The 72,089-nt window shown below is 38.1% G+C and overlaps 5 protein-coding genes and 1 pseudogene across 7 annotated transcripts in view; 2 read left to right on the top strand and 4 right to left on the bottom strand.

Moving 5' to 3' along the window:
• Nucleotides 1-3,344: 3,344 nt before the first annotated feature.
• LOC122058710 (putative phospholipid-transporting ATPase 9) lies at nt 3,345-10,949 on the top strand. Its single transcript, XM_042621371.1, has 11 exons — nt 3,345-4,288; nt 4,962-6,313; nt 7,240-7,350; nt 7,909-8,185; nt 8,289-8,377; nt 8,477-8,585; nt 8,817-9,026; nt 9,130-9,255; nt 9,350-9,448; nt 9,733-9,924; nt 10,012-10,949. Exons 1-11 carry the CDS (start codon nt 3,893-3,895, stop codon nt 10,642-10,644), a joined length of 3,594 nt encoding a protein of 1,197 aa, XP_042477305.1. The 5' UTR covers nt 3,345-3,892; the 3' UTR covers nt 10,645-10,949.
• Nucleotides 10,950-14,251: 3,302 nt separating this feature from the next.
• LOC122058963 (pentatricopeptide repeat-containing protein At3g62890-like) lies at nt 14,252-15,544 on the bottom strand. The gene has a single exon (XM_042621681.1). It carries the CDS (start codon nt 15,542-15,544, stop codon nt 14,252-14,254), a length of 1,293 nt encoding a protein of 430 aa, XP_042477615.1.
• Nucleotides 15,545-16,822: 1,278 nt separating this feature from the next.
• LOC122060015 (probable calcium-binding protein CML16) lies at nt 16,823-17,759 on the bottom strand. The gene has a single exon (XM_042623136.1). It carries the CDS (start codon nt 17,532-17,534, stop codon nt 17,025-17,027), a length of 510 nt encoding a protein of 169 aa, XP_042479070.1. The 5' UTR covers nt 17,535-17,759; the 3' UTR covers nt 16,823-17,024.
• Nucleotides 17,760-23,686: 5,927 nt separating this feature from the next.
• LOC122059462 (transmembrane protein 33 homolog) lies at nt 23,687-57,433 on the bottom strand. Its single transcript, XM_042622255.1, has 9 exons — nt 57,049-57,433; nt 55,725-55,839; nt 55,314-55,414; nt 37,303-37,428; nt 37,081-37,201; nt 36,866-36,950; nt 30,815-30,928; nt 30,655-30,694; nt 23,687-24,207 (listed from the first exon to the last, which is right to left on the bottom strand). Exons 1-9 carry the CDS (start codon nt 57,220-57,222, stop codon nt 24,055-24,057), a joined length of 1,029 nt encoding a protein of 342 aa, XP_042478189.1. The 5' UTR covers nt 57,223-57,433; the 3' UTR covers nt 23,687-24,054.
• Nucleotides 42,018-42,698, top strand: LOC122059463 (annotated as a pseudogene).
• Nucleotides 57,434-71,699: 14,266 nt separating the features above from the next.
• The window catches only part of LOC122059530 (proline-rich receptor-like protein kinase PERK8), a 9,096-nt gene continuing 8,706 nt past the window's right edge, over nt 71,700-72,089 (bottom strand). For 2 of the 3 annotated variants that reach the window (XM_042622354.1, XM_042622355.1), the window contains exon 9: nt 71,700-72,089. This exon is cut by the window's right edge and continues 79 nt beyond it. In XM_042622354.1, the coding sequence (XP_042478288.1) occupies nt 71,929-72,089 (161 nt within the window). In that variant the 3' untranslated portion in view covers nt 71,700-71,928. The other variant, XM_042622356.1, reaches the window with a different exon arrangement.

Raw genomic sequence — 72,089 nt, 5'->3', positions numbered from 1 at the left:
AAGAACAAGAAATGAAATCCCCCAACACCTCTCCTCTTTTCCTAGTGCCTACTCCTTCCCTCTGTTTTGTTTGTCTAGTACTTTCAAGCAGGATTTCAAAAATATGTGAATCGGATTAGGATTTGGGTGATTTGTCTCCGAATTGGTTAGGACAAATCCTGATTTTTAACTATTTCAACCCAATATTCACGCCAAAACTCCTTTAAATCGGTAGGTTTTCATATCAAATGGCTGATTCTAGAGTTCTTGAGGCCGGTTTCTGGCCAATTCTAATCTTATTTGAATCAGAATCGACAGGTACCTACACTAATAGAGTTCATTAACTACTACTTTCTGTCTCTGGTGTATTATATATGTTAAAAATTAGGATGCACATTAATACATTTTATTAACGTGATGATTAATGAAAGTCAATCTCTGACTACTTCCCCTCTCTTGGGGCTTCTTCTCAAAAGTCTTTTTATTTTGGGATTTGTTTCCTCCTTGTATTTCTGTTTTTTTTTTTCCTAGTCTTTAGGGGACTTTGCATCCTCGTATAAATAATTTTATTTTGTATCAAAATTGAAAAAATAAAAAATAAAAGCAAGGACAAGTTGCAAGAAGAAGTGTACTCTCCATTTACTCTAATGAACTTCTTTACCAAAAAAAAACTAACTCTAATGAACTTGCATTCTATTTTGTTTCTTTAATATGCTTTATTTTACGTATAAAGATGACAAATATTATAATTTTTCGTATAATTATAATCTAGGGAGAGGGTTTCCACAATAATCAAGTACTAATGCAGGCATATGGGAAACATCCATGATGAATCGTCATATAAGGGGTTTTGAGGAGAGAGAGACCCACTCTCTTGTGTCCTGACGAGCGAAAGTTTTTACAAGTGTGTTGTGTGCATAAACTTTCGCCTATAATCTATTAACATTTTTAATTAAATAAAGAGGAAAGAACCATGTCCGTCTTGGCATTTCCTTATGCCCAGACACAACTAGGTCTGAAAAGACCCAGCTGCATCTACACACTAAGTATTATCACTATGGAGAGGGGTTTCCTTACCCATTAAATAAATAGTAATTACAAAACCAACTTTTAAGTGCAACCAAATGATTACCAAAAAAAAAATGATAAATAGTTATTATTTCAAGGGTCTTTTATTTTTCAAATGTTGCAATGCATATATTCTATCACATGTACAGAATTACCAAGAGAAATTTACTATCAATAACAAGAAATAATGAAGCCTCAAAAGAAAAATCATCTCCGCTCCATGCACCTCTTGTTCCCCTCCTTTTTGTTTTCTCAAAACTTTCAAGTGACTAGAGAGGAATCAAACCCACATTTATGGAGTTTTTTAATTACTAAGGCATCGTTTGATAGTGTTTATGCTATTTCTGTGTCTAGAAATAATAGAAATGATTTTTCACATTTATGTTCATTTTATGATATTTGATAAACTTGTATCTCGAATTGAGTAGGGTTAGGTAGAGTCCTTAAGTTGGTTTGTGTTTTTATGGGGAATTCGAACTTCAATCCCCAACAACGATTTGGTATAATCGATTCGTGAGAGTCTAGAGAGAATTGGAAGAAATCCACAAAAGAATCGATGAATGTGGATTTAGGGCTTCTCCACCAGCAAAGTAAAAATTTGGTGTACTCCTCATTTCCCTGGAGAATCTTTGAATTATGGAAAGCCCTCAGGTAAGGTAAATGATGGGTTGGGAGATGCTACTTTTAATCGGGGGTCCATCGATTTTTTGGCCCACAAGTTGTTCCAAGAAACGAAAACACAAGCTTGACTTGTTACGTCAAACCCCTTTTCTGAATACAGAAATAATCATAAATTTCTATTTATGTTTCAATAAACATATGAAACGAAACAGATTTATCAAAATTGTTTTGGGATGTTTTTTCAGTCCTGAACACAGAAAAACAGAAAAACATGTTTTTGAAAACGTTATTAAAAGATGCCTAAATTTTTGTCTTCTTGATTTCTATTTTTATAATAATTAAGGATCACAGTTAAAAAAAAAAAAATTAAAAAAAATCATATTAATACATTATAGTAACGTGATCATTAATGAATGTCAATTGGGTATAATAAAGGGTGTATTTGGGGATAAAAGAAAAGGCTAATCTTGTAAAGTCCACCCTGAAAAGAGCTGAAAAGTACATACAACTAACAGAAATAGAAAGAGAGTATTTTTTGGTAGAATAGAAAGGACAGATGAAATTGAATCAGTGAGAGCACACCACTATAAAAAAAAATAAAAATGTGAGCACACCAGCATGTGATTAGTCTCGTTTGACCATTCCCACACGTTGCTTCTACCCGGCTATGACGGCGCATCTTTTGATTTTCTGAACACAAACCTCTCATTTATTATTACATAAAGTTATAAAGGAAAAAAATTCCTTTAGCGTGGCTCCTACATCAACACAGGCGGATCAATAAAAACACATGCAAGAACATCAATAAGGGTGAGTATTTTTATATTTCAGTGTTTGGGTGATGGAATCATGCGATCAAGTAGTTTTCTAAAAAAAATTATATGAGAATTAAAAATTAAATTTAAATATTAAAATCCTTATTTTTCTTTGGAAAGATGGGATAGATAATCTTCTGGAAAAAAAGATATGTGAGAACTAAAAATTAGATTTAAATATCAAAATCCTCAATTTCTTTTAGGAAGAAGAATCCTATTTGTGACTGCACCATGCGGGCGGACCAATGAAGAGATTTACAAAGACATCAATAAAGGCTAACTATTTTATATTTCATAGCGACAGGATTGTGATTTCATCACCTCTATATTCCAACCTAGGGGCCACCTAGTAATTTACCTTTTTCATATTTTTTTTAACATATTTAGAATTACAAAGTTTGGATTCCCTAGGAGGCAAATGGTTTCAACCAATATCACAACACCTCTATCTTGATGATAAAGATTTCCACCAATGTGGTTTGTTGCACAACACTGGAGACCTATTTCATGTTTGGTTAGATGGAATGTAAAGAAGATTCTAATAAAGATTTGACTCTAATTACCTACCTTGTATCCCATTCCTAAATTGCTCAAAGGAGAAACCAAGGTTACCAAATTTGTTGGAACCACCTCAATTACAACCAAATGTTTCCAAGGATTAAACTAACCCCACTAAAAAATTAATCAGAAAAAAAAAAAAAAAAGATTTTTAAGACGAAAATCTTGGCAAAAGGAAATTGAGGAAAAAAATGTCACTTTCTAGAAGGTCAAAACCAATTTAGAGGGCATTAATCATTCGCACTCTTGTTTTGAATATTCTAAAGTAGAGACCTGGAAAATCCCATATGCGCGTGTTTAATTCGTCTCTCTCATCGTCTTCAAGTCAAATACAATTTTGGAGCTTACCCTTCAAGCCACCGAACAAATGCCATAACCATGGCATCTTTAAGAAGAGGATCAGATCATGGGCAATTTCCAATTTTTCTTCCTGTTTAGTGTTGTCTATTATTGTTTAGTGAGCTTTTTGATCACAAATATCTGAGTTCTAAAGTGGGTTTTGAGTTTTTAGAGTCTTTGTTTACAGATTTCAGTTCAGACAACATTCTGTAAATGATTTTGCCTTGTAAATTCTGAAAATTTCTCTTGGATCTTCCTGGGTTTCATTCCTTTTTGGTCCCCTGGGTTAGTCTACTTCTACCTATTGATTATTTTTTTTATTTTTTATCTGCTTAGAGCTTCAACTTTTGCCTAGGATTCAAGAAAACTTTTCTGGGATTCTGGTTTATCTACTTGTAAGAGGAAAAGCAAAAGAATTAAATAGAATAAATTTGAAGAATCTGCTTTTGAAGTAGCAGTTTTTGGTTGGGTTTTATCTGTGTTGTGAAATTTTGGGGTAGAAGAAGCAAAGGATGGCTGGAGGTAGAACAAGAAGGAAGCTGCATTTCAGGAAGATCTATGCCTTTTCATGTGGGAAATCATCTCTCAGGGATGACCTTTCACAGATTGGTGGACCAGGGTTTTCAAGGGTGGTTTACTGCAATGACCCAGAAAACTATGAAGCCAAAGCCCTCAATTATGGAGACAATTACGTGAGAACTACCAAGTATACGCTTGCCACTTTCTTTCCCAAAGCCTTGTTTGAGCAGTTCAGGAGAGTTGCTAACGTATACTTCCTTATTGTTGGTTGCTTGGCCTTCACACCTCTTTCTCCTTACTCAGCTGTCAGTTCCATTGTCCCTCTTGTTATTGTGATTGGGGCTAGTATGGCTAAAGAAGCCCTTGAAGATTGGAGGCGAAAGAAGCAGGTATCTAATCCATTTTTCTTTTCATTTGGGTCAATGCTTCTACATCTGGATATGAGCTTCATTCTTACTTCTTAAACCAGATTATGTTATCTGAGCTCAAGTTAATTGCTTAAAAAATTTAGCTTTTTGATGGCTTCTTCTCTTATATTGGATTTTATCTGGAAAGTATGAATGGAAAAGTCTGATTTCTGAAATAGCATAATAATCGTTTTTGCTTGTCTTGTTTTTTCTGGGGATTTTCTTACCTGAAGATCCTTAAATGAATTAGCTAGGCACAGTACAGATTACAGAAATTCAAGTATGTGAAATTTACTATTTCCTTCATTTTTTCTACAGGACTAGCTTCTAGTTTCACATTTTTTTTTTTTTTTTTAAATCATTTGGCTTTCAAACACACACTGAGTTCTGTAGTAGGTTCTTGTACCATTCTTGTTAAATTAGAGCACAAAATTTTCCCCCCTAGATAATCTAATTTGTCTTTTTTTTTTTTTTGGACCGAAAAAAGAAAAGAACTCTATGGTTTTCTGTTATATTGAATCAATCATTAAGATTTGAATAGGCTTGAAAATTGAAACACCCATCTCTTGACCAACATTTCTGTTATTTATTTTTATTCTGTTACTTTTGTTAGTTGTTCCGTGTATTCATTATTTCTTTCCCCCTAATTTTAAAGGATATTGAGGTGAACAATCGAAAGGTTAAGGTGCATCGTCACGATGGTAGTTTTGATGATATGGAATGGAGGAACCTGAGAGTCGGAGATATAGTGAAGGTAGAGAAGGATGGTTTCTTCCCTGCTGACCTGCTGTTGCTTTCATCCAGTTATGAGGATGCAATCTGCTATGTTGAGACCATGAACCTTGATGGGGAGACAAATCTCAAAGTGAAACAAGCACTAGAGGTAACTTCAGGTCTACATGAAGATGTTAACTTCAGTCATTTCAATGCTTCAGTTAAATGTGAAGACCCCAACGCAAACTTGTACACTTTTGTTGGAACTATGGAACTTGAAGAGCAACAATATCCCCTTTCACCTCAGCAACTTCTCCTTAGGGACTCAAAGCTGCGGAATACAGACTATATCTATGGGGCTGTTGTTTTCACAGGCAATGACACAAAAGTTATGCAGAATTCCATGGAACCACCATCAAAGAGAAGTAACATTGAGAGGACAATGGATAAACTTATCTACTTCTTGTTTTGTATGTTGGTTTTGATCTCTCTCATTGGATCTATCTTTTTTGGGATTGCAACTAGAGATGACCTTGAAAATGGCAGGATGAAGAGGTGGTATCTTAGACCGGATGACACCACAAGTTTATTTGATCCGAATAATGCACCCATTGCAGCAATTTTGCATTTCTTAACTGCCCTGATGTTGTATAGCTACATCATCCCCATCTCCTTGTATGTGTCCATAGAAATTGTCAAAGTTCTGCAGAGCATCTTCATCAATCATGACCTGCACATGTATTGTGAGGAAGCTGATAAGCCAGCACATGCCCGCACCTCGAACTTGAATGAGGAACTTGGCCAAGTAGACACTATTCTTTCAGACAAGACAGGAACTCTGACTTGCAATTCAATGGAATTCATAAAGTGTTCGATAGCTGGGACAGCTTATGGGCGCGGGATCACAGAGGTTGAAAGGGCTATGGCTAAGAGAAAAGGTTCACCATTGGTTCATGAGGAGATATCTGATGAGGGCTATGTTGAGAATTCTGCTGATACAATACCAACTGTTAAAGGCTTCAATTTTAAGGATGAAAGAGTCATGAATGGAAAATGGATTGCTGAGCCTCGCTCAGATGTCATCCAAAAATTCCTTCGGTTATTGGCAATCTGTCATACAGCCATACCCGAAGTGGATGATGAGACTGGGAATATCTCATATGAGGCAGAGTCCCCAGATGAGGCAGCCTTTGTGATTGCAGCAAGAGAACTTGGCTTTGAATTTTACCAGAGGACACAAACAAGCATCTTACTGCACGAGTTGGATCCTGTGACTAAAATGCAAGTTGAAAGGTTAGTTTCTCGAATTGTATGTAGTGTAGAAACCATTCAATGCTTCAGATGACTTCATCTGTTGGCCTGGCCTACATATGGGTCTGTTTACAGGAAAATTTCCAAAGCACATTAACTGGATAGGACCTATCCATAAAGTTTCTTCTTTTGGTTGCCAACAGGAATTCTTTCTTATGGATAGGCCCTATCCATAAACTTCCTTCTTTTAGTTCATTACAGGGACCAGTAGGGAGTTGGGGTGACAATCAGCACATTGGTGTGCATGATCTATAATGTCGCTTCTACACAATTTTGAAACTCTGAAATATCATAAGGACATGAATATTGGAATATTTTCTAGGGTATCTTCCTCCTTCATAGACTACCATGGACTTTTGCAAATTATTGAAGACCCATGCCTAAGCACTATATATATATATATATATATATAACCTTACCGTTAGCTTTTCAGTTCTATCTTTTCCCGATTTTCATGTCCAACAGAAAACTTCATGCATCCTGTTATTTTTTTTGCCTCCTGCACAAACTAAGATTTCCTTCAGATTAAGCATAAATATCATCATTGTTATGATCAATATAATCAAAATTCAATCTTGTTTCATTTTTATCTTTCTGTGTAATAAACAGATTCTATCCTGTATTAAAATCTTTGTGCATCCCATGTACTTTTTGCATCCCATGTACTTTCTGAAAATATGCATTTATGATATAGCCTTACATGGAATTGTATCACAAGAGCGATGACTTCTTTTCTAGTTTCAAAATTTTTTAAAGCATATAAACAACTTTATGCTGATGAAAACTGCTTTCTCATTTACAACATGTAAGTCTGATATTTTGTTGTATAGTTTTTAGATAGAAATAAATATGTTAATATTAGATGTAGCATGTGTCTAAATATATCGTCATCACTTCAAATTTTGCAGGTCATATCAGCTTCTGAATGTCTTAGAGTTCGACAGTACAAGAAAGCGGATGTCTGTCATAGTAAGGAACGAAGAGGGGCAGCTATTACTACTCTGTAAGGGTGCTGACAGGTTTGTAAATTGCAACACATACTTGAAGCTTATATAATTGTCAAAAGGACCAAGATATACTCAACATGCCTAATTTCCTCAGAACTCTAGTTCTTCAGGCCCTCTCTGGATAAATGGGAAGTGAAATGAAGTGAATTAAAATTAAAACAAAAATAAAATTAGAACTTTATAATGATTACCAAGAACAATTATGTAACAAACTCTGAAACATACTAAATGTGGTAACAAAATTTTACTTCACTTTTTAATCAAAATAGTACTGATTTTTTTATTTTTTTTTCATGTCATACCTTATGATATGCTGTGATCCCAATATGTTTCCATATCACTCTGCATCAGCTCTACTTCCGCCCAAACCCACTTAAAAGTTTCTTTTAAAATTTTCCTCATTTCATTTTTTTTTTCTTGATGGGCAAATGGCCATTGAGTTTCCTTATTTCATTTGATTTCACTTTACCATTGAAATTATTGTTTTTTTTACTTCACTTCTAACCAAACAGGGGCTTAGTTTCAAATTCCAAACATATGCTAAAATTATCCTACATTTATTCCAAGCAGTGTCATGTTTGAAAGGCTTGCAAAGAAGGGGAGGGAGTTTGAACTGAAGACTCAGGAGCATATGAATGAGTATGCTGATGCAGGCTTGAGAACCTTGGTGCTTGCTTATCGCGAACTCAGTGAGGAGGAATACAAAGAGTTTAATGAGGAATTCACCGAGGCCAAGAACTTGGTTAGTGTAGATCGGGATGCAAAGATTGAAGAAGTGGTAGAGAAGATAGAGAAGGATTTGATTCTTCTTGGTGCTACTGCTGTTGAGGACAAATTGCAACATGGGGTGAGTGGAAGACCATAAAGTAAAAGAACTATTAGGGGCTGAACTTTATCAATATTGGCTGTAAGTTTTAGGAGTGATTTTTCTCTTTTTTTCTGTCTAATAGGTTCCAGAGTGCATTGATAAACTTGCACAAGCCGGAATCAAAATATGGGTTTTGACTGGAGATAAAATGGAGACTGCTATTAATATTGGGTAAGTTTCCTACATTTGAGTTAGTTACTTGATTTTTCATATTTAGATGAGTTGAGCTTAGTTTGTCCTCACATTTCTGACTCGAGTTAAATGTTGCAGTTTTGCTTGTAGTCTACTTAGACAAGGAATGAAACAAATAATTATCAACTTGGAGACACCGGGAATCAAAGCACTAGAAAAAGAGGGAGACAAGTCTGCCATTGCCAAGGTATACTTCAGTATTTGAGCCAATAGATAGCTCTTATGGGAAGCTTCAGAGAGAAAAAAAAAAAAAAAATTCTAAAATTACAAGAGCCTAGTTTGATATCCTAACAGGACAATGCCAAGTTTCTTATTAGCCAGTCTAGTGTTTTTTTAAATAGAGTTCTAAAATTTTTGGTCAATATAACATTTAATTATGGCAAGTAGTTTAATCATATATTGCTCATTACTGTTTTAGGCATCAAAGGCAAGTGTTGTCCATCAGATAGCTGAAGGGAAAGCACAGGTCTCTGCATCAAGTGGAAGCTCTGATGCATTTGCTTTGATCATCGATGGGAAATCGCTTGCATATGCTCTAGAGGATGATGTCAAGAACGATTTTCTAGAGCTGGCGATTGGCTGTGCATCTGTTATCTGTTGCCGTTCATCACCAAAACAGAAAGCACTGGTGAGTTGATGTGATTTCAGGCATTTTTTTGTTGCATGGTTATCACTTTAGTTAATATTATTTGGCATACGCAAATATTTAAAATAAGAAAAAAAAAATGTAGGTTACAAGATTGGTTAAAGTTGGGACTGGTAAGACAACATTAGCGATTGGTGATGGGGCCAATGACGTTGGAATGCTTCAAGAAGCAGATATTGGAGTTGGCATTAGTGGTGTTGAAGGCATGCAGGTAATGATAACAGAAATATTGCATTTTGAATTAATCTTTGTTCTTATTCACTTCATTCATGCTGAACTCTGCTGATTACTACTTTGGATTTCAGGCAGTCATGTCGAGTGACTTTGCTATTGCTCAGTTTCAATATCTTGAGCGTTTGCTACTTGTGCATGGCCACTGGTGTTACAGAAGGATCTCATCAATGGTACGACTTCCATGTCTTGTCATGTCAAATGAAAAGCTTTGGATTAGTTGTATTTAACGTGGATGTCTAACTAGGAGAGTCTTCTTACTTGGCTGGGCCATGCTTTGACCAACCATGAGAGCATGGCTTTTGTCCCAACTTGCTCATTTTGCAACTGAAAAGCTGCTCCAAACCCAAAAAACCTTTCCTTTTAACCCCAGAAATTCGGGACCTCAGACAGCCCTTAAGAAACCCAAGTAACTTATATAAGAATCTATTTCTGATTGTTTCCTGCTGTTCTGCAGATATGCTACTTCTTCTACAAGAACATCACGTTTGGCGTTACTCTCTTCTTGTTTGAGGCATATGCGTCATTCTCCGGGCAAGCGGCTTATAATGATTGGTTTATGTCATTTTATAATGTGTTCTTCACATCACTTCCGGTGATTGCTCTCGGTGTGTTTGACCAGGATGTCTCTGCTCGGTTCTGTCTCAAGGTATGTCCACCATCTGCCATGTTTTTGTCTTGTTCTGGTAATATTTGTCTGTTAGTAGCTTATTATTTACTCATTTGAATGTGGCAGTTCCCTCTATTGTACCAAGAAGGTGTGCAGAATGTTCTCTTCAGCTGGATTCGAATATTGAGCTGGATGCTCAATGGGGTTGGCAGTGGTATAATCATTTTTTTCTTCTGCACAAAGGCACTGGAGATCCAGGCTTTCCGTCAGGGAGGCGAGGTTGTTGGGTTGGAGATCTTGGGGGCAACCATGTATACATGTGTTGTATGGGTTGTGAATTGCCAGATGGCACTCTCTGTTAGTTTCTTCACCTTGATACAACATATCTTCATCTGGGGTGGAATCATACTTTGGTACCTTTTCCTTTTGGCCTATGGTGCTATGTCACCTACATATTCGACCACTGCCTACCAGGTATTCGTTGAGGCCTGTGCTCCAGCACCCTCGTACTGGCTTGTTACACTGTTTGTGGTAATCTCCAGTCTTGTCCCCTACATCACATTCTCAGCCATCCAGGTGCGCTTCTTTCCCATGTATCATGCGATGATACAATGGATAAGACTAGATGGACAATCAGATGATCCTGAGTACTGCCACATGGTGCGGCAGAGATCAATTCGGCCCACCACAGTAGGTTTCACGGCCAGGGTAGAAGCTAAAGCTAGACATTTGAGAGAGAAACGCCATCACAGGACGTAATTATATAGTGAACTGGCTCTTTAGCTTTCTCCTGCTCGACTATTAAGATTGCATTGGCAATACCAGTGTCGGGATAGTTGCGGCTGCCATTTTCTCCAAGTGGTCACAAAAAGCAGAATCTGTTGTATACTATTTCACTAGATGGGCAGAGGGAGCCCAGAGGCTGTAAATTATGATTCTTTGGTGCCTCAGGTCATGAATTTTTTTCCCTCGAAGTTTTGATCATCCATCTTGTATTATTATTCCCCATTTGTATCGTTGTATGTAATACTGTAGATAATGAATTCATTACAGTTTTGATACCACCACTTTCCTTTTCCATTCTGTACTGTTTGTTCAACTGATCTGGACTTCAAGTCTGATTTATGTTGGTGGATGCTTTGCATCAGGATTGTTGTTTGTTCCAATCTGACAACTTCGGGCTAGGGAAAAGTTGATTCCCATAAACAGGTTCGCGATGTGATGAGACTGAACTTGTTCATTGGTGTTGCAGAATGGAAACCTATTTTCTAGCAATCTGTCCCTTTAAGCAGCTAAGCAGAACTAAGGGGTCGTGTCCCATGAGCTTGATTGTAACCCATTTAGATCGGAAGCAGCATTTTGCAAACCAACCTTTCTGTCATCTTTATTTCTAACAGCAGGTAAGATAAGGCCTTGGATTGTACCCCAGTCCACGCGGTTATGGGGTCAAGATGGACCCATGGGATTTGTTAGGCCAAAGGCTTGGATACCTATTGTTAGCAAAAAAGGCCTTGGATTATACAAGCTGTGTGATATGGAAAGTTTAGTCCTCCAATAGAAGCATTGCTTTTGGTGATATACATCGCAGAAACAAGGTCAAAATCAGTTAAAAAATCACTGTGGGGTTCAACCGCTGCGAGAGACAGCCTGGTTAGGTGTGGCCTGGTTCTTGATTGGTGTGATGGAGCATGTCAAGAGACACAAAGACAGCTTGCGCGGAGATTGTTTTAGAGATTATTTTCCATATTTTCTTTGCCTATTGATTTGCTCATTTGTATGAAGATTAACTCTAGATTTCACAGGGTTTAGTGCCAACTGCATGAATACCAAAACTGGATGAACTCTGGTAGTTTTTGTGGGTGCCCCATGGCCAGCTGCATGGAGGTTTATTCAATTGGAGATTTTCTTCCCAAGAGATCGAGTTGTCAAGGGGCCAATGTAGGAGTTTAATTGTATTCCTTGAAATTTAGTCCTTGTGTGGGGGACTTGGTAGCTTTAAATAGTTTTTGTTTTAATTAGAGATTTGTTTATGTAATTAGTAGTTCTTATTCCTAGGACTTTCAATTATTTAGTTTCCAAGTTAGAGGGCTTCCATAATGTAAGAAGACCTCCTTTCCACCCAAGGATGGCTAATTGTTGTTATTAATTCTATTTAAATAATGAACAAGGCTGAAATACAGTGTCGTCGTCGTGATCGTCAGTGTTTGCAAGAGAATATTTCTTTTCTTCTCATACAACAAAGAAGCTTTAAACTTTCAATTGCATTGGAGAAGATGGTTGATTTTGGAGGGTTTTGTGAGGAAGGGTAAAACAGTAAGTTTACCTGTTTTATACTTCCTCAAGGGTAAACTTGCCATTTATGATATAGCAACCACGCTACTTTATCACTTAATGATTTCCCTCTAACATAATGGATTTTAGTGTAATTTTAGTTAATAAAATGGGGGATGCACGTGATATTTTTCGAAAGCTAAGATGATATAAAACATAAGTTTTAAAATTAGCGATGATACAAGATAATTTTCTAAAATTTGATAACTAAATTTGGTGTGTTTTATTGCACTTCCCTTCCCTTCATGTTTTAAAGCAAGAATATGGATGAAGAAAGAAAGGTTGGGAGCACAATTTGAGCACCATGTAGTATCGTGATTATATCACATGCACATTTGGTTGGGTGCTGATACACCATAATATCACTTCACCAATAAGTGTAAGCCATGTGGCATCCAACCACAGACCAAGGGACTCTTCACAACTCAAAGAAACTAAGTACAAGGTAAATAAGGTATTTCACCTCATAGGGGAATTAAGAGTTCATGGCATCTACCTTATAAAAGGAAAAGGAGGTCTCTCTCTCTCTCTCTCTCTCTCTCTCTCTCTCTCTCTCTCTCTCTCTCTCTCTCTCTCTCTCTCTCTCTCCATTGCTCCAATAAATTATTTGTTGTCTGAAACTAATTGAGGCATCAGAGCCTTTTGACTGGAGCACCGCTTTGACCCATTTTTTTGTAGGTTTCTCTCTCGGAGCCGACAGTCGAATTTCTACATCAACAGGTGCCAACACTTAATTTCTTTTTGCTTTCATAAATACTCCTCTAACCTTTTAAATAGCAGCAAGTGACAGGTGATCCAAACTCTAGTTTATCAGTGGTTAAATGTTTTATTGGTACTAGAATGAGTTTTCCTACCATATATGAAGGTCCTTTTTCTCATTAAATATGGATTGGATTGAAATATGAACTCATTGAAAAGGAAGCAGTCACAGGAACAAGAAGGGTGTGGGAAAGCAAGGCAGAAATAATTTTTTATTTATTTTTACTGAAAAGACAGAAGGTTCGATTTGGACAAGCCCATACTTAAAAAAATAAGTACAAAAGAACTATAGAGATACAAAGTAATGCTTTCACATCTGATATCTCTACAATCCTGCAAAGGATTGCATTGTAGGATGTGATAATCCTTAAGAACTTTGTCATGATTTTTCTCCTCTCATATCAAGAGAGCTGGGATTTCATGTTAAGAAGGATAGAGTTGTTAATATTTCTCTGAAAATCTCATTATTTGGTAGGACATCCAAACAGGGTGATGGGTTTCAGAATTGTATTCCTGAGATCAATCTAGGCAAATAGAGGTATTTGCAGAAAGAAAAACTTTTCGGTTTCCGTCAACGGTTCCAAAATTTGACTGAGTCATTATTGTATCAAAATTAAATCCTAAATTACTGCTAGAAAAATGGTAAGAAGGGATCGGGGAATTGAAAGGCTAAATTACTTAAGATGATGTAAAGTGATTTCAAAAATAACTATCTAGAATACAATTGAAAATAGACTGCGAACTAATGAACAAATAAACATTGATTGAAGGACAAGAAAATGTTAAGAGAAAACTGCCTTCAGGTTTCAAATCCACACTGAGCCTATTAATTAACTTCTGGCGCACACTTACGGTTTATTACAATTACAAGCCTAATGACACCACACAATGATAATTGCAATTCGTCCTAGTTACAACTTATCTTGCCAATCACTATCGTTTTTCGCATTCGCTTAACATGCTTAGTTTAGCCAGTTATAGGTTATTATCGGTACAACCCAAATCACAATAAACACCATTGCTTGAATAAAGAATCTGAATCGCAGAAGCAAATCCTCTAAACTAAATTCAGCAATTACAATTCATTCATGAATAATGGTCTAAACATCAAGCAATCAAATGTACTAAAAATCAGAATAAATTAACAGAGTTCTTTGAGAATTATTCATTATCTTGTAGCATATCCACACAGGGTGATGGGTTTCAGAATTGCTTTCTGGAGATCAATCTAGGCAAATAGAGATATTTGCAGAAAGAAAAGTTTTGTTGCAACTAGTTATGCATCTAAAGTTGGTGCATTACAACTTAATCTAAAAAGCTTGCTCATTCCATGCAACAAAGACTTAACTTCCCTAATTTGTGAGTGTTCTTCATTTTCTCCAGCCACAAACTGGTGAATAACACCATCTATCTCGATCAAACTACACCCCGGTGTTTTTGTGACGCCTTGTTCTCTCATCATCTTTCGCACTCTACCGGCATCAGCCCATCTACCGACGCTTGCGTAGGCATTTGCTAGCAGCACATAGGGAGAACCACTATTTGGGTCTAACTGGATAAGCTTCTTAGCAGCCCATTCTGCAAGCTCCACCCTACCATAGCTAGCACAAGCACTAAGAAGACTCTTGAGAACCAGATTGTCAGGTTCCATGGGCATGGTCCGGACTAAATGCCATGCCTCCTCAATGTGCCCACCTCGCCCAAGAATGTCAACCATGCACCCATAGTGCTCCACTTCTGGGGAAATCCTAAACACTTTCTTCATATACTTAAAATGATAAAGACCCTCTTCAATCAACCCAGCATGACTACATGCACTTAGAACACCGACGAAGGTGACATGGTCAGGTTGCAATCCTAGTCTGAGCATTTCATCAAACAGAGCAAGTGCTTTCTCTCCTTTTCCATGCATGGCAAGTGCTGAAATCATTGCAGTCCAAGCAAGAGAATCCCGCAAAGGCATGCCCGCAAAAATTTGAATCGCGTCATCGATACAACCGCATTTAGCGTACATATTAAGCAGTGCAGTGCCAAGACTGGCAGTCAAATAAATTCCATTGTAGTCAATGTAGCCATGCACCCACTTCCCTTCTTCAAGAGCACCAAGCTGGGCTGCAGATGCGAGGACAGAGATAAGTGTAGCCTCAGTAGGTTCAACTCCAGCACTACGCATATTACGGAACACTAATAATGCTTCCTTGTGACGACCACTTTGAGAATAGGCCGAGACAACGGCTGCCCAAGACACAGCATTTCGTTCAGGCATTTCATCGAATACTCGCCGTGCATCATCAGGAAGCCCACACTTGGCATAAGCCGAGACAAGAGAGGTCCATGACACTATGTCCCTGTAAGGAATTTTATCGAACATTTGTTGAGCGATTTTAACCAGACCTGCATTGGCGTATATGCCAATAAGAGAACTTTGAAGAAAAGGGTCGGCACCGAAGCCGAATTTGATGAGATGACAATGTAGGTGAAGCCCTTGATGAGGCGCTGAGATCCTGTTGGTGGCTTTGAGAAGGAAAGTGAATGTGAATTTGTTTGGAACAACGGTGGACTGGAGCATGTGAGAATAGAGAGAGAGAGCATGGTGGGGAGATGAGGTTCGGAGGGCTGTGTTCCATGTAAAGATAGAGGAGTCGTTGGGAATTTTGATCGCACAGTTGATGGGGTTGTAATGTCTCAGTATGATCCTATGAGGTTGAGGCATGTGACTACGTGAGTGATCATGTAGGATAAGTGATCTTTCATCTTATAATTAGCTTTTTTTCACCAAAAAAGGAAATATCAATCTTATAATATGAGTATGCAATTGGGGACAAAACATGTCTCCAATTACGAACATGCCATAACTTGTGGAATGAGGAGCATGGTTTTAAGTATTGGTATCGACTAAGATTGATCCCCAATCCCTGATTGATCTAGATCGATTACTTGTATCAGTTCCCATAATAGAATTAAGGGAAAAGCCTAGGTATGTTGTTAGGGTGCCCAACTTGCATCACTCTCTCCCTCCTAGAGGTATCAATGGGCCACGTTGGACTGGATTTTTTTAAATCCCAATTGAATTCCAAGGTCTCTTAATTCAACCCAAGCCCAACCCTGCCCTAGGTCGGGTTGGGATATCTCAGCGTAGGCCCAACCCAGCCCAACCCTAATGGATCTTGATTGGGCCGGGTTTAGCCCAACCCAACCCATAACTATCAGTAACTTGGTCGCTTGATCTCGATGGATTGCAGAGGCCAAAGACCAAGGTTTTTGTAGATTTTGGATGACGAAAGACTTTTTGCAGACATTTTCTATAAGTATCAATTTATAATTATTAACATATTTATATTATTATGTACTTAATATACAGGGTTAGGTTAGATTGGGTTGGGTTTGGTTGGGTTGATAGCTCAACTCAGCCTAGCCAAACCCAGCTCAGGCATGATATTCTCAACCCTAGCACACCCTGTGGGTTGAAATCTCATCCCAGGAGCTGTTCAAGCTCAAGGCAGGTTAGGGCGGATTTGGGTTGAGTGGGTTTTTTGACACCCCTACTTCCTCCCTTGTGAAAATGACCCCTATGTCCTCTTCATCCCAAACCCATATTGATTGAACCGTTAGTTCTATGAAAACTAGTGGTGTGCCCAACTTTCTCCTATAAATTTAAAAAAATATATATATTTGTTTAAATGAAGTGAGAAAAAATAATCTAATAATCAAACATTATTATTTGTCTCAATGAAGATGCTCGAGTAAATCAGACTATAAAAACAAGTAATTAAAATAAGGTCCCACACTAGATGGAATAATATCCTCTTTGAAAAGTAGTTTGGTTCTATCTGCTAGAGCTTGAAAATTTCTCAAAGACCTGATGTATTTAGATCCAATATGTTGTTTTAAGTAAGAACAGGGATTAGTAACATGGATTCATGTTTTCATCATTTACATGGAATTCCTATCAAGAATTTAAAGAAGATTCTAACAAAAAAAAAAACAACTAGAACCCTAGAAAAACATTTCAAATTCCAAACAAAGAGAGAGATCATCAGTTCCAAGAGCTAAAAGAAAGAGCTGGTGAGGCCAAGGAAATCAGTGGCTGATTTAGCCATTAAGGTGGCAAATTCATTGAAGCTGATGACACCATCACCATTACTATCAGCTTCTCGCATCATCTCTGTGAGCTCTCTATAAGTTAAAGGGTGACCCATCTTAGCCATTGAGCCGGCGAGCTCCGCCGGAGTTATATATCCATTGCCGTCGCGATCAAAAGTTCGAAATACCTCTAAGAGTTGCTCCTGGTTGATCAATATCTCCTCCTCCTGCTGCTCCATCTGATCTGGGACCAATATTGCATTGACCAATTCTTCAAATTCCACTGACCCATTCCCATTAGAATCCATGTTAGCTAACAAGTTATGAATCTGGTCCCCCGTTGGCTTGATTCCAAGAGACCGTAGAAGTGCTGCGAGCTCAAGGAGTGTAAGGCTGCCATCGGAATCCATGTCGAACCGGGCAAAAATTTCTCTCAGCTGTTTCCGTTGATTGGCTTGATTTGTTGTAGAACTCATGGAGATCACGCAGCTTCGTCAATTATTTTATGACGACGATGATGATAAGGGAAGGAGGTGGTGGTGGAAGTAGCTTAAGAAGAGAAGCAGAGGGAGGAGGAAGTGGTGGTGGTGGCGCCGGCGGTGGTGGTGTAAGAAGCTCAAGGAGAGAGGAAGAAAACATAAAAGAGAGAGAGAGAGAGAGGTTTGTTAAAAATGGTGGGGTTGCGCTTTTGTCGTTTTAATGGGAGTTGGAATGATGGAAATAGAGAAAACGCGTCGGTGAAAATTATTAGGGGTCGTTAGGAGTGGGAATTGGGAGGGCCCACTTTAATGAATGAGTCAATAGAGAAGTCCTGTTGTCTATTTCATTATGGGGGAAAAGAAAGTCAATTTCGGTCACGTCACGGGGTTGGCCAGAAAGATCACCCTACGCCTGATTGGAGCCTGTGCTTTTTTCCTGGTTGGTTCTGCATTGGATGAATATCCACTTGAGAAAGATAATGATCCCCAGCCTTTACATCATTACTACGCACTTGATGCCTCTGCTAATAAATAGTCCTGATAGAGCGGCTATATTTCTGAAATTAATATAACCCTATCTGTTTGTGCAGTCATTGCATCGATATGAGATTAATGAGAAGTGTGAAAACATCTTTAGTGTACAGGGTGGGAGGTAATGCAACATGATATTTTCTGTCTTTCTTGTGTCTAGGTGTAAACACAAGCAAACAAATAGCTTAAAAATGGCCGGAGATCGATGTCTGATCGTGTACCCGTAGCCCTTGTATCAGCACATGATCATTGTGAGCATCTAAATGGCAGGGAAGACTCATCTCTATGGCTTCGTCGAGATAATGACAAATTTTGTTGTGATGGGGTCCTCCATTGTCCAAGAAATTCCTCTCCTCATAGGAAGTGAAGCTCATGATTTGTAATTTAAAGGAAAAATCAATTAAATTTAGTGAAATATATATTTTGTTGGGCAAATGTTTTTTGTTCAAGAGCGACCATACGCCTAGACACAGGGGCATACACCCCAGGAGAGGCATGGTGGTCATTGCGCATGTGCTTGTGGTGCTAGCCATCGTTCTCAGACAGAAAACTTTGTCCTATTTTGTTTTTGGACAAAAGAAAGAAAGTTGATTTTATTCATAATATAACCCCAAGGGAGTAGAGGAGTTGGTAAGAGACCTTTGCCTCAAGAAACGTATGGTTCTAAGTTCGACTCCACTTATCTCCTTGGGGCTACTCACATGGGGTGTTTAGTATTCTTCACTTTTAGTACTCTTCATTACTTTCGATGAAATTTGAATGGTTCTCATTAACCCCGATACGACTTGATCCATGTCGTTATGGAGTCAGTATAGGCCCACGGGACTAGTCAGGCCGAAGGCCTGAATACCCACCTTTAGAAAAAAAAAAAAAAAAAAAAAAAGATTTTATTCATACTATAAGCAAAAGTCTACAATGTAGGAGGAATCCATTTACATCATCTTGGAGAATGTCATAGACACAATGTTGTATTGTATTTCCAAGGTAGATGACAATTTTTATTCCCTGGTGAATTGGATTGGATAAAAATATTTTGGAGCCCATGATCAGTAACTGCATAAGATAAGGTCGTGTGCACATGGCCCCAATTTCAGCACCGAATTGGTTGTAATGCCAATATATTCCAAGAAAATATCTGATAGTGCCAATACTATCATGTATAAGGCCATCAGTACCAGCATGACCGGAATTTGGTTTGGCAGACCATCCATGTTGATTTGAAGAAAGCCTTGTAGGGGGGGACGCCATTTTAAGAGAACATGAAAGAGAAGGTTGGGTGTTTTGAGAATGGATAGTGAGGTACTCATTAGTAAGGAAGGAATTAGAAAAAAGTATCAATTGAAGCAGGGAAAAAGGAGTTGATTTTAACAGATAATGATTCCGGGCATTCCATATGCCCCATAGCCAAAATGGAAGGTATGTTTTGAGTTTTATAGGGCAATGTTTCTTGATTCATACTCTGAAGAAACTATAATAGAAAAAAAGGGGGGGGGGGAATATCTTGATCAGGAGGAAACTTTGAAAAGGGTTAAGTTTGATTACAAATAGAAGAAAGAGTAGGAATCCCAATAGGAGTAGATCCCCATATGATTGTATCATAATGCTTATTTGGTGAGCGATTGATACTTCGTATATGAACAATTATTGCCCCTGAAAGATGATATCAAAGATCTTGATAGGGAAGTAGATGATGAGCCTCAATTGTTTTATTTAAATAGTAACAAGTATTTTAGGGCAGATAATAATTAAGAATTGTGAGAGAGGATCACCTTGGTGTAGGCCACATTTAGGTAAAAAAGGGGTAGTAAGTGATCCATTGATCAATATGGCAAGGCTAACTGACGTACACATTACACCCCGGACACCTTGGTAAAAAAAAAAAAAACCATACACATTACATAATAGAGTTAACCCAATTAGGTGGGAAACGGTGAAGAATTTCTTTCCCACCTCATCATATCAATGGTTGGAAAAGAGATTTCCAAGGATGACGTTAGGAAAATGGTGGGTGAGATAATTGGAATGCCAACAAATGTTATTAAGTCAAGTTTAGGTAATGATGATCCACTATATTTTAAGATGGTAGTTAGTGATTTTTTCTTCAAAAAACCGTTCTTATTCTCTCAAGCGACCTTCACAAAAGAACAGTCAAAGGAGAGTCGAGCTAGGTATTTTTAGGCAGTCGATCGAGTGAGAATGTGGTAAGGAGTGACATATTAGTAGGTAGTTCATTCTTGATAGGTGATCTCTCAGAGGATTTCATTTTATGATTGTATTGACTTGTTCAGTTAGGATTCGTATCAGCAAAGTGGATCTCTTAGTGACATCTTTTGAGCTGAGCCTACCGATCGGCTCAGCCTCTATTGGAGTCTGCTAAGCATATGTAGGCAATTCCTTGTGGTCGTAGTTCAGTCTCGGGGGAGGGTCAGCTCGGCCTCTGTTGGAGTTCGATCAACACACATAGGTAACTCCTTTAATTCACAGGTTGTTCCTGCATAGGGTTAGCTTGGCCTCTGTTGGACACTCACCAAGTGTCGCTACCAGATTGGTGTGCTATACTAAGCAATGGACCAAAGGATAGAACTTGATGAGTATCCTCATTTGTCCAACCCTACAATGAGTATGCTTTTTATTGTTATAGTAAAAATAGGAAATTGGTCGATGAGATATTTGGAACTTGGAATACCGATTAAATTATTAAGGCAACTAGAAGTAAAGTTTGAATACCAAATAATATTATAAAGGCAACTACAAGTAGTGATTATCCACCAAATTTTAAGATATTAGTTAATAAATATTGCTATAGGAAACCGTTCAAGTCCCTCAAGGGGCCAACACAAAAGAACGGTGACGGAAAAGTCGATCGAGTGAGGTGGTGGTAGAGTTCCCTTTTGGGAGGTATTTCATTCTTGGTAGGAAATCTCTCGAAGGAGTCATTCTAGCCATGCATTGACTTGTTCAGCTAGGTTTCATATCGAAGTGGATCTTTTAGGAGATTGTTTTCGTGTGCTCCAAACGATAAATTTTACTGATTTGGCGATTCAGAGTTGTCGAAAACAAATTAAGGTCAGGTTGGCAAGATGATGTAGGCACCTAGGAGGTCTAAGGCCGGTCTGTGGATGACCAAGGTGTACAGTAGTTTGATGCACAGTTACATCTCTTTAGTTATGCCTATGAGTAAACTTAACCTTTATTGAAGTGTGAGCTGTAGACGTAAGCAATTCCCCAAGATCATAGGTCATGTATCGGTCCTGGGGAGAGTTGACTTGGCTTCTAATGGACACTTACCACATGTCGGTCCCGGTGGGCGGTATTTATCCTCATTACTGTTGAATAATTTTTGTATAAGCAAATCAGAACTCGGAGAAGGAAAATCTCATCCAAACAAGATTTTCTATGTGCCGTATTGGAGTTTGTTATCAAATTTTTCTTGCATAGAAACTTAGGTGTAAAATAGTAAAATTAAGCACCCGATTTGTGAACCAATTATCTACAAATCATACCCCAGATCTACGAAACAATACATGATCTTTCATATCAGCAAAAATCATAGTTCACATCGAACTAGAAAAACCTCTTATTTTAGTGAAAATGACTAAATTACCCCTAGTGGTAAATTTATCATTACAAAAAGTTTTAGGCATCGAAAATTTTAGAAAACACAGAATATGCTTAGAGCCATCATACATAAAATTTTGTGAATTCTGTAGGCTAATCACAATTTAAATAGTGATTCTCTAAATGGAAAATCTTATCAATGAAGGATATTTTGAAAATTTTAAAATGTCAAAGAAAAGAGTTATGTGAAATCTGAAAGAGGGAATGAATGGTTCTTTGGAGTATATTTTCATAATTTTTTCTTTTCTAAGTCCTCCAAATGAGGGTGTTTATATAGCCTCAAATGCTAGCATCAACCCGGATTTTAAAGTAGGCTACAATGACCAAAAGAAGGGCTAGGTAATGTGGGCTAGGCCTGTCCAAGGGACAAGCCCTTGTCTTTTGGGCTGGTATTAAATGTGATGGGACTCGGTCTTGACATAGATGGATTGGGTAAGCCAATAGTGGCCTTACCAACACAAGGATAAGTCATATCCAAAGGCTACCCGAAAGGCGAAGTTGTAGACCCCAGGTATAGAACTTGATGAATCTCCACATTTGTTCGACTTGCATTAGTGTGCTTTCGAATGTCAAGAGTCGAAATAGGTTGGTTTGAAGGGGATAACGCATGTATTGGGCACATTCTTCATTCTCATTTTATGAAGAAATTTTTTCCACCTCATCAAATCAATGGTTGGAAAGGAGATTTCCAAGAATAACGTTACGAAATTGATTGTTGAGATGATTGGAATGTCGAAAAAAAATATTAAGGCATCATGATCCACCAAATTTTAAGATATTAGTGAGTGAATGTTATTACAGGAAACTATCCCAAGTCCCTCAGGCAACATGCAAAGAAGAACAACCATGGTAGAGTCGGGCTAGGTATTTATAGGCAATCGGTCGAGTGAGGCAGTGGTGGAGAGTCCCTTTTTGGTAGGAGATCTCTTACAAGATTTCCTATTAGGCAAGTATTGACTTGTTCGGCTAGGTTTCAACTCTTAGGAGACTGCTTTAGTGCACTCCAAATAAGCTTTGCTTGGCTGGTAATCCATAGTTGTCGCAAGCGGGTAGAGGTCGGGTTAGCAAGATGATGTCAGTGCCGAGGAAATTTGAGGCCGGTTTGTTGATGACCATGGTGTTCGGCTTAACGCATAGTGACATCTCTTTAGCTGAGCCTATGGATCGGCTTGGCCTCTATTGGAGTCGTACCAGCAAATGTAGGCACTTCCCCAAGGTCACAGGTCTATCCACTCCAGAAGTGAAAATTTGTAAAACTAAAGTAGAACCGTCTGTAATCATTACCCAAAATGGATAAAAAAAAATTGATTGTATAAACACTTAAATTTCTAATCATATTTAGTAATACTACGTTTAAGATGTAATTTTTTTTATGCTTCTCAAATCCCTTGCAATATGATGAAATTTAATAACCATAGATGAAATGATTTGAAGTTAATGACAAAACCATATGAGATGATGATTATAAAATTTCCATACAAGTAAGAAAATTTCACTTCCCTCCTCTTTAATTTCCTTTGCAATCATGCGGAAGAGAAAAATAAATAAAGCAAAACCCATAGACAACATAGTTATTTGATTTTATTTGGTATCCAAAATTTAGATCTTGTCGGATGATCAAAAATTTTATTTGATCCTTAGACCAAAATGATAAGCATTTTGCACAAATCCCTCTGTTAAATTTAAATTTCTAGTAAGAAGAAATCAAAACAAATTAGCCTTCACATACATAAGCTATGCCTATTATGTTATATAAATTTTCTCTGCATAAAAATCAAGTGTTAAAGGCTGTTAGGTTTTTATTTCTGCATAAATCAAGTGATCATTCTAGTCCTTTTCTGCTACATCCATGTACCCTCCTAGGAACTATAGGAAGGGTGCATGGAAGTATAAAGACAACTAAAAATACGATGATAAATGATCATAAAAAAGAGGGCATTTGATTGAAAAAGTGTGAAATCTGATACATGGCTGGCTCATTCAGTATAAGACTAAATCAATTGTCAGTTGGCAAAAATATTAGACTTATTAGACCGTGACATTGAAAACAAGATTGTCCTCATAGATCACAACATACTGATATGCATTGCTATGACCATTTTTACTGCATAAAGTTTCTCAAACTCTGTTCTGTTTACCCTGATTTTAATAAAGTCCGAAAGCCACTGTTTGCTCAATTGACAAGAGCAGGAAGCAATTGACAAGAGCAGGAAGCAACTTTTAAGGAAAGTGTTCCAGTTGACTATTTTCAATTAAAATTGTTGCATGGTCTAACAAACTTTCCATAAAAGAGAATCAATAAAAGTGAATCCATGTGGTCAGTGTATCTTTTTCTTCATCACCCCTTCCTCACATCCCGGTTGCGCTTTCACCTGAGCCACCATCTTTTGGCAGCAGACAGTGGTGTATTCAAGAATGGCGCATAACGGTTGACAAGGGGATTCACAGTGTGGCCAATTTTAGTCCACACACCCTGATGGTAGCTTGCAGTCACAGGAGCATGGTACATGAGCTTCAAGAGCTGCCAGAAAGAGGCCCACCAGACAAAGCAAACATTAGTAATAAATAAGCTTTTCAACTCATGCTTGAAAAATGCATAAATTTGCAAGGAGAACCCTTAAACCTGCTCTTTAGGCAGAAAGAATACTTATTAACCTAAGCTAACCTCTACTACAGCCATCTAGAAAACAAGAAGTCTGGTCTGAGTGACTTAAATCATTAGATGCAAGGCCCATGGCGCCTAAAACAACATTGATCAAATGTGAAAAGTAATAAGGACAGGGATCTACACGCTGCCAGCTTTTGTTGGCAGTTTACACGCCAAGACAACAGCAGGCAGACTGAAACACTATATTAAATATGAGAGAAGGAGGCCCACATATTTAACAAGAGGGACTGTGAGATGGACGTAGACTGACAGTGCGAACTGTGTAATTCCTTTTCCCATAAGATAAATGCAGTTAATATAAATGCTTTTTTTTTTCACTAAAAGATTCGTATTATATTAAAGAGGAAAAATATGATACAATGGAAGAAAAGATCAACAAATACAAAGGAATTGAGCCTTTCGCGATAGACCTACCTTCGGCATTTCCATCAGCAGGAAAATCACAAAGGGGAACCAAACCTCAGAAGGAGACACAGAGCACAACTACATGAATCTAAAACGGGGACGCTTATTCGCATCCATTTCCAGCTCCATAGACATCAAAGGGGGCCACACAGACACTGGATTGGTTGCATCATATTTTGCAGCCGTTTTAGCCTAGAAATCAGCAATTGAATTAACCTCACGATGGTAGTGAGTAATCTTCCAATCACGGAAGCTTAAGTAAGGCCATCGATTTCTCCATCTTTGATACACTGACCAACGAACAAAGCCTCTGGAAAGAAGGGTGACCACCGCCATAGAGTCGCATTCGATCCAAAGCTTCTGAACTTTTGATGATTCTAGCATATTCCAAACCAAAAATCACTGCCTGAATTTCTGCTTCAAAGTTGGAAGTCATTCCTATGACTTCTTCGAAGTTCAGAATAACAAGAGCATTTTCATCCCTAGAAACGACTCCTGCGCCAGCCTTCCCTAGGTTTCCTAAGGAGCAGCCATCAGTATTTAATTTTGTCCATCTTGAAAATGGAAGACATCAATAAACTTCCTTAGGCTCTCTTTTCTTCCCTTGATGGATGGGAATTCCAATCTTTCTAGCACACAGCAGATCAGCAATAGTGGATGTGAACTCGCTGTGCACTGAGAAGATATAGCGAAAATCACCCTTTATCATTTGGAAGCAATGGCTGAAGGGTTTTGGAGACCCATCATGGCACCTGGATTTCTTTCCAACCACAAGTGATAAGGGACTAGGATAGCACCACAGTTCCATAGTCTTCTGAAAGAAATGGATCGAGCTTTCTCTTTCCACCATTTTAGCATATCTTCCAAGATGGAGAAATAGGGCCAGGCTGTATTAATTAATGAGCAAAATAGGCTCCATACCTGAGAAGAGAAACTGCAATTTAAGAATAGGTGCTCCAAGGTTTCTTCAGCCATTCCATAGAGCTCGCATTTTGAAAGACATATGAACACCCCATTTTCTCACTGCTTCATCAGTTGGAAGGCTTTTATGAAAGAGCCTCCAACCAAAAGTAGCCTACTGTGGCTGAATGGGGGAATTCCATACAATAGAGAACCAAGAGATGGAAGGATGCTTCACCCTAATGCTGTCCCATGCAGAATGGGTTGAAAAAATACCCGAGGAAGTAGGAGTCCAATGACAAACATCCTCGAGGTCAGATATCACTATCTGAGCGGCTTTGGCAAAGGCGTGCTTTAGAAAAGATGAACTAGTTGTGGGAATAACCCATTTTCCTGATTTAATAAATTCTGCAACTTTGGTGTGTGCCCCCTTGAAAACATTTCAATCCAGCCCTGAACCTTCTGCGAGAGAAGTCTCATCCATCCATCATGCCAGAAGTTTATCTTTCTCCCATTTCCAACAGTCCACTGTTCAAGACTTGAAATGATATTCCATACCTTTTTCAAAACTGGAAAAATCGAGGAAGAGAGATAACTGGACTTGAGCGAGTCATCTGCATTCATAAATCTAGCTCTAAAAAATGAGCTCATAATTGAATCATCGTACTTGATTTGCCAAGCTAGTTTACACAAGCAGGCAGAGTTAACGTCTCGCAGCTTTCTTATGCCGAGGCCTCCTTTTTTTGGCTTGCAAGCATTCTCCCACTTGACTACGACCTTCTTTTGTTTGTCAACATTACCAGACCAGATGAAATTCCACATCCATCGCTCTACTGTTTTAATGGTCGATTGAGGCCACCAATAAACAGCAAATTTGTGAATGGGAATTCCAGAGATTACTAATCTAACCAGCTCAACTCTTCCCGCCAAAGGACAGAAGCTTCCCTTTCCATCCCGCAAGCTTTGCTTTTATTTTATCCATCATTGAAAGAAGACGGCTGTTGGAGACCCTTCCTTTGAATATCTCAACTCCCAAATATTTGGTGGGGAGTTGAAAAATAGGTATGCCCAAAGTCTCTAATATGAAATGCTTCCTATGAGGAGCCACCTTCCCAAAGAAAAGCTTGCTCTTCTTAAGGTTTATATGCTGGCCCGAAAATTCTTGATACCTGAGAAGAAAGTTTTGAAGATTCCTAACATAGGAAGCTGAGGCATTCATGAATACAAAGATGTTGTTAGAAAATAATAAGTGAGAAGGGACAGTTGTGCCTCTTGGCCCTGGAAGAGGTTTCAAATTACCCTTCTCAAATAAGAATTTCAGACCTCTACATAAAACTTCCTCGGCCAAGATAAAAAGAATGGGAGAAATTGGGTCTCCTTAGCGCAGACCATGAGTAGCCCCAAAATACCCTACAAGGCCTCCATTCACCAAGATTGAGATTCTAGAGGAAGAAAGAATTTCATGAATCCATGAAATCCAAGTATGAGAGAAACCAAATTTCTTCAAGGTGGCAAAAAGAAAATCCCAAGATAGAGTGTCAAAGGCCTTCTGGACATCTAATTTAATTCCCATACCCCCACCCTTCACTAAAGAGTGCATTAGATTTGCAAGTTCAGAGGCAAGACTGATGTTTGAAGAAATTATTTTACCTCTCTGAAAAGCTCCTTGCTCCTCAGAGATAAGGTAGGGAAGAAAACAAGACAATCTTGAAGATAAAATCTTGGAAATGACTTTAGTAAAAAAGTTACCAATACAGATTGGGCAGAAATTTTTTAGAGAAGTAGCACATGAAACTTTGGGAATTAGAGTGACGAAGCAGTTGTAACCACCAAAGGAATTTTTTCCCACCCTGAAGAAATGAATAATAGCTCTACAAAAATCATGCTCAACAATATCCCAAACTCGTTTGAAAAAGAATACCTGAAAACCCATCTGGGGCAGGGGAGTTATCTAGATCCAATTCCCAAACTGCGGTTTTGATTTCTTCCTTAGAAATGCGTCAAGGACCGCATTATCATTATCTCATAACTCTAGAGGAATGCAATCAAGAAGATCCCAGTGGGGGGTCGCATGGGCTGCTCCATGGAAGGATTCATAAAAATTAGAGACATAAGATGCTAAAGCCTGCTGTTCAGAAACCCATGTTCCATCATCTTTCTTCAGAGAGCGAATCAGATTTCGCGACCTTCTCATTTTCACAGAGAGATGGAAAAACTTGGAGTTCCGATCTCCATCTTTCATCCATTTTTACTTGGCTTTGTCAAGCCATAGCTGGGCATGCATTTGAGAGGCCTTAAGGAAGCCGGTTTTAGCATCAGCCTCTTTGGCAAATAACTCTTCAGACATACCCGAAGCTTCTATTTCTTCTTGGATGGCCTTTAGATCTTTGGAAGATTTCTCAACCTCTATATCAAGATTTGGAAAGGTATGCCTAGCCCATGGCTTCAAGAATAATTTAACTTGTTTCAGCTTCTGACAAAGAGTGAGAATAGGATTACCATAAGACCTTGTACTCCATGCCTCTTTAATAATGGAAGAAAAACTATCATCCTCCATCTAGAAGTTGTGGAATCTAAAAGGGATGGTTAATGGCTTAGGGACAGCATCAGAAGTCACCGGTAGAGGAGAATGATCTGACACAATACATTGAAGAACTCTTTGCGATATGTTCTTAACGAAGTCAAGCCACTTTCATTGCAGAAACTGCAATCAAGCACCGCTGCCACATGACCCCTTCTACGATTATTTGTCCAGGTAAATTTCCTCCCCTGAGAGGGGACAAAAATAAGCGAACAAGAATCAACCATTGCCTGGAATTCTGCCGCCGAAGCTAGATTGAATCAACCAGGCCCCCTTTTCTCATGAGAGAATAATGTGGCCTTAAAATCCCCTATGACAGACCATGGGATAGTCGTCAATCCTATAAGACCCAAATCACTCCAAAAATATTTTCTCAGGGCTTTGAAGCTACTGGCATGGACAAAGGATAAACCCACCCTGGCGCCAACGCAGTCAACTACTACTGATAATTGCTGGTCCGACATAGAGATCACAGAGGGACAAGGAATTCCTTGCCTCCAAAAAATCCATAGGTTTGGGACTTTGTCCAACCGATGGTTGTGAATGAAATCAAAAGAAAATCCCATCTTATTAACCATAAGGGAGGGGAACTTATAGGGGTGAACCATAGGTTCAGCAACACATACAATGTCGGGGGAGTGATCCCGCAGCATAATCTTCAAGGCCCTTAAGCCAGCAACCTTCCTTGCTCCTCTAATATTCTAAAAAAGAACATTTATGAGGAAAGGAGTTAATGATGAGCTTTGTCAGACTTGTTGGTTTGACCCACTTTTCTTTTGTTCTTCTTCCCTCCATTATTAGCACCAGAAGTCCCTTTTTCACGAGTAGCAATTGCTCTGTCAACGACTACGACCTCCTGAAAATTCGGAGCCACTCAACCATTTACTAAATCAATATCTGGGAAGCTTGAAATCTGAGAGTCGCCTTCATTGCGAAGAGAGTGAAAGACTCGACCCCCTCATGAAGGCTGGACACCACCACTGCCCCTACCTTTGCCAGCGACTTCTCTCCTCGGATGGCCAGGCCTCATGAGAGAAATCAATTCGACCTGAGCCCTCTGAACTTCCTCCTTAGATTCAGATGGGTCAGAGCTCTCAGGTTCTGAATCCAACCTAGACCCACTGTCAGAACCGACCACCTCACCTTCCTCCATAATAGGAAGGTTGTCATTCTGAGTTAACTCCTTATCTTAAGCTACAAGAGCTTCCTTGTCAGCAAAATTCAAATTTAAATTTGAATTGGACTGCAAGGAGTCCAAAACAATCTGAATATTTCCTTCCATACTTGAACGTCCTTGATTGGATTGTAATGAGACATTTAAGGGAGAAGAATCAGAAACGGCATTGACTGCCACGTTTGGGACACCTCCCACTCGCTTCTCCTGTGAGTTGACTCGCCCCGAGTCGACTCCATCATCGACATAGACTGCCCCAGGTATACCGCGTTGTCCATGGCAGCTTGCCTATCACCATCATGTTTCTTTGACTTGCAATCTCCAATGCCATGCCCCAATCTTTTGCAGTAACCGCAACGAGCAATTCCATCCTCGTACAACACCTTTTGCCTGAAACTGAAAATGTTGGTTGTGACAGGCTCCATCCTCTCTACTTGTACCTCTTCAATACGTGATGCCGTTTCAGTAGCATCCACTTCTTCCAAGGGGAGATCTAGGAAGCGGATCCAAACAAGCTTGGTCCAAACATGCTTCTCATGAATGTTGAAATCCAGCTTCCAGTGCTGGAAACGGATTAACTGCTCACCAATCTTCATCGGGCTCCTCTTCCATACAGCCTTCTTGTCTCCTTCCCATTTGAATTGGAAGATGACGAATCCTTTGCCAAGAGGATGCATCAACACTCCCCGACTCAGATTCCATTTTTCTGCAGCCTCTTGTCGCAGAGCATCCAAGGAAATCAATCGGAAGTTAACCCTTCCAATAAGAGCAAATCGAAAGTTTTGCCACTTGGACTCGTAGTCGCATAGAGGGATCATGATTCTCCTAATATTTCCAGCTTGGATTGGTTCAGGGAGGGAATCAATCGCTGGCCAAGAAGCATTTCCAACTGCTTTGGCATAAAAGCGATTTGGAATAGGATTAACGGGACCTCGATCCGGATCTTCACTGGCTCCTCCATCATTCTCCATTCCTCTTTCTTCCTGCGCAGCCCTCACACCAGCCATTCTCTCTCTAATAATATAAATGCAGTTTATCAGCTCTTTCTGATGAAAAAAACTTTTGACCTCTAATGGATGGACCCCACAAGACCAATGATCAGAAAGCTGGATGTCCAGCCACATCCTCATGCGCACCATATAGAAGTTAACAAGGTACCCACTACGAAACCTTAGTTAAAACCTATACAGAATCAGTAGATGCTACAAGCCATTATAAATATGGAAGGAACAAAACAAACCTGCCAGTACATAAATGCTTGTATTATGTTACGTTGCCACCTGCATCCACCAAATGAACTTCATTGTCCATTTTAAAAGCTTGAAAAGCAAAGATATTTGCAAAAAAAGGGGAGAAAATGGAGGAAGAAAAAAGAGAAAGACAAGAATTTTGCAACTGACGAGAATAGTGAAACAATTAGGAGGAAACCCAGTGCAATTTCAGCATGTGAAGTCAGTATGTTGAGTGTAGTTGTGTTCGACTCAACCCATAAGCAAGGATCCTCCAGATACTTCCTGTTCACAAAGAGCAATAGGCAAGTTTAATGCGAGAGAAATTCGCAGAGTAACAAACAGAAGATATCAGGCAAAAGAACTTAGTGTAATACCAAGCAGAAGCAGTAAAAAATAAAACAAAATAAAATAAAATATGCTTGACAACTGTGATTTATGGTCAAGCACAAGAATGAAAGGCAAAGACAAGGTGATAAATCAAATGTTTGAACTTGGGAGGTAGGATGAGCATATGCTGTCTCAGCCCCTCAAGAAAACAATTATTTTTATTACATCTCTCCAAAACCGGAAATTTTGAAACTACAGTATGATGGTTTATGCAGATAAAACACGAGCTGGCTTATCTTAGTGAAAATAATCCTTGGTTTGTGTAACTTGTGATACATATGTTTTGGGCCTTTAATCCAATTTTTTTAGTATAATAGGCACTTTAATGGGGTCTTCAATATGGATAGGAGGTACGAATACAGGATTTACATCTGTGGGATTCAGGTGTCAATATTTTGTGGATTCAGACATGGACTACTGTGGATTCAGTAGTGAACCCTAGTGGAATTCCAGCTTCGGGTACTGCTGAGATTCCAACCATGCGAGTCAGGTGGGATTCTTGATTATATCTCTCTTTACCTTTTCTTCCATCAAATCGAAGCTATGGAAGAGCTGCAGAGCTATTACTTCAACAGGACAGTAGTGAAGGTTTCTGATTCTCTTCTTATTATTTGACAGAAGCCAAATTTCAGACAGAAGGATGACCATGTGGTTCTGAATTGGCATCACTTAAAAACTTGTAGACAATATTTTTTTATGCCAAAAAGAATTGATGCAGATAAAACACAAAAGTGGGCTTATTTTAATGGGAATAAGCATTGGTTTAGGTTAGATATGTTTTGGTCTAATAGGTTTTCTTAGTAATATGTCACTTTAATGGGCCTAAAATATGGGTAGGAGGTAGGAATACAGCATTTACTTTAATAGTTAGTTTAGTTAAGAGTACTATTTCTTTATTTTTTAACTGTTCTTGAATTTTTTTAGTTAGGCAGGATTAGGTCTCCGAGTCTAGCATTGTTTAAGTTGCTTCTTTCTTATATTATTCAGAGCTTCAGTAACAGTAGACTACCTCCGTAGCAAGCTATTGGCTGGAGCAGTTTTAGGCACAGTTTGAGTATTGTTTAGACTATTTTATTCAAACATATGTGAGAGCTATGCCCTACTGATGAATTTGATGAATCAATGAAGGCTTCAATCTGTTTGCTCCGTGAGTTCAGGCTTTCATCTGTGGGATTCAGGTGTGTTACTATTGTGAATTCAGTAGTGGACTATTGTAGATTCAGTAGTTGTTCCCGGTGGATTCCAGGTAGGGTACTGGTGGGGTACCAGCACTGCAAATCAGGTGGATTCCTGATCACATCGACTTTTCCATATCTTGTTCTGTCTCCAAATCAATAATAGGTCAGATTCTCCTAAATTTTCCATCCTACGCACACTTTTTCCTATTATAATTTCTGAACTCATTTGAATGAGGTAATTAAGTGAATGCAATCTTTGTTTTATGCTCCTTCTATTCCAACTGGCATAGCAAACAAAATACCGGCCGGATCGGGGAGGGGGGGCATAGCACAATTCTTCTTGGAGGAGGGTTGGTTTGCCCGGGTAACTAATCCTGCCATAATGTAGTTTCAGATCTGTTCCCAAGTTTCAGTTTAATTTATTATTACTGTTCCTGGTTCTAGAATACTGTTTATTCCTCAATCAGATCTTGATTAATTGCTGAATTGAATCTCTGAAACTTGCCTGTCAATTCTTCTGATTTTATTCTGGGTCATAGTTTCCTATTTCAAGGAGGTTTCTTCCAAATTTTTAATCTGGCCATTGGATGAAGATCTTCTTTTGCAGTCTTGTTCTACATGATAAGTTGAACCATCAACCTGATTTTCATATCCATCTGAACTATTTTATTTGAGATTTTCTCCTAATATGGTTGGTAACAGCCTCTTCTTCGAAGCAGGGGGTAAGGTTGCGTACACCTGCCCCTCCCAGACACTGCAGCATCAGGAGCCTCATGCACTGGGTTGCTCTTTTGCTCTGGTTGCATTCCTATACCTGCGATCTGTCGCAAGTTAATATCCCACTTGATACTCCTGGTTCGGTATTAGTTTCTGCATTAATGGTTGTGTCAAATCCTGTGAAGTACAACGATTGAACTGTTCAGATCATGAGGTCATGGTTTTTATTTGTTTTTATAATTTACAGGTTTCGGAAAAGCCCAATTTTTTTCAGGTGCTTCTTAACTTTTGGCCGTGACTTGGGAAATATGAAAGGATATAATCTGACAGTTGTTCAAAAAAGGCAGCTTGTCCCCTGCGCCAGTGGGGGGGCCAATGGGACTATGGGAGTGCATGTGGGAACATCAACAGGGGCGGGATTTCATGATAAATTGATAGTAATAGTAATAGTAATAATAATAATTATTATTATATATTACAAAAGACAAAAAACAAAGAATTTATTCTCTGTTCTTCATATTTTTCTTAAGTTTTTTCTTTACTTTTAGATTTTGGGTAATTTACAACGCCACCCCCTAGAGAATGCCACAATTATAAGAACATCCCTTCTATTTCACCAAATTAGACTCAGACCCCCTATCGTCAGTCACTGTCAAGTGAAGAATAAAAATGACCATTATACCCTTGTCAAATCTTCGTCTTCACGAACTCCCAGAATTCAAAGAAATTCCGAAATCTCATCTCTCAGATGGGCAGAGGTCGTAGACACTCGGATGATTTCAGGTATGATCCATTGAGTTACGCCCTCAATTTTGACGAAGGACCTGACGAATTTCAGACCGATGAATTTTACCTCTTAGGAGCTTCTCTCCTAGATTCCCAGCAACACCACCAGCGAAATCGATTTTATTTCTTTTTCTTCTTTCTTAATCTGTAATTCGTTGATTATTGTATAGTTTTTTTGATCAGCGAATGAAAGATCCCTCTCATTATTTTTATTATGGTTTGTGATCTAGCGAGGAATTTTCGTTTTCTAGAGAGATTTAGGGGAGTCGCATTAGGTTCTGTTCTTCATTTCTGTTTGTCTTTTATTAATATGAGCTGGTGGTCATAATATGTTAATTGTTTGTACATATTTCAATTGGTTTTGATTTATATTGGTTATAAAAAGGATGAACGAGGATACGAAGCTCCTCTAAAGCGGCACGTCTTGCCCTATTTTCATCGCAAAGGGCGGCATCGAAGAAGCATTGTCGGCGTTGGAATCTTCGTCGACATCACTAGCCCCATATGCCCGCCCAGCCTCACCAGCATCGATCACGGGGCTGCCAAAGGCGGCGTAGTCTGTGATCTTGAAGGTGGATGATCTGATGAACTGGGTCCGTACTAGATCCATCTGGCCTATGACCTTCAGCCTTGCTTGCTATGCGGTCAAGATGATGCACACCGGTGCCGCCCGCTGCGATTTCGTTCAATTTGGAATTATTTTCAGGCCGATTGTATGATTGTTGCTGGCACCCTTACCAAAAAGATGGCTCTTGCGCTTCACAAGGTCTATGATCGAATGCTGCGAGTTCTTGCTGGTCGCCGTCCGTCATCGTTGTTGCCATGATATCCGGTGCATTAAACGATCGCCGGTGGTAGAAATAGTAACTTATTACATGGGTATTTTAAGTATTTTATATTTAGTAAGGGTATTTTGGTATTTAAAATTAAATATAATAGCTGACATCAGCATATAAGGTATATTCCTTAACAGTGACTGACGGTAGGGGGTCTAAGTCTAATTTGGTGAAACAAAGGGGGGTGTTCTTATAATTGTGGCATTCTCTAAGGGGTGGCGCTGTAAATTACCCTTAGATTTTTTATTTTGAAATATCTGTAATTATCACAGGTTGATTCAAATGGTGACCCACCACCTAGTTCTTTTCAGGCCAAATTTCTTAGTACCTACTCTGTTGCTCCAGAAATAATAATAATAATAATAATAATAATAATAATAATAATAATAATAATAATAAAATCTATGCAATATTCCACTCTTACTAGTCAAAGAACTCAACAGATTGTGACTTCATGAAGATTCTAAAGAATGATTAGGAAGTTAACAAAACAACATTCACAGAAGATTCCATATAAACAATTTTGACTGTACTTAAAATCCATTCAAAGAGCTTGTGAAAATCTCCTATAATCTCATAAAAAATGTTAAACGTTCCCTTCATTAGGCAATTAATTTAGTAGACACAAGGACAATCAACAAGCAAATAACAGTGCTTTCATTATGCATGGTGATGTAGATAAATCACAGATGTGTCAGTATTTTAGTGAAAATAAGTCTTCAGTTGGGTTCTATAAAAAGTTGGGCCTTAGGTCCAATGGGCTTTCACTGTAATCGGCTACTTTAAGGAGCCTAATTGGGTAGGAGGTCGGCATACTTGATTTAATTTATTAGTTTAGCTTGGGTTGTTTTATTTTATCAAGTAATAGTTATTTCTTTGTTTGCTAAAGATAGATAGTTTCTTGTATGAATAGAACTCCTATTCCTATTTTTGGATAGAGTTTCAGTCATATGGACACCTATTCTATGAGATTTACTTATATTAGTTTAGTTTGGGTTGTTTTCTTATATTAAGTTATTGTTATTTCTTTGTTTGCTAAGGATGGATAGAATCTTGTATGAATAGAACTGATATTCCTATTTTTCGGGTAGACTTTTAATCATATGAGACACCTATTCTATCTAGTTAGTTAAGATAGAGTTTTATTCTTGTGAGACACTAAGTCAGCTTTAGTGGAAGAGTGTTTCCCATGCTTACTTTCCTTTCCGACCGTAAATATATCTTAGTTACTCTTTAAATGTTGTAAGGCCATAGAGCGCACCACCCCCCCCCCCCCCCCCCCCAAAAAAAAAAAAGGGGGAATTAAGAAAACTTTGCTTCCTCAAGTTTTACGATGAATCAGAATTCTGTTCTAGTTATTCAACAGGCTTTGTTGTGGTGATTCCAGCCTAGGTCTTGGGTGGCGATTACTAGGTCAAATCTTCTTTCTTCCCACCTTAGTTTTCCAAGTTGCTGAAACTCTGGTAGTACAGGATTTCTTTAGACCATGGCACGTTACGAGCTGGAGAGGATATTAGTAGTCTTACCCCATAGAAAGCTTGATCTATCTGCCCCACCCTTTTGTCATATGACTTTCAATCCTTCCAGTGAAAGACCTTCAGACCAAAGCATTGCCATAGCATAGCACAGATACACTATACATATCCTCCAACTATATCTTCTAAATCGTCCTCCATTAGTTCTCCAGCAAGATCAGCATAATCTGACCATCGAATGCTCATGTTTTTAGTTTCTTTGTTCAGGTAGAAATCTTCCCTATCTCCCAATTCCACCATCAGTATTGGCTGAGATGTTAATAGATTGTTCCTCTAGTTTGTCCATTTAGTTGTGTTTATTGAGAAATTGAATTTCTCTATATTCTGGTTCCGTAATTCTGCAACATTTTAATTTTCCATCACTGAGTAGGACTCTACCAGATCTAATAATCTGACTATCTGATCATCATCTTGAGAAATGATCTTCTATTCTCTTATATCAGAACAGTATTCAACTAGAGTTCAATCACATCTAAGTCCTTGATTCCACGTTATTGAATTTTTCTTAAATCAAGTATATTTTTGTTCTCTGTGATTCTGGCTGCTTCTTGGTTTTCTGAAACATAGTGTTAGATGGATTAGAACCAGATAACATGGACAACATATGTGTGAATACAAACACAAATTTTACTTGGATACAAATACATGTAAGCATAAAAGATATAAATCAATAGGCTTGATAAATCATTAAAAAATTAATTATTTCAACAGCAACTGGTAGACTGACTATTTAAGCAATAAAATTCACTTGATTAAAGGCCCGATTGCTCATAATGTTACCTGTATAAAGAGGAACGGCCAAAATTTCGCCTTAGAAATTTCGCAACATTTTCAAGCACTCGGCAAAGCACAGGTATCAAAGCAACTGCAATGCAGCTTGCCATTAGTAGACAGTAGATATGATAAGAGGCATGAATCAAGATATCAGATCAATTTAAGAACATCAGGACTGAAATACATTACTATTAAGCAATTCCAGGCCAACAGATGCTTACATTTCAGTTGAAGAGGGGAGGTCACAAACGTAAGACAGTAAAGAAAGTACATAAAATCCTTGCTTGGAATAACCGACTGAAACCATACTTGGAGAGCCTGAAGATTCCATGCCCTAGGTTTCTGAAATAAAAGAATTGTCTCGTGTTATACATGAAAATCAATAGTAAAGAAAATGTGGAACATCACAAAGAGGATAGGATGGGTCATAATGGTGACATTACCCCATATAATGAGTACAAAGAATACAGAGAAGAACATGCAGTTCCCATAAAGGACAAGCGATATGCTCTGTTTGAAAGATTTCTAGGTGCAAGGGGAAAGATTGCAAGCAAAGCAACGATAAATACCTACAAGAAAGCAAGAAGATAAAACTGCATTAGGAAAGTTAAAAGGTGATAATATGAGCAGCAAAGCTTGCAAAATATAAACCTCATATTTCCAGGAATGATTTGCTCTACAAATACGAGGAAGCTACAGAGGACCAGTACAAGTTCTGAGAAAACTGTATGGTATCCTAGTCCTCTTTGATCCGTTTAAGTAGCATGGGTTTCTCATTCATAACCTTTTTATTTCATACCACTCAATTCAAAATAGATCTCCCTTATCTGTTGAGCTTAAATGTTATTAAATGCAAACACTTTCAGCACTACTGCAAAGATTATCTCAAAATTAAATCCATTTTGATAGATCTGGGAAGCATGTTATGTCTGTTGGCATGGACAGAGTAAGTACAGCCCCTTCCCCTAAAAAAAAAAAAATATAAAATAAAGGCCGTTACCTAGTGCACAAAGGCTTCCCGCACTTAAGCAGGGTTCTGGGAGGGTATATGGAAAACTATAAGAATGTGGAGTAAATTTTGAAAGGTGAACCACATATCTTGAAAATGACAACTAACGAGTAGAAAGCACCTGAAAGACTTTCATAGACATTACAATGGATTCTTTCTCTGCAGGAGAAACAAGCCCTTCATATTGTCCATGATAGTACATTAAGGAAGCCGAACATCCTTATTTGTTTAGATAATATGCATTGCTTCACCATCCCTATACTTTGTGTTATTTGAGTGTGCACCTATTCTGTGCGTGAAAAGTGTTTCTGAAGCTTTAAGCCATCCTTTCTCTCTGCCCTTCTGTACATACTTATCTATTATATTTCTATTTTCTTATAGTGGTGCGTCAGGTAGAAATCCGGCACTCTAATATATCTCCCCATTGAATTTTTGCATGGATCCTTTTGTTTTATGACCTCATTTTCTTTCGATTTCACGTCTTTTCAGCTTCTTTTTGCTAGGGCGTCACCCCGTAAGCGACACGCTGTATAGATACTGAAATGCAGTGGTAAATAGTCAAGGGCAAGTGAGAGGTAAGATTACAGCCCATAAGTATAGGATTAGATTAGCATCCTAGAACATTGACTCCTTAACGAGGAAGAGCTTGGAGCTGGTTGATATTATGAGGAGAAGACAGATTAATATTGCATGCATTCAAGAGACTAGTTGGAAGGGTAGCAAAGCTAAGACGCTACATGACTTCAAACTTTCGTATGCGGGAGATCAAAGTAATAGAAGTGGAGTATGCATTATAGTGGAGAAAGATCTAATGAATGATGCAGTGGAAGTCAAAAGAACGGGAAATAGAATTATATCCATCAAACTGGTGTTGGAGAAAGAGGTTGCCAATATCATCTCCGCTTATGCATCCCAAGTAGTATTGGATGAAAGTATCAAGTATCAATTTTGGGATCAAATTGATGATTTAATGCAGAGTCTTAATCAGGATGAATCGATTATTATTGGAGGTGACTTGAACAAACATGTCGAGAGGGATCATCGAGATATGAAGGTGTCCATGGTGGCTATAGGGTTGGGGAGAGGAACGAGGAGGGGGCCCCAATCCTAGACTTTGCGGTAGCTTTGATCTTCCCATTGTGAACACCTTCTTCGCTAAAAGGGAAGAGCACTTAGTACATACAAAAGTGGGACCTATACCAATTAAATAAATTTATTCCTAACAAGAAGGGAAGACATAAGGTTGTGTAAGGATTGTAAAGTAATACCTAGGGAGAGTCTAACCACCCAACATAGACTAGCAGTCCTAGATTTGTCTTAGTGCACAAAAGTGTGGGAAGAGGGAACCTATGTACCCTAAGATGAGGTGGTGGAGATTAAAAGGTGAGCCCCTAAATACATTTATTGATAATGTGGTCAACCAAGGAAAGTGGAACTACGATGGCGACACCAATGTGATGTGGAACGAGATGATGACTTGTATTAAGAGGGTGATCAGAGAAGTTCTAGGGGAAGTGAAGGGTAGTCGTCAGACCCCTAGAGAGACGTGGTGGTAGGATGAAGAAGTCCAAGCAGCTATTAAAACCAATAAAGTTTGTCTAAAGACATGGTAAAGGACTAAAGATTTAGAAGATAAAAAGAATTATTATGTTGCCCGAAACAAAGCTACGAAGATTGTGGGGATGGCTAGGACGAAGAAATTTGAGAATCTTTATACTAACCTAAACACAAAAGAAGGGGGAAAAGGTATATATAAGATAGCTAAAGTGAGAAAAAGGAAAAGTAGAGACTTTGACCAGGTGAGATGTATCAAAGATGATGATGGAAGAGTATTGGTAAAGGACGAGGACATCATGAAGAAATGGGATGAGTAAATTTATGCCCTACTAAATGGAGATAGCCTGAGTAGAAATGACCTGGAAGATTAAGTTATCTAACAAGAGGCCACACATCATAGATATGTACGAAAGGTTAGTGTGGAAAAAGTTAAAGAAGCCTTGAGAAAGATGAAAACTGGAAAAACCAGGCCCAGATAAGATCCCAATAGAAGTGTGGAAAGCCCTAGGAGGATGTGGGGCTGATTGGTCAACCAAATTGCTTAATAGGATTTTGAACACAAGGAAGATGCCAGTTGATTGGATGAGAAGCATTGTAGTCCCAGTTTACAAATAAAGGGGATATTCAGAGCTGCAATAATTATAGAAGTATAAAACTAACAATTCATATATGAAACTATAAGAGAAGGTTATTGAAGCCCGCCTAAGAAAAAAAAATTAAGATCTCGAAGAGCCAATTTAGATTTATGCCAGGTAGATCTACAAAAGAGGCTATCTACCCACTGAGGAGGCCCATAGAAAGTTATAGAGCCCACAATAAGGATCTCCACATGGTCTTTATTGACTTGGAAAAAGCATATAACATAGTTTCTCGAAATTTAATCCGGCATGTCCCTAGTTAAGGGAGAGTTGTCGAGTACATAGGCAAATATAATTAAGGACAAGTATGAAAGCGTGGTCAAGGCAAGGAATTTCCAATTATGATTGGGTTACTTAAGTATTAGCCTTAAGCCCCTATTTATTTGTGCTTATCATGGATGAGTTAACTACAAGCATTCTGGATGAGATCTCCTGGTGTATACTCTTTGCAGATGACATTGTTTTAGTGGATAAGACTAAAGTAGGGATTAACGCTAAGTTGGAGTATGAAGATCAGCCTTGAAAATAAGAGGGTTTAAGATTATTAGATCAAAGATGGAGTATGTGATGTGTAACTTTTAGCCATTTTATGATGGATAATTAAATGTTGAAAATTTAGGGGAGAGAGATTCCACAAAGTGATTATTTTAGATATCTGGGGTCAATCATAAATAAAGAAGGTGACATTGAGGATGATGCTTATAGAGAATTAAAGTGCTATGATGAAGTGGAGAGGTGCGTTTGGAGTGTTGTGTGACCGGCGTATCCCTTTAAAGCTCAAGGGAAAATACTATAGGATTGTTGTGTAGCCAGCCATGATGTATGGGGAGAAATGTTGGGAGTTAAGAATATTTATATGGAGAAGCTGTGTAGCTGAGATGAGGATGTTAATATGGATGTGCGGGAAAACTAAGAAAGATAAAGTAAGGAATGAGCGTATTAGAATTGATCTGGGAGTTGCCTCGATCAACAACAAGCTTCCCAAAATTCGTTTGAGGTGGTATGGCCATGTTCAAAGAAAGTCTGAGGGCGTCCTTTAAGGATGAGCGATCTGATTCAGATTAAAAGAGCAAAAGAGCTAGGGGCAGACTTAAAATGACCATAGGAGAAGTGGTGAGGAATGACATGCATAGTCCCAGCCTTGTCCCAAGTGTGACCTCGGATAGAGCCTATTGGAGGGCAAGGCTCATCTTTGCATATCTTCCTTCCCCTTTTCTGTTTGGTTTTCTATTTTATTTTGTATGGATCCATGCAGCTGACCCCATTAAGTTGAGAAAGGCTGAGTTTGTTGTACATGAAGGAAGCCAGATAAACAGGTCAAATAATCAGGGCCACAACAGTACCAATGAACTCTCTTGTGATGGAAAAGAAAGGGATTTGTGGAGTATATGCTCCAAAATGGGTTAACATTTCAAAGGTAATCAAGCAATGCCATTAACAAACTCCAAAATGGGTCAAGTATGCATTTCGGAGGTATTAGAGAAGCAATGCCATCAACAAACTGATGCATATAAATCATCTAAATGGGCTTATATTATAGAAATAAGATTTTTTGGATTGGGTTATATATAACTTGAGCCTTTAGTCCAATGGGTTTTTTGTAGATGGGCCTATAATATGGGTAGAGGCTAGGTATATGAGATTAGTTAGTTAGTTGTCTTTATTTTAAGTGTAATTTACAGTGCCACCCCCTAGAGAATGCCACTATTATAGAAACACCCCTTGTTTAATACCAAATTGCATTCAAACCCTCTACCATCAATCTCTGTTACAGAATATACCTCAAATGCTAACATCAGCAGCTTCTTTTTTCCTAAATACCATATTACCCTTCAAAATGTCGAAGTACCGATATTACCCTCACACACCCCAACCCCAAATCGTCTGAAACCCTAACTCCAAAACTTCACTGCTACAGACCGACAGTGAGTGGCAATGGGAGACTGACAGTAGGACGAGTGACAACATGATATTGATACACTTCCCATACTCACCAAGCCAGCTTGACCCAAAAATGAGAAGAGATACCCTCGCCAATCTTGTAGCTTCCTTGCTTGTGAACTCTGGAGGAGAAAGCAGCACAGGGAGGGACTGAGAAAGATGGTTTCGAGTACGACGACGATAGTGAATACTTACCCTCTCTCTAGCTATACTTTCGGAAGATCGTCTTGCTCGAATGAAAATCAACTACATGAAAGAAGGCATGCATGAAGCAATTCTTCTGGTTCAGGAGCATAACCATCCTCGTATACTGCTTCTAAATTGGAAACACCTTTTGCAAGCTTCCTGGTGGGCGTCTAAAGCCCGGAGACAATGAAATTGAGGACTTGAAACGGAAACTCTCTAGCAAACTTCCCACTAATTGTACAGCCCTTCAACCAGATTGGCAGATCAGGGAGTGTGTTGCTGTCCGAGAGGGATTACTTTGCAGTTCCAAAAAACTTGAAACTGTTAGCTGTCCCCTGTTTGAGCTCTATGATAACGTTCAGAGATATGGGCAGGTTATCTCCACCATCCCACAGAAGCTGTCCAGATTCCAGTTCAACATGACCAATGCATGAAGAAGCAGAATGTAGTGGAATTTATTTAGGCCGGGACCAAAATTATCAATTAATTGGTACGAGTGAGGACAAAGTTTTGCAGATAGACATACAACTGAAACTAATCAAAGTCACCTTATTTTCTGCAGAGAGTATATAATTGGTCCTTTTAAGGACTTGTATCTTTCCTTTTTTCTTATTAACTTGTTCATCTTGTTTCAGTTGGTGAACTTGTATGATGTTTAGATCCTGAATATCTTTGGAATGCTACTCCATGTATGCTAAAAAAGAGAAAGTCTCATACTGTCTCAATACTCTCTCATCCATCAATGCTGCTAGATGATACAGCAACCTCTGTGGGTGAGATAACGGCAGCACATTCAAATTTTCTGAGAGGGTTCGATGTGATCGACTCCATTAAATTTGAACTCGAGTTGGTGTGCCTAGCGGTTGTTCTGGTTACCCACCCACCCAGCTCGATTTCTAGCTTGCTTTCATAGTCTAAATTCAAAGATTGGAAATTAATGGATGCAGATAATCTTCCTTTCTAGATTTTCTTAAAAGGCAAATGGCTGCAGATACTCAAAAGGGTTAAATCGTATGAAATTAATGGATGCTAGATAATACAACCTCTGTGGGCAAGAAAACAGCAGCACATGCAAATTCGCTGAGAGAGTTCGAGGTGATCGACTCCATTAAATCTGAACTCGAGTTGGTGTGCCTAGCGGTTGTTTTGAGCTCGATTTCTAGCTTGCTTTCATAGTTTAAATTCAAAGATTGGAAATTAATGGATGTAGATAATCTTCCTTTCTAGATTTTCTTAAAAGGCGAATGGATGCAGATACTCAAAAGTGTTAAATCGTATGAAATTAATGGATGCTAGATAATCTTCCTAGATTTACATGAAATCACCCCATGTTGGTATTCCTTTGAATATATATTTTTTTTCATAGCACTGAGTTTCATTGGGAGAGAAAAGGAGCAACAACGGATGGAGCAGATCTCGCAGTTAGGGAGAAGGGGAGAATGAGAGAATGAGAGAATGAGAGAACGGTAATTATGGGTCAATGTAAAATGGGATAGAGATATATATTTTACTTAAAAGGGTTAAAAAATCATTTCATAGCATCACTTAACAAAGACTGACGGCAGGGGGTCTGAATGCAATTTGGTATTAAACAGGGGGTGCTTCTATAATAGTGGCATTCTCTAGGGGGTGGCGCTGTAAATTACCCTTATTTTAATTGTTATTAAGCTTGTTAATTAGGCTGGATTAGGATTAATATGTCCAGTCTTGTTTTGAGTCAGTTTTCTTTATATTTCTGCATCATAGTCAGTTTATGTTACCAAATTAGTTAACGACTGGGTTAGGCATTTCCTTTTTAATATTTGAGTATTCTATATAAGTTTGTAAGGGGGCCTAGAATTGTACTCAAATTTTGATTAATGAAAAACTCTTTGCTGCTCTCTTCCAGTGTGAAGAACCTTGTGTTTGATCAAGGCTGGTTGGTATTTGATCCATCCAAACACCTTGCAATGGGAAGCCCGAGTGCCCTTCTCTTTCCCTTATTCTTATCTTCTTCTCCATTAACCAACTAAGTGCCTCTGAATTTTCTGCAATTCCTTGTCTAATCTGCAATTCATATGCAATGGTTTTTCTACATGAACTATGGTTAAGGAAATCTGGCCGTCAAATTATCCTAATCTTTTGATAGGTTGCTCTAAAACCTAAAAGAACTCAATCAGGGACTCTCCCTGATATGACCTGCTGATCTGAAGTTAATTTATTATTCCAATTCTGCCCTTTATATCCAGATTCTGAATTTCTGCACTTCCGATTACTGTATCGATTCGATTACTCTACTGGGTTATTGATGCTAAAATCTAATTGCTAATATCAGATTGGATTGGGTATTACAGTTCTGGTCTTCTGTTTATCAACCTGATCTGTGATTTGACTGAAATACCCCTTCCTAATGCTACTATGATTGACTCATAACTTCTGATCCAGCCCTTGGATCAAGTTAAGAATTTCAGCAAGTGTTCTATCTCTTGTTTTCTGAACTCAACCTGATTTTAGTGCAATTTCTTGATTTTGACTTACATGATTTCTCCCTAATCTGGTTTTACATTATGTGGGATTCGATTCTGTTTGGTACTGTTTTAATTATTCAGTTACATTATTACATTAAGTGATATCAGAGTTATGGCAGAGAATAGTTCAAGAACTCTAGACCCACTTGATCCTATGGCTATGGTGTTTGAGATGTTACAGGCTTACAGCAGCTAACTTCTGAGCAAAGAAGTATGAATGAGAGCTTGTACGCCTACAGATACCCCTGTGGACCCTCATCTCAAGCTTGAAGCATTTGATGATAAGGTGTTTGAAGATAAACATCAGTATCGGAGACTTGTCAACAAACTTATATATCTTACTGTTACCCGACCCGACATCTCCTTTGTTGTTGGTGTGATTAGTCAGTTCATGTAGATACCTACGCAAGTTCATTGGGAGATAGTTTTTCGTATATTGAGATACCTTACAAGTGCTCCAGGGAAAGCCTTATTTATCACCTTTATGGTCGCATTGGTATTGTTGGTTATTCTGATACTGATTGGGCTGGTGGTGATAGTGACCGACTCTCCATTACAGGCTATTGCACCTTCTTTGGCGATATCTTTTTTACATGCAAGAGTAAGAGACAAACTAATATGGCATGATAGAGTGTTGAATCTGAGTTTCGAGCTATGGCTCACACTGTAGCTGAGTTGATGTAGCTTTGGTTAATGTAAAACTACGATCACAAACCGTAGCTTAGATGGAGTTGAAACTTGGAGTAGATGAAGGTCCTAGATGGGTCAACAAGTCCTAAAAGATGAGCCTCAACTGATGGCTGGTTGGAAATTTATGCTCAAGGAATGAAGAAGGAAACTTAATGGATATTCTGCAGTAGCAGCAGCTATAGGCCTTGGGTGGTCTTCAAATTTGAGTTGAAGGACCCTGGTATGAACGCAATGAAGCCTTCAAAAGATGAGGTCGAATGACTCAATAATCAGGAATTTATAGCAGTAACATTGCTGCCCAGAAAATTAGGTTACAGCAACAGTAATAATGAAACAGCCGTGCAAGTGGTCTTCAAGCTGGTATTGGACGGATATTTAGCACTCAGAAAGAATAAATAAATAAATGAAAACAGAATTTGATAGAGGGTTGAGAAGGGTGGAAGAAGAATTAAGGGAATGGGCATCTGACCCAACTGCATCCCACAGTACAACAGCATAAGCCATCTTATTTTTTTTCACTCAAATCTGTCTTCTCATTAAAATTGATGGGCTTTAAATAGCCTTCCATTGCTTGAACACAAAGACATAATAAAAAAGGAAACTAATGCTGAAAATAAAACCTTCTAACTTGCTAACCAAGTAAGAGTAAATTAGAAACTAACAACTAATGATAAAAAGGAAAATAACCTAAGTTACAAAATAGAAACTTCTTTGACCAACAAAATAGGAAACTAACCAGACTAACTTTTTTTTTTTTGGGTAAAGAACTAGCTAGATTAACTTGCTCAATAAGAAAATAGAAACTAACTAAAAAAGGAAACAAATCTTCCCAAGTTACAAAGCTTGCTTGCCAAGATAAAACAAAGAAATAAAAATAGAAACTAATATCTAATATTCAAACAAGTGTTGGAAGCATCTTTCTGAAACCAGCTGTCAATATTAGACCCCACGGTACTGTTCACGTGAACAGTACATGCGTGAACAGTAACAACAGATTGGCTGATCCGATTGAAGAAAAATAAGGCTGGTTCGATGTACGAAACTGAACCAGATCTGAACCAGAATTGGGCCAGCATTGAACTCTCATTTTGACAGCTCGATCTACATCATTGGTCTTTTGTTCAGGAGCTTTGTCATTCAGTCAAGAAGCCAATGGAGATGTTTTTGATAACTAAATGGCCATTTTCATTTACATTGCTTACAACCCAGGTATTCATATAAGGATGAAGCATATTAAAGTAGATTATCATTTTGTTCAGGATGTTGTGATGAAAAATTTGATCTCCACTCTACTTGTCAATTCTCATAATCAACTTAGCGATTTGTTTACCAAAGCCTTGTTTCAAAATGTATTTTTACAAGGATGTTCCAAGTTGGGAATGGGTGATGTCTATGCTCCATCTTGAGGTGGAGTGTTAAAGTGTCTTGCTTTATATCGTGCTCTGTGTTATCTTTATGTTAGTGAGGGGTGTTTTGGGTATTAGGGGTGAGATTTAAGTTAATTCGGTGGAGCATGGTGTAAGCTATCATATTTTTAGTATAAATATATCCAATCACCCACAATGTGAGTAGACTATTGTTCTTTCTTCTTCTTTCTTTTTTTTCTTCTTCTCATCTATTGCTTCTGCAATCCTTAATGCCTTGATATTGTCACAAGCTTGATTTGGATTGAGAAGGTAAGGAGATAGCAATCATAGAGGATTTAAGATTCAAGGGGAAATCAAGTTCTACGCAAGGTAGAAGATTTTCCTTTACTTCAAGAACTAAATCTCGGTTGAAACCGAACAAAATCTTCTAGTTGTCTAGGTTCTAGTCCTTGGCCAAAACGAAACCAGGGAAGCCAGGGTCGAACCTCAGGCTTGACCAAAACCAGGTCCAAAATTGAGATCTCAATCCTTGACTCGAGCCTACATTTGAAGATCAAGATGAAGAAATCAAATAAGCTTGCAGTGACAACAAAGAGGTAATCCTTGCAGACTTTAAGACATGACCAACAACCAACGATTGCTGATGCGGAGAATTGCATAACAAAAGTTGATGAAAACACGGTTAAAGAAGTAGTACCAGATGAAGTCATGAATAAGGAAGACTTCGAATACATTCCACATGAAGCTATCATCCTAGATGCTATTCTTACCATTGGATAATTTATTGAGTTTGTGATTCCACCTCACTACTTTGAAGAGAAAACTCGCAAGGTTGACGAGTTTATTCCTAACGTCCCTACATCGCCAGAGTTTTGTTTGGGAATGATCAAAGCTAATCACATGTTTCCATCTCATCAGTCAAAAATTCAAAGTCAAATTTTTTAAGTCTAGGAGAATTGATGCAAAATCATCAAAATGTGCTTATTTTATTATAAATAAGCTTTGGGTTGGGTTATATACGTGTTGGGCCTTTAGTCTAATGGGCTTTCTTTGTAATGGATCACTTAAATGGACCTACAATAGGGCAGAGGCTAGGCATACGGGATTACTTAAGTGCTTTAATTTCTTTATTTTATCTGTCACCAAGTGTTTTTGTTAGGCTGGACTAGGTTTTACAAGTCCAGTCCTATTTTGAGTAAGGTTTCTTTATTATATCAGTTTTCTAATCAGTTTATGTTACTTAATTAGTTACCGATTGGCTTAGGCTTTTCCTTTTTAGTGTGTGTCTGTTTTTGAGTTTTCTATATAAATTTGTAAAGGGGCCTAGCATCGTATAAGGACTTTGATTAATGAAAAGCTTTTGCTGCTCTATATTCCTACGTGAAGAACCTTGTGTTTGATCAAGGCTGCTAGGTGTTTGATTCATTCAAACAACTTGTAGTGGGAAGTCCAGGTGATGTATATGCACATGCTGCACTGCATTAAAGAAGAAGGAAGAAACCAGCCCCAAGCAGCCAGCCTTAGCTAATCGAGCCAGCCCAAAGCTGGCCCAATTTTGTCCAGTTCTGGTCCTCGGCAGTAGACCATTGAACCAGCTATTCTACCCTAATTTCTGCAGTATTTTGGTCTTCAGTTGGTGCCTTATAGAAGCCTTCCATGTAGCCATCGATCCAGCCAACAGCAGCCTTCAAAAGTTTCCTTTTGCTCTCCTGGGATCTCCCTTTGCTGCTGTCTTTTGTCTTCTTGTGGTTTGACCAATCAAATTACAAGTTCGAGTGTGGAGTTACTCTCTTCTAGAAGGATCTTATATTGTCCTTTGTTATTTTCTTAGTGTACACTCAGTAGTTTTTAGTCGTTTATTACTTAAGTCAAACTAGTTTCTAATTTGTGCTTGTCTCCATTTTGGCCTTTTTGGGATTGTTTCTATGTTTTAGCCTCTAACCTTTACTATACAAGGAGGTGTTGCTGTAACCAATTGACACTTAATAAATGAATAACATTACAACTACTGTTGCTCTTTGATTCCTGAGAAAAGATGCTTCAACAGCTGAGATAGTTGTGGGTGACAAACCCATGACTGAGAAAGTCCATCCCACCCACATCTATCCCACCTTGTTCTTGTTTCTCTTTATTTGATCATTCTAAAAGAGTGATTTGAGTGCATGATTGTGGTATTTTGAAGCCTTGACGACCAGCTACTGATAGAGATCAAGAATCAAGATCAACTCAAATCAGCCAATCGATTTCTTCCAGAATCAGGGTTTTGGCCCTAGTCGACTTCCTCTAGAACACCCAATCCAGAAGCCAGTTTTTGAAGCCCTTTTAGGCGTTTCTTGAGGATACTAAGGGGCCACTCGACCCAGGTTTCAGTGCCATCTGAGAGCCCACCTGCCAACCACAGGTTTTCTCCCATTGTTCCTGTGAAATCCTATTCTTCCCAGGATTGTTGCTGGTTGTTTTGTCTGCCTTCTGCTCTGATTACAGCCATCACTGGAGGACTACCTTGGGACACCAAAAGCCCTATTCGACCCAGGTGAGTGACCATACATCACCAGACACCAGGCACCCTTCTCTTTCCCTTTTACTCTTTATCTTCTTCTCCATTAACCAAGTAAGTGCTTCTCTGAATTTTCTGCAATTCGTGGTCCAATCTGGAATTCATATGCAAGAGTTTTTACATGAATTACAGTTAAGGAAATCTGGCCATTAAATTATCCTATTCTTTGATAGGTTGTTCTAAAACCTAAAAGGAATAACTCAATCAGATATTCCCCCTGATCTGGAGTTATTTTGTCATTCCAGTTCTGCCTTTTATATCCAGATTCTGAATTTCTGCACTTCCGGTTACTGTATCAATTTGATTCCTCTGTTGGGTTATTGATGTAGTAAGGGGGCATCAAATTAGGTTCAATCTGGCCCAGTCTGAACCATCAAACCAGCAAATTTTTGGTTCAAAACTTCAACCACATTCAGCCCATCAGTTCTGTCCAAACTCCAAAGAAGCGATCGAGCCAGCAGTGGACAGCCAAGGGCCCAAGATATGATCCATGGACCAGCCTTAATATAAGGAGGATACCTCCCAGAATAATTTCCAGAATTGGTGGATATCGACCAGCAGTGTTTGGGGAAGTAATGGCAATCTCTTTGCTGATTTTTAGGAGGATTTCAGATTCTTTCCAGGTTCAAGTAAGCCTATGCCAGCTGGACTTTTTGGAAGGCATTGCAGTTGTTGGAGATTCTTTAGGAAATCAATTTCCTAATTGCATGGAGCTTCCTTTAAGAGGCCAGATGACTGAATGCATGGAGGATAGGAGAAATTTCTCAAGCTGCTTCAGTGGGGAGATTATGAGACGAACTTTAGTTTCTATTTCCCCCCCACCCATTAATGTACAAGGTATCACAGTCTATGCGGGGGCCTTGATTGATAACTTTTTATTGTTATTTATTTCTAGGGATTACTATAGTCCCTATATATGCAAAGGGCTTAGTGCCTACAGGGAAGGAAGGAGTGAAGAAAAAATAGAGAGCTTTGGCTTGGAAGCCGTGAGAGGCAGTGGCTGTGAGATGAATTGATGGTGAGAGGCAGTCGGTGAGAGACCAGAGTCTCAAAGAGATTTCCTTATGCCCCTTCCCTACCTCTTCTTCTTCTTATCTTTTCTTCTCTATTTCTATTGTAATCTCAGTTCTATTTTACTGTTTTGAAGTGCTGGTTAGTAAAATTGCTACTATTCATTGATGGAATCGTGATCCTCCCATCGAATTGGTTATTCTTGAATTCTTTCTACATTAGTTATTGTGCTAAAATCTGATTGATAATATCAGATTTGATTTGGCATTATAGTTCTGGTCTTCTGTTTACATAAATCACGGTCGAGGAAATCTGGCCGTCAAATTATCCCTTTCCTAGTGCTATTAGGATTGACTCATAACTTCTGATCCAGCCCTTGGAATGAGTTAAGAACTTCAGCAAGTGTTTTATCCCTTGTTTGCTGAACTTGACCTGAGCTTAGTGGCTCTCTAAGTTCTTGATTTTGACTTATGGGATTTCTCCCTAATCTGGTTTTATATTATCTGGGATTCAATTATGTTTGGTACTGTTTTGATTGCTACTAGGATTGACTCATAAGTTCTGCTCCAGCTCTTGAATCGAGATAAGAATTTCAGCAAGTGTTCTATCCCTTATTTCCTGAAGTCGACCTGAGTTTAGTGGCCAACTGAGTTCTCGATTTGACTTATGTAAACATCTCTATTCTGGTGTATATTCTCTAGGATTCGATTCGGTTAGACAATGCTTCGTTTTGATTATTTAATTACAGTATTACATTACAAACTGATGTAGATTAATCACCAAACTAGGTTTGTTTTATTAGGAATAGGCCTAAGGTTGGGTTCCATACATGTTGGGCCTTTGATCCCATGTGTTTTGAGTGTAATAGGCCACTTTTATGGGCCTAAACTAGGGGTTCTAAGGTTGCATACGGGATTCACTGATTTGTTTCCTTTTCATTAGTTTCCTTTTTTAAGTTGGGTTTGATTTAAGTTATATTTGTTTCCTTAGGAGTAAAGTTATTAGTTGAGTCAAGTCATTAGTAGTTAGTTTCCTTTTTCAACAAGTTTCTAATTTCAGTCAGTTTCTAATTTCAATTTTTGGTAACTATTGTATTAAGAGAATATTTGGTTTCCTTTTTGAGGAACCTTCTATTTTGTAATTCCCTCCCCCATCAACATTATAAATAAAGAGGAGGCTCCTAAAAAAAAATTTGATTTTGATAAACAAATTAATGACTGCTGCTATTGTCTTCTTCATGAAGAGTTGTCTTATGTTTGATCGAGGTTGATGGAATTGGTGTTTTATCCAATTGACTCCTTGCGGTGAGAAGCCTAGGAGGATCTTCTTCTTCAAGTGTTCTTTTTCTTTCTTCTTCAAGACTCTACTACTGCCCTACTGTTACGGGTATTTATATCAGTCCTTATTCTCAGTTTTGTCCAGCAATAGGCATTCTTGTGAAGAAAATTCAACTTCTGCACAGGCCTATCCCACGGTCAGTTTTGGCTGCGATTTTGACCTGAGGCTCCACTCATCCCAGGAGGAACTCGATCCAGATTTGAGGCCCTTCTGACCTCTGGTTGTTGAGTTATTAAAAATCTACTTTTTCTTGTCTTTTAGGCTCTGTACTATAACGATCTAAAAAATGGATTCTATTGTTTTTCCATTTGTTTGGAACAGAAATGGGGTAAAAACTGAATGTAAGCCTGGTTCGATTTCTTATTTTTTTGAAATGAACGGGATACTTTTGAGGTTTTGACACCCCTTTTTTGGAACATAGAAGTGGTGCTTCTCATTTTCAGAATTGATTCTGAGCAAAAGGCGCCGAACCAATTGTGTAACTTAAGTTAAGAGGGGCAAACACATACTTTACCCTCAAAACATAACAATAGGTGAAGGTAAGTGAAGCAAAACCCTATTGCCCTCTTTCACAGTTGCAACGGCTAGAGATACGAAGCATATGCAGCGTGAAGGGAGCTGAAGCAAGAACGCAGAGCCTCTGTCGATCCGTCATCAGTGATCTGAGGTGAAGGTCTCTCTCTCTTTCTCTCTTTACTGATTTTCTTCTTCGTTTCCAACTTATTTCGTTGTTCCAACAGGATTTAAGTTTGTTGCAGCCACCATCTACGAAGATGACGCAGATCTGCCATCGGCAAGGTAGGTCGATCTCTTTCCCTATCTCTCTTTCACTCCCTCTGGTAACCTTTTTTTTTTTTTTTTTGGATGATTACCTTGTTGATCCAGCCAGGTCAAAGTTTCAAATGCCTGTGTTGAGCTATGCTGTTTCGGCTTATTTTGGAAAGTAAAATGTTTGGATTGATTGTTTTCGTAATACAACAGGAAAACCAGTGACCAACAACTAATGTTAGGGAATTGATCAGTGATTGCCAAGTAACAAAACGGAGATAGAGATCTGGATTGCCATTGGGGGTTGTTAAGAGAAGTGTAGTGTTGACTTCAAAATAATAATGGTTAGCTATGGGATTCAAACTATGGATTTAAGGATACCCACATTCCGCACTCTTAAAAGTTTTTGATATGAAGGAAATGGAATTCCACCCAATTCAAATGAATCATCCTAATCTGGCCATTTCTGTCAAGTCGGCAAAGAAGATTCACTACTTGGTAGAAGGACCCTGTTAGTTTGTGCGTATGTATATTTGTCTTTGTGTGGCTGTGTGGGTGTGAGAACCACCTAAAACAAGCTTGGTCTGGTTTCATGGATTCTTGCATTTTCATTTTACTTGGTATGTAGAAAGGTTGCAGAGAACAGAAGCTTCTTGAGTTCTTGGGTCCCATCTACATGGAGGATTTTCATTTTACTTAATGTTCTTATGGACCGTTGACTATTCTCAGATTTTATTTAAAAATCACAACTTTGACACCCATGGAGAAGATGGCATTTTATGTAAACATTGGTTTCTAACATAAACGATTCTGTTAAGTGCAAACCATACATGTTTCTATTTCTTCCAGGTTATAGAATCATTTTTTTTTTGGGTTATCATACAACATTTAAGATGCAGAATCACTCCAAAAAAATAGAAATACAAAAAAGTGTGCTAGACCCAGAATCAATTTTAAAAAACAGAATCGTTACAATACAGAGCCTTAATGACCTGTGGTAGCTTATTCATAAATCGGAAGACCTGTTCCTAATTCTGTTTGCTCTTTGGACTGTGGTTGATGGTAATCAGTTGGTTTGAACCTAATTGAAGTGTTATCAGTACTTTGATCTGACTAAGAGAATACTTGCTGTTGGGATCGTTAGACCTGTGTTCTAATTTTCTGATCTGATTTCTACTGCTGAATGGTCTGGTTTATGGTTTTTCTTCTAATTAAAAAAATCCTGCAGTTGAAGGCTTGGTTAGTCTATCTATCGTAGTCTTACATTACAAACTCATGGGATTAGGATCATAAAGCTTAGGACTATGGTCAAGTCAAATCGCATCAACCAGTCCTGACCTGAATTTTAAAGCTATACAGGAGAGCGTTATACACCTATTTACTCCCTTTGATTTTCATTTTGGTCAATCCTGGCCAAAACTCAGAAAAGTTGACTCAGGAAAGGCATTGGCCAATCCAAGACCCAAGTCCAAGCTCTAAACCCTTCGCTAGGATATCCAAATGAAATAAAGTTTGAAGAAACAGAGAATGGAGGTTGAGTAATGAAACCAAGAGAAGTCATTTTACATGGATACCTTTGTCAGCACCACTGTGATAATACCATGGTTCTAAAACACCCTGTCCAAGGTGAATCTATACCAGAGAGCATACTCTGCCTAATTTCTGATAAAATTCACTATTAGCTTTCGACAATTTAGTTTAAACTAGGGGGGTGCTTAACATCAAGAAATATATGAAATAAAGTTTCTTGACTGATTCCTGCCTACCAACTTACATTTGGGTTCTCTACAGGGAAAAAAAAACTACCTTGCATTCTATTCAAGTTGATAACTTTTCCTTTTGGGGGGTGGGGGTGGGGGTGGGAGAGGGTAAAAAAACAGAAATTTTATAGAAAGGAATCAAAATAGCATAAAATCAAACCAACATCAAGGGAAAAAGACCCAAATACTATATGAAAAGGCTCATAAGAAAATAAAAGTCACCCAGCCTCCATGTGAGGCCTCACAAAACCTTGTCTGACCAACTTTTCAGCGACGGAATTGACCGATCTGGGCCTCCAATAGAACAACAAATTACCTGAAGCACCCAACCGACAAATATGCCTAACAAGGTATGAAAATCTCCAAGGGCCCTAGCCATTCTTCCTAAACCATCCGATCACATTCACCGAGTCATTTACCAATATGTAGCTGCCAGCTAGTACCTCCTCTAATCCATAGGTCCAACCCTGTGGCTGAGGAAATAAATTCAGAGAAATTCAATTACCCTCACTTATAGGACCTGGGTATACAAGATATGTAGTCCCTGCATTATCTCATAACAAACGTCAAACTCCTGAGGAACCTGAGTTCCCCAAAGAAAACCCATCAAAGTTCAGCTTAAAGAGAGCTGCTAATAAGCGGAGGCATCCACTCGTGAATAATTCTATCTGGCAATTCCTCCACAAGGGATAGCTGCATGGACATCCTTAAAAAAAAAAACTGGCTGCTGCTTAATTCACCACTCTAGACAACTGTTTATGCTTTTATATTCTCTCACTTCCTCTTTAGTTTCCAAAAGTCTATGAATGGCAAATATTATGGACATCATATTAAAAAAATTTCCCTTACATTCCTTTTACTTAAAGTTACACTGACAACCTCACATATCCTTCATTAAACTATATATTCCGATTGATAAAACCACGTAATCACCAGTCTTTTAATTCTAACCTTACAAATAGTCTAAGTTTTGGCAAAACTTCCGATGGGGAATGGATACTCTCTCAACGAGACATATGCCTTAGATGTTTAAGTGATGAAAGATTTGTCAATAAACAAAACACATTATTAAAAGTGCAATATAACCAAAACATAATACTAAGTACATGTAATTGTTTACTGTACCCAAGCATTGACAGAAAATTGTATGGTTTGTCGGTCCCAGCGCAAAGAACCCAGATTTGTGCTTGTTGTAGTTGATGCCCCTGATGTCCTAGTAGTCGAACCTACAACAGAATTTGGGCTGAACTAAGCAAAAAAATTGACAACTCAAATAATAAATAAATGGGAGAGGGTTCTCTGAGCAAGCAGCATAGAGAAGTGCACCAAGGAGGTGCGACAAAAAGGGTGTTGTAAGAGATAGATACAAAGGTGCTAGTGTACTTTGCCCTGGTGGCCCAGAGAAGCTTTTCCCAATAAAAATATGTGCAATATTTTTATTTTTTTTTAACTTACTAGCGTGAAAAAAAAAATGCAGTTCTTTCTTAATGTTCAGATGCTGGTCCTGGCATTAGAAGATTGAAAATTTTCTCATACCTGCATTCCGCGGCCCTGCCTGTTCAGTTGCAGATGATGCTGAGGATGTTGCAGATGGTCTTGTAGACTGAGAAGAACTGCTGGAAGACATTGGCTCAACCACAAGATCAGGATCCTGCTCATATAAATGATATTCAACCAGTATAAGACATAAGGTTAGAGTTGAGCACTTAGACAAGGATACAAGAATCAATGAATAACGCGCTTATGGTTTTGAGAATATTTTACAGCACTTGTTTTTCTTTGCCTAGCTTGCAATGCATACTTTCTATTCTCCTCTCTTAATAAATAAGATAATTTATAAAAGGAATAAGTGTGTTAGTATATGTGTGCATGCACCCACATGTGTGTGATAAAAAATTTCCACTGGCATAACTAATTTATAAGATGAGGGTTTTTTACCATAATGGTTCAATCATGCACAATGAAAACCAATGAGTGCACCAGCAAAGAGTGATGTACTGCAAGTTGAAGGCTCAATATGAACAAGGAAAATGCTGAAAACAGCATAGATTGAGAAAGTGAGAAAATATTTCATGTTTCTAACTTCTATGGAGAGAAGGCACTCCATGGAGCACCAGGACTCTTATAGCAGATCCTAAGTAGTATGATATAGTTTTGTTGAGTTCATTAGATTGTTCATTTAACTGTCAAAAGGTACCCTAATTCCATAACTCTAAGAACTACCTAATTGGCCGAGAATACAACCAAACATCTATAAAACATGACAAAATTCCTACCCAATCAAAGAGTGCTCCCATGACCAAATCCTATTTGTATCAGACAAGCCACAGATTATTTCACTATACTTTTCCACCTTAACAAGGAAAATTGAAATATAGCGTCAACAGGATTTCTCCAAGTACGTTTATCTGTTAACAATCACCTGTGACACAATAGAGTTGGAAGAGATGCTGAGGATTTTAGAATTTGGAGCAATAAAGGCAGCCCTAAACACCCCCCCCCCACGCACACATAAAAGAATTGAAGACATCGACCGTAATACAAATACCAAGAAGCCAACATGCAAAGAAAGAATATACAATTACTATTCCAAAAACCTCCTGCATTCTACTTTAAAGATTTCCCACCAAGATTCCAGTCTATTGGCTAAAAATGGCTATTTTCGTGTTCTTCGACTCGAATTCAATGAAAAACATAAAAAGAACGAAAGGAATCAAATTCTCTAAACGCCAGTCAAAATCTAAATAACAGAAGACATAGACCAAGAAGAAACTCATATTCTTCAGTTCTAATAATTTCACGAAAATCTTTATTAAAAGAAACAGAGAAAAACAACTCCAAAAAAAAAAAAAATACTAACAATGTAACGCTGGTAGAACTTGCGCTTGAAGTACTCAACAACATCAGGACTAGAAGCCATGTGAGGAGGGATAAGGATATTAGACCAGTATTCTGCCCATCTTGGATCGTTATCGTAGTCATATGAGGCGGCGGCGATCTTCTTCAACCGCTGTGGATCTTGATCTTCCGCCATTTATTACCGATCACTGACTAAATTACTGCTTATTCTCTGAGGTAGCTTACCGATCAGTGACCGATTACTCTTCCCTTTTCTCTGAGGTTTGCTTCGATTGAAAGTCTGCAACAGTCTCTTCTTCTTAGATGTTCAAATGAGTCTGAGATGATGAACAAGGAAAGGACATTGAAGCAGTCATCGTTTCTTCAGCTCAGATAGATCTTTTTTTTTTTATTATTCTATATTTATAGGGGAATCTCATACCCTTGAGGAATCAATCTTCGGCATCGGACCGCGTGAGCTGTATACCAGTCGCGAAACAACATATAGTCTATTGATTAGAGATGCGGACCGGCCGGTTGAGGCGATCAGTCCGAGCTACACTCATCCAAGCGATCCTATCCAGTGCCACTAGAGGTCTAATGTACATTCGATGGCTGGGAGAATCAGGACATGTATTTTAACACATGGTCGCATTTCAACACACAGATACACACCCTCCCAGATCCTCCCAGTCGTCAGATACATGTTGGGCCTACAATGGCACTAGAGAGGATCTGAAACCTTAGCCCTTGGACCCTTTATACTTGCCATCAAACCTCTCTCTTAGCTGGTTTCCATCAACACTAGAATTTTAACCTCGGGTGAGATATGATGTGATCAAATTATCGGAAAAAAAAAAAGTTTATATTAACTTCTGGGAGAGAGAATGCTACCTAGTTGCGTGGTCATACGTTGGTGTGGGAGCATGTGCCGAGCATCCAATTTTGGTGGGGTGGTCATCTCGCTACCCTTATGTTTGACGCGGATGAAACTCACATCAAACCATATACCAAAAAAATAAAATTGGGAGAAAGAATGCTACCAGTTTGTGCTTTCTATGCCAAGACACATGACACAGTGAAAACAAAAGGGGCAAGGGCATTTTTCCATAGCATTTGTGTCTAGATGTAGAGAGTGCAAACAGGTAACATTCTTTACCCCAAAAATTAAACCAAGTGATATAACTGTTAAGTCTAGCTTAGGTTGTGTTTGGGTTGCATTTTTTTAATGTATTTCCAAAATGGAGAATGCATTCTCAACTTAGAATGAGAACGTCATTTGGAATACCTTTAAGTTGGTATGCATTCTTGATTTTAGAATGGAAATTGTGTTTGGTGTGGTATTTATATTCTCATTCTTAAAAATCCATTTTTTGCCTTCTAGGCCTTTTTTTTTTTTTTTAAAGATTTCTTTACCCTTATTTTTTTAAATTCTTTTTTACTTACTTCTTCTCTACTCTTTAATTGCTCAAACCAACTCAATATCCTATGTGAAAATGGGAATCGATCCTTAAAATTTAGTAATAGACTACAGTTTCCAAGAGCTTTATATTTTATCATGTAGGAAAACACATTTGAATTAAAAATCATATTATAATATCATGATTAAATGGGTTTCCTTCTCAACAAAGTCTACATTTGTTTTACAATAGAAAATGAAATTCATTGAAAAACTATAAGGGGAGGCTCAGGAAGTTAGAAGTTGATTATAGATCCATTCAGTTTTAACGTTGATAGTTAATTGATGCGCCACCACCACTTAATCACGACATTGTTTCACTAGATTAAAATTTATAAAACATCTACTCAAATATTTCAAATCCAACAAATATATATATATATATATATATCTCCTATGGGCAAGTACTTTGATTATTCTTAAACTAATTCACCACCTCCACGTAGTTAGTCCAAATGACGATGCCTATGGTTCCTAAACGGTGTGCCTACAACAAATCATACAAATTATTTTTAAATCCATAAAAGTACAAAAAGTAAACAAGTTATAAAAACATGGATCCACATCAATCTGTTGCATCTTGTTTCATCATATTAGTAATATTTTGTTTAACTTATCCCCATGCATGTTAATACTTAGCAGTAATTAAGGACGGTAAGTCGGAACCCTTTGTATTTTCCTCATTGTCATAGTTATTATTAATATTACTTGAGTCTTCACATTCATACTTTTCAAACAACCAATCATTTGTTTGTTGGTTCCTGATAAAATTTTGTCTGCTGCACAAATAATTACCATTTCAATCTGTCTTAAACTGATATGGAGGCATGGCCTTGAGCATAAGAAACCGTTTCTTCAATACATCAAAACATTTGTCAATTATACTCTTTAATGAAAAATGAGCATAATTAAACCATTTTTTAACCCCTTGTGGGCTTTTGTAATTATAATCTTGTTGATGGTAACGCACATTTTGAATGAGGCAAGGTATTCAGGGACATTTGAAAATCCGAGATCAATAAGTTAATACTTTCCTATAAATACACACAATTCATAAGTAAAATAGTTATGAATATTTATCCAAAAAATAACTATCAAAAATATAATTAATCAAATAATATTTTTAATAATCATAATAATAATTAAATAATTACCTTCTGGAGGATGACGAAATTTCAAAGATTGTCAATGGAATGCTTCCCATAGAATACTCGAGTCATGGGTTGTTCCTTCCCAACCCACTCATATGAAGGTAAAACAAATATCAAAATCACACATAGCTAGCACATTTTATATTGTTTCTTTTTTCATTCTTGATCTATATGGAATTTACTTAGCAATTGGGATGGATGCAATGATAGGTGTCCCATCAATTGCTCCTATGCAACTGTCAAAATAAGGACGATGCCTCCTACCCCTATGAATTTTAGCATGAATTTCATTATAAGATGGTGGTTGAATGAGTTCTTTGGCATAAGTATTAAGGGCTTGTAAAATGTTATGAAAAACTCGACTCACGGTTTCATCAGCATGTAGAAACCTTTTTTGAATAATATTATTCTTTACATTATGAGCCATGATCAGAATACTCATTGCCAATAGCTCATCTATGGTGATATCATTAGTATATTTTATTAACTCCATTTCCTTCAACACACCTACTAACCTTATAAAGTGATCTCAAGACATCTGAAAAAGGCTACGTACTCTTCTAAGATGCTTATTGGGATGTAATATCTCTAAAATCCAAGTATGGCACATGAATGGACATTTGTGAACTCGATGTCTCATAATTTGAGGAGTTTCTTCACCCAAGATACTTTCAGTCAAGACCACTATACTAATAAATACCTTAGCATCATGAATAGCTTCTAATTCTTGATCATAAAATGTCATCATCTGCCCAAAAAAAATAATTCAATATTTAGTCATTGAATAATGATCAATATAATGTGAAACAAGACAATATGATAAGCAATAAAAAGAAAATATAATCATATAAGATCAAGTGCATATTTAATTGCATTAAGTAATCATTTAATCATAATGTCATAAAGTGTCACTATCCAACTATAATCAATGGTTTTTTATTAAAATATATATATATATATATATAATTGGTTTTTCCATATCAAAACTATCCAACCTAATAATCCTATCAACCATTTTATAGTGCTAGTTAAATGACATAGAAAATATTCAAAAAACATATTTAAACACTCAAGCATTGTCCCTCTTGGTCAAGTACTTTTTGTAATCATGCAAAAAGAATAGAAGGATTCATTTAAAAAAAAAAAATGTCTTAATAGAATTGTCCAATAACATCATTGCATCCAAGTACATGTCACTCTCCATAGATAGCTCCTCTATTTCATCTAATATCTTCAGAGCATCAGACATAGATCCACCTGCACTCGAAGTAGCAGTTAAAGTATTGATTCGAATCTTTATCATTTCTCCCAAGGAGGATAAGATAGGCATAACTTCAAATTAGGATGCAAAAGGTAGGGGTGTCAACCGGTCGTGCCGGTCCGGTTTCGGTCAGGCTTAATCGGGCTTGAAGACTTTCAAAGGCTACACCGTGTCCGCCCATTTAACTAATCGGGCTTAGTTATTGAGGGCATGGTACACTTTATATTCGGTCGGTCGGTCTCGGGCTATAATCGGGCTACCTTAATCGGGCTTTAGTCGGGCCTTAACCGGGCTACGGACATGTTTAATGTTAAACGGGCTTTAACCGGTTTTTAAACGGGCCCTCTTTAAAATGTGCTCTTATATTCCGGCCCACTCATGCAAGCCCAAAAAAATGAAAATAAATCAATAAATAATACCAAATATAACCATTATTTAAAATGTGAACATGTCTTTACTTTTTAGTTTTTATTCTTTAATTTGGGGGGTAAAATAGGTATTCTACAATCATTAAAGGGTCGGTCCAAGTCGGTGCACAATAGGCCGGTCTCGGTCGGGCGTTATTCGGTCGGTCTCGGTCGGGCGTCCGACGGTCCAAGTAGCAAAACCGAGACCGACCATTTATAAACGGGTCGGGCTCAAGCCCGACACGTTTAATAAATGGTCCGGGTCGGGTCGGTTTATAAACGGTCGGTCCCGATCGGTTTAGTCGGGTCGGGCCACGAATTGACACCCCTAGCAAAAGGTCTCTTTCTTTGCTTTTGCTTTCGCTTTCCTAAAGTAGAATCATGTTTTTGCTTCTTTGATGCACTATATATGTAGTACCCTACTTCTTAAACCCGGCCTGATTTCACGGTTGACCCGATTTACTTATGCAGGACCCGAACCGAAGAGGGTTAAAGCGGGTTCCTTATGGACAATGATGGCAAGGGTGACCTTAAACACCGGCTGGCCAGACAAGTCCGAGCCAGTGCCAGAGGAGACGGGTATACCCAAGCCGTGTACATGCACTTATCATAAGGCCATGTACGGATAAAGCAGGTACGTAAGCCATATTTTAAGGCGCATACGTATATTACATCTTATGCCAAGAGTGAGATTCGTGCTGAGGGCCGAATTCTATCAAAATCCCACTTGTTGGCCAAGTTTTGGCCCTCAGGTGAGCGGTCACAGGTGGGCGCATCCAACCACCTAAGTGACCCACCCATGTGATTACTTAGTTATTTTAGGAAGTATAAATAGCATTATGTTTTCCTTTTTCTTTTCTCATTTATGACACTCAGACGTTTGGTGAGAAGAGTCAAGAGGAGAGAGAAAAGAAGGGAAAGAAGAGGAGAAGATAAGGAAGAGGAAGAAGAGATGGATTTCAGCGGCGCCGAGGCTTGATCTTCCCATTCCGAAATCGGAAGAGTGATCTCCAATACTAGATCTACATTTAGAGGTGAGTAAAGGCTAAGTTCCTTAAACTTTCACCATACCCAAGTAAAACCCTTGATTTGGGTAGGGTTTCTTGAAGCCTTGTAAATCCCCCTTGAGATGATGAATCTAAGGTTTAATAGATGATCTATGTGTTGATTTTGAAGGATTTGAAGAAGTGTTTACAAGGTTGGAGAAGTATTGTTGATTTGAAGTAATTTTGGGGTTTTGAAGGAGTTCTTGAGCAAAGAAGGTAAAATGGCTTTCCATTCCTTAAATCTAACCTAGATCTAGGTTAGAACCACCTTATGAGACCTTGAAAGTGTGGAGAATGGGTTTGGAAGAGCCCCATTTGATTCCCCGACGGTTGGGAAAGGTTTCAGGTGAAAATGGCATTTTCCTGCCAAGACCGGTGGGCCAAGATCGATGGGCCATTTGGCCCGCCTGAGGGCACCCGCCTGAGAGGGTAGACCCTCGGGGCCAACCGACGGGCCAGACCGGTGGGACAACCGGCGGACCGACCTGCCCGCCAGTCAGGACCGGTGGGTCTGACTGGTGGGTCAGACAGGTGGGCTGTCCGACCCACCCGAGAGGCTCCCAACGTGATTTTTACGTCCGAATGGACCCAAAACGGACGTGTGACCTTCTTTTAACGTTCTAGACATGATTTTGTCATGGGATCTTGATAATTTTGATCACAAAGTGGTGAAATACTAACCCCATTCACTTATGTTAGGTTCACCAAGACGTACGTTTCTCGCACCGGATCTCACCCGTACCGAGCGTGAGTCCTTGTACACTACAGGTAAGTGAGGAGAGGACGTTTGGCCTTGTTTTAAGGCATTGTGTGGTATTCATTTAATTGTATTTAGATTAGTCATGTCATCATGAAAATGCTATGTAGATTAGTCATCCTCACATTTTTATGCCATGTGTGCTGTGTTTATTTTCTAAATGCCAAGTGATGATATGCTTCTGTGATGAATGTTGACATCATTGTGCATGATGCATTAATAGATTAGATGCCATAGTCAGCTCGGAAACGAGTGCATTGGTGGCCCGTGGTATGAGATGCAGTGGCACTATGTAATCGTACTACTGTCATATAGGAGCATGCGGTTTAGGATTATCATCTTCCCGTGCTACGACCCTTCCCAACAGGGGTTAAGGTGTTGGGTTACCATTTGGGGAAGCAGTGGTCACAGTTGTCAGGTCACTATGGCGGTTAGACATACGCCTGGCTGGTCATTAGGACGGTCGGCAACCTCGGTGGTATATTCAAGAGGGTCAATCGTACTGCTTTTAAATTGCTAGAGTCAGTACCTTTAATTTCTGTCATTTACTTTATGTTGAGAGCCAGTGGTCGGCATGTTTTATTTTTTTCGAGTACTCACGGTGGGCCTTCTCCGACAGCCCTATGGGCGTATCGCGGGATGGAGTTCGAGGCTCGTACCCGAAGTATACGCGCACTGTGGTTGTAGTAGCACTAAACCAAAGACTTAGTAATGTTGTTTAGGTGGATGTGATTTAAAATGAATTGCATAGCATATAGTGTATATGATTGTGATTTGCTGTGTGGACTGTTGTATGGTCTTTCTTTTCACTTACTGAGCTAGTGAGTTCATCCCATGTGTGCACCTCTTTTAGATGATTTTGCAGGTCATCAACCAGATGAGCACGAGGCGGGTCCCACAGTTGAGTTCCCTGAAGAAGATTGGTGGGTCCCTGAGGAATTAGAGCATGGGGCGGATTGCTCGTGCGAGAGCTGTGCTGCGGGACCGTAGTTTTGATGCCAAGCTGAGCTCTACCTCCTGATATAGAGCTGAGCCTTATTTTGATACCGAGCTGAGCTCTACCTTTTGATACCGAGTTGAGCCCTACTTCTAATACCAAGCTGAGCTGACTCTCTGATTTTGATGATTCCTTTTGAGTACTTTATATGTAAATTGTATTCTTTTTGTGTAAATATCATGCCTTCGGGCCCACATGTGCTTAACTATTGTATTACAATTTGGGTATCAAGTATTATGAGAATATTCACAGGTAAACCAAGTCTTCCGCTGAACTGATGAGCACTTTCTTAGTTGTGTGTATGCTGTGGTGGAATACTGTATCAGATGATCCTGGCAGGTTTGGGTTAACCGGTGTTAACCCGGTCACTGGCCCGGTTCTGTGTGAACGGGGTGTGACAATATATCTCCTCAAGTATAGAATCATCATCATCATCATCATCCAATGTATTCATTGTGGTTGATTTTGGCACTCTTCTTTCAGGTTGTGACTCCGCAAATATCTTCAATGACATCCAAAATGCCAGCCTCATTTGAATAGCAAAAGATGGTAATGTCCCTCTTGAACTGAAGCAAGTCTTCCTTGCCATACCACCAAATCCTAAGGCATGTATCCCTAACACATTAAATCTCGTATCCCTAGCACATTAATCTCAGAGAGGTTGAAGGCATTTATGATTAATCTTATAAACACTATTGTAGATATCAGGCAAAGCATATTGTAAACTATAGAAAACTATTGCACTACAAACATAATAATAAGGTTATCATCATAAGAGCAGTCTACTACAATTTAGTAAATTTAGCATATGATTCAGCAACAAAGAATCATTGTATACAATATGAATCACAAAGAAATGATAATCAATACTGGGTTTAAAGGTGTGAGGTCCAGTGTATCTGAATCTAAGATAGATTTTAGTGCATATTCATTTAGAAATTGGTTTATGCCCTCTTGATTTTTTCTTCTTTTCTTTTGCATAGTAAATTTAAATTTTCTTTCTACTAACAATTATTTTACACTATGGTTTAACGGGTATGTTCAAGAACATATGATTTTTTTGCCTTCAAGCTCAACTAACTTAAAGGTCATAGTACAAAGATTATTTGAACAAATGTTTCCAAGTGATCTAGTCCCTCGGTTTCCAATTGATGAAGAAACAAATATGAAGATATGAAACCTACTGATGTTGAGTGAACAAAAGCCAATTGTTGGTTCTCGATGATGTTTGGGAGGACTTAGTTGTTTAGAAATTAATCTTCAGAGTAGGAGGATATAAGATCCTAGTTACTTTTAGAACTCGATGTCAAGTATTTGATTGCAAATATTCTTTAAAAATTCTTAGATTATGCGGATGCCATTTAGTCAAGGTCAAGCATAAATTCAAGAATAGGGTTTGAATTGTGATAGTAGAATAATGTGCTTCTCCATCTTTCTATTATGGACCCCAAATTTGATAGAGTTCTATTCTATGTCTAACACAGAGAGAGAGAGAGAGAGAGAGAGAGAGAGAGAGAGAGAGAGAGAGAGAGACTTATGTCCAATTGATGAAACCGACAAGGTTGACTCAAGGAGAGAGAAGCTACTAAAAGTGCCTTTTTTGGAAATGCAGACTTTTAAGGGCACATCAAACATTCAAACCCCAAAACATTAGGGTTTTGGAAGAGAACCTACAGAAAACTAGATCAGCGAAAAAGAAAAAGAAGAATTATTACCAATTCCTCCCCAAGTTCTATAGCAAGCTAGATCAGTGAATATGGCGTTTAGGGTTTGGAAGAGAACAAACATATCAGATAAGCAAAGAAGAAGAAGATACCGTTAGGGTTTGAGGAGAAGTAGACAAAGATAGTTGATCTCTGAAGCTCCCGTAGCTCATAAGTTCTTCTCTATGAAGCTCCCCTCACAGCTTCTTCTCTCTCTAGGTCAAGAATGAAGTCGAGTTCATCGCAGCATTAAGAACGAGTTTTATCTCTTATTTTTTAGAATGTGGAATGGATCAATTTGCCCGTTCTACAATGAGGCTCGTTCTCCATTGCATTACGGTTCTCATGAACAAGAATGCATACCAAACTCTACTTTTTTCATCCCAAAATGTATTCCATGCCTAGAATGCATTCCAAGAACGCATACCAAACGCAACATTAGATAATCAAAACACTTCTAAGGAAGTATACAAAAGGAATCCTAATACATGGGAAGGTATATGAGGGAATTTGATTCCAAGATAGATAAGTTTATTAGGATGACTCAATAATTTTTAGCTATGTGGTGGATTAATATGGTAATTCTAATAATTAGATGGATAGATATATTTCATTTGATATCCTTCCCAGGTGTTAACATGCAGCCTCATATTTTTTAGCTATTTATTTATGGCTATGCACCTCTTATAGTCCTAGATTTTCAGAGCTTAGTTTTTCTAAGGATGTCAATTAGTTTGGTTTTAGGTTTTGATTTGGTTTTAATTCGGTTTAGGATACAATATGAAGAAATTGAAATTGATAGATCTAAAGAATTGAAACCAAAACCAAATCAGTTTGATTTCATTCTATTCATTCTTAATCAGTTTTCATGCATTCAATCTAATTGACTAATTTGGTTCTTATACGTTTTGAAATTTTTGTTTAATGGTTGTATTCCATTATAAAATGATTTTCGATTTGGCTTAGAATTATTTGATTTCATTGGTTTCAACTTTATTCGGTCAATCTGATGGTTATAACCTTAAAATTGAAGCAAATTATTTTCATTTTTCAAAATCAAAATCGAACATATCTTTTTCAGTTTGATTCAATAAATTTTAAACGGCCGATTTGATTTTAATTAACATCCATAATTTTGCCATTTGGCATACTCTATTTGGACTGAAATTTAACACAGACAAAGGACCAATAATATAATTCTATTTGCGCATAAAGTTTGAGTTTCATTCAAAACTTTGATGGTCCTAATAATCTTACCATGATAGGCTAGTCCAAGACAATATATTTTTTTTTACTATCAACAAGATTTTTCCACATATTCTTGCTGTTAATACATGAATATTTATTTGATTTATTTTTATTAAACATAATTAAATATTCTATCTAGTTGAATTTCATTTGTTACGTCACATTACACCCTACAGTTTAAAACTTTGAATAGTTACATTTATTACAAAGACTATTCTAGTTAATTAGATTTTGCTAATATGAAATTCAAAAAATATAATTGGTAACAAATTTTAAATGTATTATAAAATCTAAAATTTCCCTTTTAATTTGACTGTAGTATCCTTAGGTCCTTTTAAAAAAAAAATGATTTTCATTTTGTTATGTCATGTTAAGCATGCTTTTCTCAATTAATAAGATGCTATAGAATTATATAAAGTTAGTTTAGGCATCTTAGTTTATTAATTAATCAAGACTTAGACAAGATCACTCATCTTGATATGGAAAAGATTCACTTGATTAACCATCGTGAACGAGACTTGTGGTAGTTGATAGGTTTACTTCCTCTTAACTAAGTTCTGAATGATGTCCACAATTATCATACTCTTTCTCTTACTCTCTCTTCTTCCTGGTATGTGCCTTGACATGGAAGATTCTATCCCAAATCTACATCCGACACTATTGATCCTTATACTTAAAATTATAGTTATTGTTTTATTACTCTTTAAAAATATAAGAAAATGGGAATGTTCCCCACGATACAAGTATAGAAAATAAATCTACACACTACACCAATAGTAGTGTAGAGAATGAAATCATCCACATGGATTTTGAGAAAGAAAATGAGTCCCACATCTCATCATATGAGAAGGTGCATACTAATATATGTACTCTAGCATCCTCATACACTTCTTTTTCCATATAAGGAAAACATCAAAATTTCATAAAAGACAACTACAAAAAAAAAAAAAAATATATAAAAAAATTTTTTTTTGACAGATAGGTTCAATGGTCTAGATGAGTTAATGAAGAGAGTAAGTGGAATGTTCATCAAAGAATTTTTTGGTTGTTGAAGTAAGATAGAGTGTAGTCAACAAGAAATTTGTTGAAGCCATTAATTTTTTTTTATTGGTAAATGAGTCTAAAACCTATGTGAAGTCAAGAGCCAATGTGTTGGCATACTCTTTTGTTTCTTTAGTAGGCTTTAGAACCTAATAAGTCACTTAAAAAGTGTGTAATGCTTTCTTATAATGCAAGAACTACTTATTTGCAAAGCAAAAAATAGAAAGAGAAAATAAGTAGGTTTTCTCTATCAACGGAAAGAGAAAATGAATTAGTCTATAAAAATGGGTGTAGAGAGTTTGAGTGTAATAGGGGAAGAGGGAAAGCAAGTGAATGAATAGGTGAGAAAAAAAGAAGAGGGGTGTATAAGGGGCTCAGGTTTGGGAGATAAATTATAAGCTTGTGATTTTTTTCTTCTCTTATTCTTAGTGGATGATCGACCTCACTCATTGGATATAGGTGGTTTTATTGAACCAAGTAAATCTCTTGTCTCTTGATTATTTTCTTTTTCTTCTTCTTGATTACAATTAGTGTGTTGTTCAAATAGAAAGTAAAACGTTGCTTTCAATACCAATAAGTGGTATCAAAGCTTGGTAGATGGTGATAACATAGATCTTTCGAGAATGTTAATTTGAGATCAACAAGATAATGGGATCAACAAAGTTTGAGGTAAAGAAGTTTGATGGCAAGAACAATTTTGACTTGTGGTAGAACATAGTCCAAGACAACTTGGTGCAACAAAGCTTGCTCAAATCATTGATTGGAGAGAAGCTGGAAAGGATCTCAACTGATGATTGAGAAGAGATGAAGATGAAAACGGTAAACACCATTCATTTCTGTCTTGCAAATGAGATAAAGTATAGTGTTTTGAATGAAACTTCTACTACTAAATTATGAAATAATTTGGAACAAAGATATACATCGAAGTCTCTCACAAATAAGTTGTTTCTTAAAAAGAAATTGTATCAATTGATAATGGAGGATGGATCAAATATTGTTGATCATATATTAGTGAGCTTAACAAGATCCTCACTCAATTGATGAGTACAAAGGTCAAAATAGAAAAGGAGGATAACGCTTTACTTTTATTGTCTTCTCTTTCAACTGTTTTAGATACGCTTGTAAATACTTTTCTTATTGGAAATGATACACTTAAGATTGATGAAGTTACTGCAGCTCTTCTGGACATGGAGAAGCTCATAAGGCCTGATATTGGTTCCGAATCACAAACATTAATGATGAATGGTGATAAGAACCAACAAAGGGGACAAGAACAATGATAGAAGATTTACAAAGAAAGGATACTCGCAGTCCAAGTTATGGGGTAGAGACAATGATGAAATAAAATGTTTTTGGTGCTATAAGGTATTAAGAGTTACCAAAGGACTAGAACAAACTCCTAACCTGCACTTAGGCTGTGCCGAGCAAGAAAATCTTCTTCGTCAAGTTCGATGGTGTTAATGGTACATCCCGCTGCTAGTAGTGCGGCAAGGGTTCACTAATCTTAGCCCATAAGTTGGGGGAGAGCTTTCACTAATTCAATGTTAGGCTCATACTAGGTACTGCCGGCTGGCAACACTTTGATGCCTGATGCAAAGAATAATATGTTCTTCCACCCCTTGATGGAAGAAGGTTTGCCCTCCACCAATCCAACCTTCGAACGTTGGTTTAAAATATACCAGCCCCCTCAGCCTCCCATCGTGCTTTGATGGGAGGCCGAGGGATTAAAAACTTTTCATTCTACTTGGAAATACTGTTTGTGTAGAGATCTGACTTAGATATCGAAGAGTCTCCTGCGGAACAACCCAGTGCTCACTCTCGTGTTTGTTCTCCTGTACAAGACGCATGGGAAACTTTAGGACAATTTCTCACCGCAACTCCTCCCATTAATGAAAGCTACTTAGTTTTAGGATTCCAGTTCCCTCAATTAACTAAAGAGGCAGTTTTTCTTCACGGAGAACCGAAGGGTTCGCAATGGGATAATAGATAGACCACTTGATTTTGGTTTGATCACGTGGGCCACACTAAGGTAAGATCGCTACATCCCTGGTACAGTGAAGAAAATAGTGGATGAGTTCAAAATAGAAGTTCAAGAGGCATGAAGAGCTGTCAAGAACTCATAGATCAGGTAAAATTAACGAAGCTCTTGAACTTCTGGAGTCGTTCAGGACCGATGGATTTGTTCCAAGATTGAATGGGTATGGTTGTTTGATTGATAAATTATTTAGAGCTGGGAGGTTCATTTTTTTATTGACTCTTCACTGGTATTGATCATAGTAATATACATAAATTTAATTGAATATTTCCCTTATTTCTACCAGCTCTCGACAAGAAATCTAGTCTGATTTCGATCTAGATTCCAGATTAATACCTCTGCCAAGCCCAAGCCAAACCGCACGGTTTGCTTTAAATCCAAAGACACTCGAGTCAAATCAGAGAAATTGCATATTGCCTAATAGTTTTGGCCGCCGCCATCACAATGATCTAAATCAGTAGCTTAAACTTACTCATTTTGGTTCTCATATTCTTATCTGTGATGGGAGTTGCTTCAAAGATTTCGGCGAAGACTAATAGTTTTGGAATCAATAATCGTTTTTTGAAAAAAAAATTATTGCTTTTATATATTTTGGATATGCAGGAATTGCACAAGAAACAGAAGCAAATGGAATGCTCAACGAATTATTATATCATTGTTATTTTGTCTCGAATTCTTAACCTGTTTCTAAGATTGACCCCTCCTATCTGTGTGTGTGTATGTATTATCTCCTGTTGAACAATCATTGTGAGATTTGAGAGTTTTCCGTGTTTGGATTTCTAGGTGAGTTTTCTTGCCACGATTTAGGTGTTTTTGAGAGAGATCTCTATTGTAACTTTTTTTCCAACATAATGAATCATCTTTTTCTTCGCCCGAAGATGTAATACACTACATCTATACCTGAACCTCGTTAAATCTTTGTGTGATATGTGAATATGTTTGTTTTCTTCATATTTGTTGATATTTGTTCCAATAATCATTTTTTTTTTTAAGGTAGAGATAGCTAAACAATTTTTGAAGGTTTATGTAGCTAAGAAGGATTTTTTTTTGGGTAACAATGTAATTAAGAAGGCTAGAAACTATATATATGTAGCTCACAATTTTGCTACTCAGAGAAGCTTAATGGTACTGTAATAGCATTGAAACCCAAGGGGGTAGCACAATTAGTGACCAACAAACTTGCTACGAGTTGTAAACTTGGACGTCAGAAGTTTGACTCTTGCTAGGCACACCTTGGGCCACTCACACGGGGGTGTTCAGTATCCTTCATTGCTTTCAGTGACAGTTGAATAATTCTCATTCAACCCCGGTATAACCCGATCCATGCGGTTGTGGAGTCAGTATGGCCCAGTACAAGTCAGGCCGAAGGCCTTGATACCCATCATTAGCAAAAAACAAATAGTATTATAATAGATAATCTGGAGTGACACTTATTGTTTTGATTTAGTGGATATTGGTTTTTCTCACCCAAAAAATAAAAATAAAATCAAATAGAAATAGTAGTAGTAAAGGATTATAATTCACTTCCCTAAACATTTTCTTCCGGTTCATTACCGAAAAAAGCATCATCAGGGGAAAAATGGAGTTTTATTGACAATTCTGAAAGATAATGGAAAATGGACCATTACAAATAATGGGAAATGGAGAACTACAAGTATATCCATGTAACGTAAATAAGTCATTTCCTTGAGCCATGTCCTTCCAACATTTACAAAAAGAAGAGAAAAAAATACTAGGACCAGGAAGCGCTTTCTTACCCCTTCAGCTAATCTTGGCAATCTCTGAACTGCTGTGTTTCTATAACCCATATTCTCGGCTCCTTTGATATTCTTGGCTATTCCCAGATTCTCGGCTCCTCCTGCTATCACTAAAGAAACCTGAACTGTAGTCTTGAGTCTCCGGACCACCAAATGCCATCCTCTGAAACATTCTGATTTGTGCAGATTGTTGTCCGGAGT

The sequence above is a fragment of the Macadamia integrifolia genome, chromosome 13 (genome assembly GCF_013358625.1).
Source record: "Macadamia integrifolia cultivar HAES 741 chromosome 13, SCU_Mint_v3, whole genome shotgun sequence".
NCBI classification, from domain to species: domain Eukaryota; kingdom Viridiplantae; phylum Streptophyta; class Magnoliopsida; order Proteales; family Proteaceae; genus Macadamia; species Macadamia integrifolia.
This window is presented reverse-complemented; position numbering and strand designations above follow the sequence as displayed.

What these genes read in the sequence shown, in the direction of transcription:
- LOC122058710 (XM_042621371.1), top strand. Translation starts at nt 3,893, where the DNA reads ATGGCTGGAGGTAGAACAAGAAGGAAGCTGCATTTCAGGAAGATCTAT. An exon ending in CTCTGTAAGGGTGCTGACAG is followed by an intron (nt 7,351 to 7,908) that starts GTTTGTAAATTG and finishes TATTCCAAGCAG; the next exon opens with TGTCATGTTTGAAAGGCTTG. An exon ending in CACCAAAACAGAAAGCACTG is followed by an intron (nt 9,027 to 9,129) that starts GTGAGTTGATGT and finishes AAAAAAATGTAG; the next exon opens with GTTACAAGATTGGTTAAAGT.
- LOC122058963 (XM_042621681.1), bottom strand. Translation starts at nt 15,544, where the DNA reads ATGCTCCAGTCCACCGTTGTTCCAAACAAATTCACATTCACTTTCCTT.
- LOC122059462 (XM_042622255.1), bottom strand. Translation starts at nt 57,222, where the DNA reads ATGGCGGAAGATCAAGATCCACAGCGGTTGAAGAAGATCGCCGCCGCC. An exon ending in CTAATTGTTTCACTATTCTC is followed by an intron (nt 30,695 to 30,814) that starts GTCAGTTGCAAA and finishes TGGTGGATGCAG; the next exon opens with GTGGCAACGTAACATAATAC. An exon ending in AAGCATTTATGTACTGGCAG is followed by an intron (nt 24,208 to 30,654) that starts GTTTGTTTTGTT and finishes TCTTTCTGGCAG; the next exon opens with CTCTTGAAGCTCATGTACCA.
- LOC122060015 (XM_042623136.1), bottom strand. Translation starts at nt 17,534, where the DNA reads ATGAGTTCTACAACAAATCAAGCCAATCAACGGAAACAGCTGAGAGAA.